This window comes from Silurus aristotelis, assembly GCF_946808225.1.
Source record: "Silurus aristotelis genome assembly, chromosome: 8".
Taxonomy (NCBI): Eukaryota; Metazoa; Chordata; class Actinopteri; order Siluriformes; family Siluridae; genus Silurus; species Silurus aristotelis.
In genome coordinates this window covers 13,991,089-14,063,177 of record NC_139581.1, presented here as the reverse complement: position 1 = coordinate 14,063,177, position 72,089 = coordinate 13,991,089, and the positions used below count along the sequence as shown (strand labels likewise).

Sequence of the window (72,089 nt, the reverse complement as noted above, 5' to 3'; positions counted from 1 at the left end):
TCAATGATCCTAAGGAAGGTGAGAAATCAGCCCAGAACTACATGGGAGGAGCTGGTCAATGACCTGAAAAGAGCTGGGACCACCGTTTCCAAGGTTACTGTTGGTAATACACTAAGACGTCATGGTTTGAAATCATGCATGGCACGGAAGGTTCCCCTGCTTAAACCAGCACATGTCCAGGCACGTCTTAAGTTTGCGAATGACCATTTGGATGATCCAGAGGAGACATGGGAGAAAGTCATGTGGTCAGATGAGACCAAAATAGAACTTTTGGGTCATAATTCCACTAAACGTGTTTGGAGGAAGAAGAATGATGAGTACCATCCCAAGAACACCATCCCTACTGTGAAGCATGGGGGTGGAAGCATCATGCTTTGGGGGTGTTTTTCTGCACATGGGACAGGGCGACTGCACTGTATTAAGGAGAGGATGACCGGGGCCATGTATTGCGAGATTTTGAGGAACAACCTCCTTCCCTCAGTTAGAGCATTGAAGATGGGTCGAGGCTGGGTCTTCCAACATGACAATGACCCGAAGCACACAGCCAGGATAACCAAGGAGTGGCTCTGTAAGAAGCATATCAAGGTTCTGGCGTGGCCTAGCCAGTCTCCAGACCTAAACCCAATAGAGAATCTTTGGAGGGCGCTCAAACTCCGTGTTTCTCAGTGACAGGCCAGAAACCTGACTGATCTAGAGAAGATCTGTGTGGAGGAGTGGGCCAAAATCCCTCCTGCAGTGTGTGCAAACCTGGTGAAAAACTACAGGAAACGTTTGACCTCTGTAATTGCAAACAAAGGCTACTGTACCAAATATTAACATTGACTTTCTCAGGTGTTTAAATACTTATTTGCAGCTGTATCATACAAATAAATAGTTTAAAAATCATATATTGTGATTTCTGGATTTTTTTTTTTTTAGATTATGTCTCTCACAGTGGACATGCACCTACGATGACAATTTCAGACTCCTCCATGATTTCTAAGTGGGAGAACTTGCAAAATAGCAGTGTGTTCAAATACTTATTTTCCTCACTGTATGTTAAAATTGTAAACCCTAAAATTGTAAAAGAATAATAATAATAAAATCAGAAGGCTGCCAGTTTATTGCTTATTCATTAACTTAATCTGTGTCTACATAGTCAATTAGGAATGGAATATTTCTTTAAAATAAAAGTCTGTGAGTAGACCAACTTTGTAAATCGATTAGGATAACAATTAAACAGCATTTGATCATATAGAAGAATATTATAATGTAATATTTGCATTTCCCAGAAAAATATGGTGTCATCCCAAAGAAGTGCTTTCCTGAGTCTCACAGCTCCGAGGCATCGCGCAGAATGAATGATATCCTTAATCACAAGGTATCCTTCTGTATATTTCTCACTTTTGGGTTGACATTTTTTAGACCCAATTTCTTAACACTGAACAACTGTCTGTAGTGTCCAGACAAGCAGTCATACATAATGTTTCATATGGAAGGAATATACTACAGTCACTACAGAAAAATGATTAACTAAAGGCTATGAGGCGTAAAGTCCACCTCTAAATTCCATTTGACACGCCTGAATGATAGACATGAATTGAACAATATTGCACAAACCAGAGTGCTGTTGTAGTGAATACGCTGTTGGTAATTACGGTTGTGCTGATATTCAGTATATCATGATTGTGAGTGTGATACTGCTTTTATACAGCAGCTCTCTAATCAAGAATTACATTAAGTAACTGACAGTATACAATTTATGTTTATTTTTGTTGATAATGAAAACAGTAAGCAAAGAATCCACAGCAGGAGAGAGTGTTATGTGTTGCCATGCAATGCCCAGGTTTACTGACTGTAGTCTGTAGTAAGTGTAGTAATGTTTTTTAATATTTCTAGAATTTATCAATAAGAAACTGAGAACACACCTGTCATTTGTTTTAACTTATAATTGGAAACTATTTCTGTTCTATTATGGAGTTGCACTTTGCATTTAAATATTTTTGTTGCATGAACATAACTGTTTTTTTTTTTTTTTTTCTTCTTCTTCTTTTTTTTTAAGCTGAGAGAGTATTGTCTTAGGCTTAGGAACATGGTGGCCAGCAATGCCACCAAAGCTGAGCTGAATGAAGCCATGGACACCATGATTGAGGAGGTTAGTGGATAACAAATTAAACAAAAATAAAAGGAAATATTTAATTACATCCTACAGCCAGATGAGGGCGCTAAAACATTAAACATGCCCTAGCACAGCCACAGTGGACCTTAAAGTACAGCAAGAAGTCTTCACTCTTGCATGGTTTTAGAACACTGCAGATGATAGTTCATCAAGGAGTAATCAAGGGGTTTCAAGTTTATTTACATGCAAGTTTGAAATGAAGAAACTGGACGAATATGCATGAGTAATGCTGTCATAGCACTGTACAATTAAAATATTTGATATATTAGAATATAGAATAATAGATTGTAGAATTAATTACGTTTATTGGTGCCTAAGAAAAAACACAGCATGCAGTCTGCATAATTTATATTTACCAGTTTATTACTGCATGTTGACTGCATTGTCTATAATGTCTTTTTGTACTTTTCTTAAGATGTATCCTGTGACATGTACATATACATTTCAATATTAATCTAACAAGCATGCAATCCTTGAAAAAGCATTACTCTCTTAAGTAATTAAATTCATCTGGATTACAAATGAAAAACACAGATTGTTCTTGCCTGTATTTTTAAAAGTAAATTGTAAAAGTCATAATTCATTATTTGGCTCCAGACAAAAGAAGAAAATTGCTTTAAGAAAAGTGTTTAACCCCTTCTGATTAGTATGAGGTGGAACCCTATTTTGCTGCAAAAACAGCTTTGGGTCTGTGGGTGTAGGTTACTATATGGTTTTTACACTGGCTGGAATTTTTTTTGACCCATCCTTTTTGACAAACTTCAAGTCCTTCAGGTTAGTAAATGTTTTTTAACTACAATTTAAAAAAAGTGTTATTTGAGATATAAACTGTGTAAGGTATGCGCCACACACAGTGCTAAGAATCTTGACTCTTTTTGAGCAGTAATTAGCAACCCTTCTATACATTTCTCTCAATTATACAGAGCTTGGTTAGTTAGCCATTATACTCTGTAACTCGTTCAGAGTGACTATTGGCCTCATTCTTGTGCAAGAAGCATTTTTTTTTTGTTTTGTTTTTTTTTAACTACTTTCTGTCTAGAAATCAAAAATACAACGTAAATTTGCAAATAAAAATAACAGGAAAAATTTGTATTTTTATTATCGTTGTTCAGAAGTCTAATAAATTCTATGGAAGTTGAAGCGTTTTTTTTTTTTTTATGCAAGCTTTTGTCTGTGCTTTTGAGCCAGCACATGTACATAAATATTAAGAAATACAATCAAAAGTGTGTGGAGAATAAAAAACACTCTCGCGCTTTTAAAAATCTGAAACACATTGCATACTTTTTTTAAACTTTTAAACACACTTTTTTGATGATCTCTGTGTGAGATGGTGTACCTCTGCATTTAATAGACAGTTTTTAATGGTGTAATAGTGTTATAATGTTTCTATATCATCATTTCTAAAAAGGGTTGTATATTATGTTTAAAACCGCATTGAAATTCACACATTAATATGCCATTTAACGTTACATTTTACACTGTTTTTCTTACCTACGCCTATTTTATTTACTACACACCATTTTAAGGAGGCTTGTATACACCAGATGAACAACCAGGACCTGAGTTATTCAGATATGATCATCATGCAGTGCTTCTGAAATTTGAATTGACTCACTTCAGTATAACGAAAGCTGCATATTGGGCTGTTATGTTACTTATGTTTGGATTTTATGGCTGTGATATTGCTGTATGTGTATGAATGAGAGAGAAAATGAACACGCACATGTCCACGGCTTGATGACAGAATGTTCCACAAACAAGATTGTTATCTCTTTCAGCGTCCGACACTGGCAAAGGCAATCTCACTGCTACTATTATTACACCTGCATCGTCTGTGCAAAGCAGAGACGCTACACATGCATTAGCAGCATTCCTTTGACATTCTTGTTAGTGCTGCATCTATACTGAGACACCAATATAAAGCAAGCAGTGTTTTAATAGTACTTTTTCTACTACTCCTACCTGTGAACAGAGTATCTGATTATATTACGCCGTCTCACCTGGGTTATTTGCTCTTGGCATGTTCCTATTTGTTGATTAGGTGACTGTTTGTCCACCTGGTGTGGGTTCGTTTTGTTTAGCTGGTGTGTCTATGAAATACCTATTTGGAGCATGTGCGATAGCATGGGATCTGACTGCTGAGAGAGGCTGTCTTACTTTGTTATGGTTTTGTGATTGCCAGTGCCATACGTGTGAGCAAACACAGGGCTGAAACTTCATCATCTAGCCTTAGTTTCTTTCTGTCACTCCCATAGGGCTGAACAATAATGTCTAAAATGATTGTTTTGTTGTTATTGAAGTAATTATCTTATTAACTATTGATTATTAATGATTGATTACTTGAAATTGCCATTTGAAATTAATAGGAAACGGAAATGTCTTTCTTTATAAAAAATTTTTTTCATGCTTTATAAACACACTCTTGGTATCACCCAAAGGAGGACGGGTTTCCTCATCGGGGATAAATACAATTCTTCCAGTCTGTAAAGAATTGTCAATTGTGAAAAGCCCTATAGAAAGAACTTGATCTTTTTCACACAGATAAATATTTTCCTAAGTCTCTAAAACCAAATAATTCTTAAGTCACAGAAACAGAGGGTATCGTTTAAATTTCAGCTATATTATGAGCCAAAAATTAAACCAAACAATTAAAATCTACAGTATATGAAGATTGCATGTTAATACACCACAGATTGCAAATGGTTTCCAGATCGTTTTTTTTAACGTACTAGTCTAAATTCTGCAGTCTGAATTATTTTGCTAAATAAAGTGATAAAAATAATTTCTATGAAGCAAAATGCATAGAATTAAATTGCAGCCATTGTCTGGTAGATGTTTTATTCAGCAATGTTTGGCTTTGTTTGGGTTCAAAATAAATATAACATTGTATGCACATGATGTAATTTCTAAATGACTGTGAAACTGTCTGCTTTTCACGGTGTCTATTTTCGAATACGAGTGTCAGTGAGATTACATACAGATCAAAGCTGGTCAACTCTGATTCAGTTTAAGTAGTTAAGTGTTTGCAGAATCATGGGTTGATGTTGCCCAGACTCCATGTGAGGGGCCCAAATGAAGGTCTCCCAACACAATTGTTTACCTGTTCTATGTTCTCTTTTGATATCTTTTATTCGGATATCACTTGTTCTGCACCATGATTTAGTCAGTTAGTAAACCAGAGAAACCATTTCTGTATATAATTTCAATTGTTAATATTATTTGCTGTTTCTTCCATGGAAAGGTCTATTTTGTTTGTTTTGAGATAAATTATTTGAATACCTAAAGACACACATTTATGCTGTTAAGCTAAAAAGGTAGGTAGAAAGTCAGTTTTAACTCATATTTATTTCACTATAGGAGCATCATAGGTCAGCATTCTTACATTAGAGCACATAATACAATTAAGATCTTGTTTATGCTTCAATAAGACATGTAATGCATCACTTGTGTTTTCACTTGCTGATTGAAATAAATATGTTCAATTTGTTGGCAGGCTTTTAGGGCAGCAGGTCATTATAATTAGATTTTGTGTAATTATATGGAATTATGCCAAAAAATAGGCTCTCCTGCGCCAAAATGTCCTAATTGGGCTGCATTTCTTAATTTTTTGCTTCCTGCTTGAAATACTTTCTAAGTCCATTTCTTACAACATAGCTTTACTTATATCATGCATATATAGTACTGTAAATCAATTCGATTTCATGTTCATCTCACCCCATAAGGAGTGGAATGCATAAGTCGTGCGAGAATTAATAACACATGGTGCTGCATTGCATTGTACATTGTGGAACTCTTAGGTTCCTTCCAACTGAAGACATGTTTGGACAACAAAAGCAAACACACATGTGCATGCGAGAGTGGGTGCAGTTGTTGAGGAAGCAAAGAAGAGAGATGGACCAGTGTTTGCTGCACAGACTGGTGAAACTGGCTAAATAATAAATGTCAAATGCTGTAAAAGCATGCCTGGCTTCCCCAATCAGTGCCTTGGGCACATGGGATTTTGGTTGTTGGTGTTGCTTGAAATTCCTTGAATAATCACCAAAAAAGTCTTGACTGAAAAGTTGTGAAAGTCAGATCTGCTCTTCATGAAGTTGTTTTATAATCCTAGTAGGTGAATAGGTGTTCTTTGTTTTTTTTTTGTTTTTTTTTTAGCATTTGTGTACAGCAGTGGCCAGTGGTGTTAATGGGGAAAAAAGGTAAAATGGGGAAAAACTCCAGTTTTTACCCTTTCAGGAAGAAAATGCAATTGTTGCTTCTCTAAGAAGAAATTACCTCTGCTCTCCAAAAATGAGATGGTATGCTATGAGCAATGTTCAGATGGTACATTAGCACACAGTTTATGAATACCTAATAGTAGGAGAGACACCTGGATTGTCAGAGAGAGCACCAGTTGAATCTGTACCTTATACCTTTGTAGGGTTTTATTAACTTGTGACACTGGTTCACTGCATCCTATTATATGCTTGCAAACTGCTGCACTTGGCATCAGTTTTTGGAGTGAGATTTGATGCTTATATCATGTTGACATACCAAAAAACAAGTGCTTGATGATTCTATCCCCAGTTTTCTTATCACGAGGCTGGGGGACGTCCCGTCTTCACAACGCAATCGTTACTTTTGCCAGCTAGGACAGCATGAGCGGTCATTAACTAAATATTTCATTTTGGGTCCTATAAACAGTTTCTGCTGCCTGTGGATTGTCCAGCAGGTGCTTATGCTTATTATCTCAGATAAAGCAGTAACTTGGACATGCTGGAAAGAAAAGCAGAAACTTGTGTGGCCTTGTCTGCCTGTGAGCTAAACCCTCCTCACGCCACCCACTACGACTCTGTTTCCTCTAGCTCATCCTCCACAATGCTTCTTAGTGTTATGCTTGGAGAGTTTCAGGCAATGCTCACACCTTTAAATTAACCAGAACAGTTTATAAAGACAATGAATCTGTTTAATTGTCACTTTTACTTAGACAGAAATAAGTCTTGATATCTCATAACCAGAGGCTTAGCTTGCAGTTTCACTTTCATTATTTATATACCTATATAAAAACCTCTGTGGCAAAATTAAACAGGACATTTTTGATTTCACTGAGAATTACAGGGGTAACTGTACCGAGGGATAAATATGAATTTGTACAAAGGGCCATGAATTGTCCTGAAGTAAAAGATTCACTACAGATTTTGCACCACAATCACCTTACTAGTAAACGCACCCTGGATAAGCCTCTCTGCTTTTCCTGCTGTACGTTGACCACTCAGCCACAAGCAGGTGTTTCAATATTGACTCAGTGACTATGTTCTGATGTCAGTCAGGCCTATGTCATTGTTCTGTACAACATCACATTTCAACATGCAGGGAAATGGAAGAAGTGCGGGTGTCAGTGTTTTATTTGGATGGAGCCAGACATTTATCTATTCTACCAAGGAAGGGCAAGGGCAAGGGAGTTGAGCATGAGGTTGTTTGTGCGCTTGGAGCATCTGGGTCCAACATTAGGTCAACAGTGAGAAAAAAGGGATGGGCGCTGCTAGCATTTACCCTTTTACTCAAGGGGACTTGACAGTGAAAACAAACTAAGAAACTTAATGGCTCACTTAACGAGAGAGGGCTGGGGTGGGAGGAATGGATATACATGATAGGAATGGATATACACAATCTTTTTATTTCTATCTTTGCAAAAGCAATGGGCTTGAATGGCCATTGTGAAAGCTGAACCAGTGTCATGTTTAGATCTTAATTTTCATAAAACTGATTCTATTTTAACACGTGTGTCTTAAGTCTGGAATTCAGAAACAAAAATGGCCGTTGGTATAAAACAGTGAGGGATCTGCAGACATGTTAAAAATGTTGTGTGCATGCATTACTCTCGCATACCCAATTACACTATGAGTTAGGCTGTGCTGTGAGGAAGTGGACTATCAGTACATGTAGTTCATGACAAGGGAGGAAAGGAAATGCCAGAGATAACTCTTAGGAGGCTGAATTTATAAAAATAGTACCGAGAAAAACAAACAGCATAAACTAATCTTAGTGAGCACTAGCTAATGAACTTTTACTTAGGATATGTCAGCAGGGTCACGTAAAAGACTCTGCAAAATAATAAAACCTAGGATAAAAGCGACAAATACCAGATCAACACAACACCATCTGACCTTTATCTCATACTACTCCCTCATGTTTTTTGTGTGCAGGTGTTTCGAGTGGTTAGTGTGTGTTTGGGTAGTCCTCCAGATACGATCTCTTGGGAATACAGGGACAAGGACAAGACCTTCCACCGTATAGGGCCTTTGACCCCTAAGGAATTTTACATACAGCATGTTAAGCCTATCTATAACCTACAGGACAAGGTACAAGCCTGAACAATACTTCCATTAAACATCCCTCCACATTTCTTCACTATCAGCAGTGTGAGCTATTGGCTGTGATAACTTTTCTTTTCTTTTTAGGTATGCCTTGTGAATGACCCCAGGCCCAAGAATCCATATGGGAAGTTGTACAGTGTGGAATTTTTGGGAAACATGGTCGGCGGATGCAGCACACAGTATAATAATCAATCCATTGATCTACTGAAGAAAGCCGCTGCTGATTCCATCAAGGACGGAGAGGTACAATCTGGAGTAGTGCATTCGCTAAATACCCTGTACTGTAATTAACCATCGTTCTTTATTCAGATGATTTCTTTTATATTTTATAAAATGTTCACATTTTCTTCACTTGTCCTCGAGAAAAATCTGGCTGAAGACCTCAGTTTTAAAGCAGAATAAAAACAAGCATGATGTGATTTACTAGCAATTGGACAACTGTTCCTGTTGAGACTTTGTCTTCTTGCCTTGTAATCATTGTGTTACTTACAGTTATCTTTTATATTGTAATTTCTCTTTATTTCTGGCAGGCTGTGTGGTTTGGCTGTGATGTAGGAAAGCATTTCCATGGCAAACTTGGCATCAATGACATGAATGTGTGAGTGTCCTCAGCATTCTTGTTTATGAATGTAAAAAATGAGTGTAAGAGACTGACCGCACTGTGAGCAAGTGTGTGTAGTAAGACATCGAGGGGTTGTAAAGTTACAGCTTGTACGTTGACTTGAGTGTTTTATTTTGTGTATCGGTTCATAGGTTTAACCACGAGCTGGTGTTCGGTGTATCAGTAAAGAACCTGAATAAGGCAGAGCGGTTAATCTTTGGAGATTCCCTGATGACCCATGCCATGGTCCTTACTGCAGTTACTGACAAGGTACTATACAAACAAGGAACTTGAAGGAAAAAATGGATTGTTGGGGCCTGGAATCCTGACTTTCATGTGTGCTTGGGACCATGGTAGCATTATCTTCTACCTTACAATATATAAATTGACAAAATAAGATACAGTACAACAAAATTCAGCCCTGCAAATTTTAGTTAAGGGCCCATTGTATCCTTCTCTCTCTCTATCTCTCTCTATCTCTATCTCTCTCTCTCGCTCTCACTGTCTCGCTGTCTCGCTTTCCCTTCCATCCACTCTGTTTACCAGTCTTTTAATCCTCAGTACTTAAATTACTGTCAATTTCCCCTATAAATGACGACAGCTGTGTCCAGAGTTTCCACTCTCTCCCGATAATAGCTGGGTAAGTGTTGTGTTCCACAATTACAGTCACTAAGGAGAGAAGTTTTACTCTGGAAACCCCTAAGGGAAAAAGTAAACTGCGAGCCAGAGTCCATTGTGAACTAAGGAAGTACTTGACACTGAAATATATGGTCCTCATAATGCTTTTCTTGCTAATAAAATGCAACCGTATAACTAGAGCCCATATAGTCACTAAACCCTTGGGACTTATAAAATTTTTTTTATGATGTTCATTATAAAGAGTGCCACACAATTTTACAGTTTTGTGAAATTACTTGTGCATTATTGGGATATTTGATGTAAGTTGTATGTGTTGAATAATTACTTGAGTGCTGAAAAGAGTGCGGATATATTGCATGAACTTGATGAAACATTGCATTATTATTGTATTGAGTTATTTTAATTTTTTTTACGCGTCTTTCTTTTTTTTTTTTTTTAAGGACGGGAAGGAGGGAGGCTACAAGAAGTGGAGAGTTGAGAACTCGTGGGGCGATGACCGTGGGAATAAGGGTAAGGTTTCTCAGCTCAGTGAGCAGTGAGTTTGTCTGCCTCGCACGCTAGTCTGCATTATATAGTCTGAAGATATTTGTCTTTCCAGATGGGCTAATTTAATTTACAAAAGGATTACATCCCAGAGCTCCCCTCCTCTCTTTTTTTATGAGTTCATAATTGACTCTTGGCTCAGGGAATCTGTTTTATATGTGATTTATCTTTAATTCTAGACTCCTGAATCACTCTCTTAAAGAAATTCACTACAATCTTATCCTTTTTTTTTTCTTGTAATTTTTTAACTTTTTTGTTTCCATCCAAAAATTTCTATTTTTGCCATCATGAACACCTTCACACTTTAGTACAATATTTAAAGATATAAAAAGCATAACTACCTGGTATGGAATGACATATTCCTTATCATTATGGTGCTGTTTAACTACACAGATCAGCCATCACATTAAAACCACTGACCAGTGACTTAAATTGGTTATCTCATTACAGTGGCAACTGTCAAATGGTGGGATTTATTAGGCAGCGAGTGAACAGTCAGTTCTTGAAGTTGATTTGTTGAAGCAGGAAAAATGTTTAAGCATAAGGGTCTGAGCAACTTTTTCATGAGCCAGGTTATGATTGCTGGATGACTGGGTCTGAGCATGGCAGAGGTAGTGTGATGCTTTGGAAAAGTTATGCTGTACTTCTTAGGTTATAGAATTCACGTAGATGTAGAAGTACCACCTACCTAAGGATTGCTCCAGACCAAGTACATCTCTCTATGGCTCCAATAGCTTCATGCAATTGGACAGTTCAACCTGCCACATTGCAAAAAATGTTCAGGAATGTTCGAACATTAGTATTACGCAGTATATAGCAGTATTAGGTAGTAGTTTTGATGTAATGGCTGATTGTGTATGTTTGCATACTTTTGATATTTTATTGATATTTTGCTCTACTGTCAAAATAAAATTTTCTGTTCATTTTGATAACTATTACAGTGTGAACAAATGCATATTCATTCACACTCACAAAAGCTCTACATTCTTGCCCAGATTAAGAAGGATTTTTTTTTATATAGCTTAGTCACGCATTGCAGATCTTGTGCCTTCAGAATAAATCATCTGTTTAAAAGTTCAAAGTTTGGTGAAACCTCACAAAATAATATTCCATTATTTTTAAAGTTTGGTAAATGATAAAAAAATGTTTAGTGGCTTTGGAGCAATATTTGCTTGACAAAAGGGATACAATGTTGACCTTGGGAGAGAGAAAACAATTTGTTCTAACAGTTGTTTCCCTCCAGAGATTAGGCTGTAATGAGATATACTAAAGAGGGAAAAGGGGGAAAAACCTAAGTTATGATTGATTATTTTAGCCTCCATGCTGCCCTTTTTTGTGCTTTTAGGTGTTTAGCCAAATACAAAAAGTGGGAATATTGCTGACAGATTTTGACCATGTTTATAGTGCTATAAAGAGCTTAGTGGTGGCTGCTGAGGCTTGTAAAATTTTTTCCGTATAATTGTTGAATGATGAATATATTTAAGTGGTTTTTCATTCCAGGTCATGGCCCTTATGAACCATGTTGTAGCTTTGCATAATATTACTATAAGATGTGTAATTCAACAAAACACAAGAAACGTCTCTAGGATACGTATGTAACCCTAGTTCCCAGAGGGAACGTGACGGGGGGGACATACGTAACTTAGAGAAGTTCCCTTTCAGGAACTCTAGCTGCATCGAAACGCTTTTAAAATGAGTGTCCAATCACACCAGACTGACTAGTCCCTGCCTAGTGTGCGTCTATCGAACACAGCTAGAGGAGGACTGAGGGGCCAGGAGTGGCACTGCGGTCTAGGTTATAGAACCGTACAAAGGTCAGCACGGTGGCCCAACCTGCAGCGTTACATATGTCTTGGCGGGGTACTCCAGAGGACCAAGATTTTGAGGCAGCCACACTCCGGGTGGAGTGAGCTCTTAACCCCGAAGGGAGCAGGGAGACCAGAGGACTCATAAGAAGATGTGATAGCATCAACAATCTATCTGCTCAGAGTCTGCTTATTAGCAGGGAGGCCACTCTTGGGAGGGCCATAGCAGATGAGCAGCTGATCGGTCTTTCTCCAAGGACCCGTCCTGTGGACGATTCAGTTTTTCCTGATCTGGGGCCTGCAACGGAGGAGGATAGAATGCCTGTAATCTTACGGGTCGTGGGACGACCGAAGGCACCTTGGGCATGTAACCCGTACGGGGGTAGAGAAAGGCACTAGCCACAACTGGGGTAAACTCCAGGATGGAGGGGGCCACAGAAAGGGTCTGCAGGTCCCCTACTCTCTTGATAGAGCAGATGGCCAACAAGAAGGTCTTGATTGAAAGGCGAGAGGCTCGAATGAGCCCCCAAAACGACGGCCAGGTCCCACCCAGGCACTCTAGGTCCTCAGCCTACGGGTGCCGTGGAGAAAACGCGTTACCATCGGGTCTCTGACCAGAGATTGCCAGGCCACAGGGGCGTGATAAGCTGAAATGGCGGATGCGTGGACTTTTAGGGTGGACGGAGCCAACCCCCTTGGTGAACTGTCCCTGGAGAAAATCCAGCAATGAACCAACCGGGCAGTGGACTGGATCCAGCTGGTGGTGCTCACACCATGGGCAGAATAGACGCCACCTGGCGGCATACGACCTCCTCATGGAGGGAGCTCTGGAGTGGGGCCACAGCCACAGCCTCCACAGCTCCGGACAGGGGGTGAAATATGGCCCCACCGAGCTGGGAAAGGAGATCCCATCGTAGAGGAATCTCCCATGGAGGGTGCTCGAGGAGAGCTACCAGGTCCGCAAACTATGATTTGCTTAGCCACTTTGGGGCTACCAGGAGGAGACGGACTCCGTCCTGGCGAACTCTTTCCAATACTCCTGGAAGTAGCGCAATTGTGGGGGAAGGCGTACAGACGCTGTCTTCGGCCAGCCTGAGCCAGGGTATCCAGCCCCAGCGGAGGATTAAGCGGATAGGTAAGGGAGAACCAGAGGGGACAGTGCGACGTCTCTCCAGATGTGAACAGATCCACCTGGGTTCTCCCGAATTTCTCCCAAACCTGCTCCACCACATCGGGGCCGCCATTCCCCGGGTCTCCAGCTCTGCCTCAACAGGGTGTCTGCTGCCTTGTTTAACCGGCCCGGGAAGTGAACTGTTCTCAAGGAGAGGAGTTTTCCCTTGGCCCAAAAGAGGATCTGGAAATTTCCAAGAGACGTGCCTCTTTGTTGACCACCCTATCTTTAGTGGCTCTGAGGGCCAGGTCCGGCGGAGCTAGGGAACATCCATTTAATGCAGCAGTTCAGCCCTGAAAATGCCTTATAGGACCGCCATGGTGTGCAGGGATGCAGCGGCTTGACCTGCCAAGGCGTAAGCCTTACCTACGAGTGCCGACGTATAACGCAGGGTTTTTGTGGGTAATGTCATGGTCTTGAGGGAGGAGGCGATCCCGGGAGAAAGACAGCTCGAGGTTGCGACCCGGTGGCAGAGAGCGCTCGTCCAGCTAACTAGACGGAGGGACATTCTGCTCATGAGCTGGCCAAGTTATGTAGCCTGGCTACGGCGCAGGTCACAACCCTGACAAAGCTTACTGCTTATTATCTTCACTATTATTATCATTATTAATTTTATTTTATTATTATAATTTTTTATTTTTTACTATGAGTAGTGAGAGCACCCACCTCGAGGAGCGATCACATAGAAAGGTGAGCAGAATGTGCACGGCACAATATGTGCAGATCAGAAAGTGCAGAGAATCTTCGCTGAATGTGTGCAGAATACGCGCAGTCAGATCCCTCTGAAACCCGACCTAGCTCCGCTCCCAACTCCATAGCTCCTCAAGCCTAGCTCGCAAAGCGAGCTAATGCTCTCGACGCAGGGGGAAGAAACCGCCGAAAGAGCATGCTTCCGAACCTGTGAGGTTGGAGAAAGGGACAAGCATGCCTCGAAACCTTCTGCGAGGTCCATTTGCAAGCCCCAGGAACTGCCGTGGCGCTCCACCTCAGCGGGAGCAGGGGCAGAACCACGAGGAGCACGAACTCTCTCTTCGGACAGTGCCGTTCGGAAGCGGAGCAATGACATTGACTGGCTCTCTCGAGAACCGACTAGCGTGCTCCGCTCTCAAGAATATATATATTTTTTTCTTTTCTGACGAACAATTGACAGCGAATCAACATTACACACAGAGCGTTTCATTAACAAACAGAAGCTGCCGCTGTCTTCACTCGATATGTGTTTTATACTTTCTGGTCGTGACCAGATTACTGATTGCAGATTGACTGATTATACACATTATTTCAGAGCGTTACACTCGGGCACGTTCCCAAAACGTTTCGACGCAGCTCGATTTCCTGAAAGGGAACTGCAATGATGAACTTGCAGATTTTGCTAGTTCTTGACAGTTAGATAGATACCTATACAGATTGGTTATTCATTCATCTGCAGCGGTGCAAATAATGATAAGCAGTGTAGAACAGTGTGTAGAACAGATTTTTAAACAGAAATGCAGAAATTCAGTGCCTGTAAAAAAAAACGCAAACATAGGGAATAGTTTCCAATATTAGCAAAAGCTCACCAGTGTGATTAGCTGTGTAAAGTTAAATCACACGTCAACAGTTTCTAAGAGTGAGGTGTTTATGTGTTTGTTTATGTTCGTGGATGGGATACTGGTGCTTTCTTATTCATCAGCTCTGACCACATTCCTTGAGAACCATCACTAAAGATTTTCTTGCCAAATGCCACTTCCTGCTTTTTAGCAAACTTCAGCACTTTGAAGATCTGAATCCAAAGACCTGCTGAATATAACCACATGCTTACGTAAAAATGTATAAATGCTGCCTGCTGACTTATCATGTGTGGGAAAGAGAAGCTGTGTGAAAAGAAGAGTAGTAGACATGCAGCATTACCCATAAAACTTCTTTCCCTTTTCATTGTCAGTGTACACTTTTATTAAAGAATCTCCCGCGATAGTGGCCATTTATACCTATATTGTAAAAAGCATTAATCAAATGCATCTATACATTTTTGTGTAGATTTATTTAAGTTCACATTTTAAAATACAGATAAAAGCAAAAAGCCTGCAGGTGATTCTGCTTGTTATTAAAACCCGAACTTGCTGTTCTCAGTCCACTAGTCTCCTCTTTCTTGCTCTCTCCACTTTTTCAGTTCCCTACTCTTGGCTTTGTTTTTTCCTCCAGGTTATCTGATCATGACGGACGAATGGTTTTCAGAATACGTCTATGAAGTGGTGGTGGATAAGAAGTTCCTCTCCCATGAGGTGCTTGAGGTCATGCAGCAGGAGCCTGTTATTCTCCCTGCATGGGATCCAATGGGAGCACTGGCATAACCATGGAGACTAAGCATGTCCAATCCGACCTCCTTTTGACTCCACCCTTCTTGATGTTTTTTTCTGAAAGAGCCTGTTTTAGATAAATTAGAAAAACACAATAAAATGTTTCCTTTTTTTTTACTGGACATCATTTGTTATCTCATTTCATTGGAATAATAATCTTTTTCAGTAAACACCATTGATTAATTAGCCAATTCTCCAACGATGAAACAATCACTGCTAATTAATATGGAACAGCATATAAAAGCATATGCACCTGGGTTGTGGAGTGAGCATTTTTCCATAAAACATTTAGTGCCAAGCCAAAAACCATTAATTCTATCTTGTTTTGAAGTTTACAACGAGGCCTTCAAGCTTAAATGTGTACCTCTGAACAACAGAAGCACGCCAGAGTTTAAGAATGCTGTTTGTTTGTTTGTTTGTTTGTTTTTTGCACAAGGTTGATGAGACTAAATGGTGAAGGAGTAATTAGGAAAGTCTGCTGTGAAGACCTTTCATCCACCAAAGTTTTGGTTTTGAGCGGTAGTAAATATATACTGAAGGTACACTAATCAAAGGGGTAGAATTTTTGCTGTCATGGATTGTATATGATTGTTCTTGCTTTCCTCTTACTTTACTGTTAAAAATCTGGAAACAGTAAAGATGTGACACCTCTCCGCAGGTAGGTAAGGGATACAAAATATTCTGGGTGGTATTTGATGGAAATGCATACTCTAGCTCAATAAAACACCTGAGAAATTAAATTAAATGTAAATATTAATGACTATTAAACCAATTGATCAAAGTGTCTACCTTCTTAGTTAACATTTGCATGTATAATTATAAAATATCATACTAGCAAGGGTGTTGTTACACTAAATATCAGAACGGGTGTGATTTGCTTATAGAATCAAGAGACGCAGGTAATCACTGCCATACTGAGATTGAGTACAACAGCACAATTGTGTGTGATGTCACTTTAATACAATGGTTCTATAAGCAATGGACAAATGTTTTGTTTAAATTTAAACCAAGTGAAATGGTTTCCAAAGTCACCACAGCACTGATTGACAGCCCAGTATATGTGTAGTAATGGTTTAAATGTAAAGAATTACAGATATAATGGGAATTTTTATGTAACAAAATAGCAGAATTTTAGAAACAGTGAAATGTGCTAGCGCTTATATACGACCTTGTCAGCACTTAGTACTCACATTTGTGAAACTAACTGGGGTAAACAAAAATACACACCATATAAGATCCTTTTATTCACCCAGCAATCTAGTTAAACTGTTTATTTTATCTAGAAAATCCTGTTAAGATCTTTTGCAAAGGGACTTTGCCAAGAGGCCTCATGTTGGACCAAATTTGATTTTATGGTCATGTTCCTTTTTTCATGGAATTCTTGAACTCGCAACTTGTTTTTTGAAGAGAAGGTAGTGTAGTTTTTAAATGGTTTGAACTAAATGTAAAACGTAATGTGCCACTGACTTAGCACTGATTAGACCTGTATTTCGGTGAAAAACTTTCTTTATCCTGTGGTTTCTTTAATGTTTGCATATTTGTCACATTTTATTGTTTTAAAACAAACGATCTGGGAAAAATAAAATTTCCACCTTAGTTGCTCATTTAACCAACTTCAGGCTAGTTTACTGCTAAAAGGTCTCAAGAAGCAGCACACTGTACCTCAATTAAAAAAAAAAAAAAAATTCCAGTAATGTATCATTCTGAAAAGCATAGCAAACCATAGTGGGAGACATATTGGAACATTGGTAAAATCTTTCAGAAGTAGCTGGCCTAACAAAAATTCTTTCAAGAACATATAGATGTAGAAGAAGGTAGCAAAAAATTTTTTTAATCCATCATTTAAAAAAAGTTAAATGGTATTCATAGGAAAGTTCCAAACTAAAAAAACTAGTGATTTAAATTTGAAAGTGGACTGATGAATTGGAAGTTGAACTCTTTCGATGACCCGAGTGGCAGCTGACAAAATTTCACAATAACATCGTACCAACATTGAAACATGGTGGTGGAAGTGTGATGGTGTGAGGATGCCTAGGCTCTTCAGGGGATTGGCAAATTGCTTCAGTTGACATGACCATGAATTCTTCCTTTTACCACAAAATTGTGAGTGATCATTCAAGCATTAATCTGTAATTTAAAATTTAATTGGGTTATGCAGCAAGATAACAATCCAAAGCACATTAGCAAGTGTACATCTAAATAGTACAGAATAACAAAATTAGGATTTTGGAATTAAACCCTATTGAGATGTTATTAGGACCTAAATAGGGCTCTTCTTCTTAGAACGCCCTCCAGTGTGATTGAAGTAAAGTAATTTTGTAAACAAGTATGCCAATATTCCACCAGTTCTCCAGTTATGTGAACCAGTTGGTTTCTATATAAAGCATGTTGTTGCTGCTAATAATGGCACAACCATACAATAATTTTCAACTGATAGCCATATGTTTGTAGACTCCTGACCATCAAAACCAGATGTGCTTTTTAAATACCTGTTTTCCAAACTATGGGCATTAATATGGATTTGTCTCCCTCCTTGCTACAGTAACTGCCTCCTTTTTTCTGGGAAGGCTTTCGATCAGATTTTGGAGTGTGCCTGAGGGGTGATTTGCTCATTCAGCTTTAGTGAGGCTAGGAACTCTCTATTTCCAATCATCCCAAAGGTGTTCAGTGTAGTATATTACAGGGCTCTATATAGATGTCTTTATGGACCTTTGCTGAAACAGGGTCGGGGTCAAGTGTCTACATACTTTTGGCCACATTGTGTATGTGTTGCAAAACATTGTTTCTTTCATTAAAGACAATTATCATTGAAAACATGTTTGTGTTTCCTCATAATTTCCTTGTCTTAGTCTGCATTTCGGGTGAGGATTTCTTTTGTTTGACAAATATGCAGAAGTAGATTCCAAATAATACGTAAATAAGTGATGTGTATGCATGTGTGGTTGTGTCAGTCCAATAGAGGTCAGTAAACGTCACATCAGCAGCTGCAAGTCTCAGATGAACTGTGAGTAACAGTCATGTCCTGGAAGTCTTGGAAGATAAGGGAAGCTTCTTATTGCATGTGGCTCTGTGATTTTTTTATATTTCTGACCTTAAAGTTTTTTAATCTGTGTTAATCCTGTGTCAATAATTTATTACATTTCTTATATCCTAAATAACCAAATATTTTGGTTTAATTTAACTCAAAAAGAGTTAATTTTCCAGATACAACAGCAACAACTGTACACTAAAATAGCTTGGTAATGTTTCACAGAACTCTCTTACAAAGTGGGATGCTCACAGAACAACACGTCAGTGCAGGTTTCACCCCTTCATAGGAAATTACAATATTAGATTCATTTGTCATGGATGTAAAATTCCTTTGGAAGAAAGATTGTGTCTTACTTGGCCTGATGGAGGTATGCACTGCTGTGAGAGGTTGTAGGGTCCCATGCAGCAGACCAAAATGAAGGTTTTAAAGGTGTTTTTAGAAGTGTACATCTTAATGGCCTTGTCCCATCCAAAAGCTTCCAAAATCTCTCACTGTGTACAGAGCTTCCTTCCTCTCTCTCTCTCTCTCTCTCTCTCTCTCTCTCTCTGCAGGAGTTCTACATTTTCAGTCCAGACACTTGTTAAGAAATTTTGCAAACACTCAAGTGACATTGATGGGATGTAAGTGTCTGGTTCCACTCTCCAAATCAACCTTGTTTTAATTAACTCTTCACCTATTTTAGATGTTTCTCCTCCCTCATTTCTTTCCCTCCCTGCACTCCATTCCTTCAGCTTTTTAAGGATTAACCTAGTAGCAGAGGCAGATTGGAAAGGCAAGCTTCCCATGGGGTATGTTTGTGTGTTTATGTGTATTTGTTTGCTGGACGGTATCCTGTATTTTGAATTGTAAAGGGGAAAAGCCATTCCGTGTGTGTGCGTTAGAGGTAATACTTATGTCCGTCTGCCATGTTGCTTTTTGCTGACTAGATCTTATAAGTTCATCTCTGACATCATCCACATATAATTCCATAGACAGTGACATGGGAATCAACAAGGTAATAATTTTTGAGGGAATATTTTCAGTGTGCTGAAGAATAAAAGAAAAAATAAACCACTTTCTGGAATAGGGCATGATTCTTACAGCTTGTGTGTGCTTGTGTATACAGTTTGCAGAGTGAGCTGAAGTGCAGACTGAAGGGATGCTGAAAGCACAGTGAAGTGGTTTAGCATTGACTGGTTTATCAGGTAGGGTAAATGTCTCTCCATATAAGATTCTTTAACCGTATATATATATATATATATATATATATATATATATATATATATATATATATATATATATATATATATATATTAATGTGACACAAAATGATGTTAGATGCGGTTAGATGTGGCTGTTATAAAACAAGTTTTTGGAATAGACATTTTAGCCATGTCTATGAAACATCAGTCTACAAGACAAAACCACAACCCTCAGATTCGGCTTAGTGCCAAAATTGGAAGTTAAGATTTAGAAAATATGGAGGTTAAGTCAGGGTTATGACATGAAAGGAGCCAAAAGAACAAGACAAAAAAAAAATTAAAAAATTAAAAAAAAAAACAGAAACAGTTTCTATTCTGTTAGCCTTCAGGACTCTCCTCCTCCTATATTCCCTTTCCATGATCCCTCCTGTCTTTGATCTGTACCCCCTACCCTTGTAAACAGACGTTGGAAAACACACCAACATGTTTCAAAGGTCAGAGTTTGTTGATCATGCCAGCATATGCTCCTGGAGACTGGAGAAAAACCACAATCGTTGGCATAGCACCCTGTTACTGCACATTTCATTCATGCCTCTTATAGAAAAAAGACTTAACAAACACAGACTTAACAGACTATTTTTCTCTGTGTTATCGGCTACGAACTTAACTCAGTGAAAATGGTCCTACAGTGTCTAAAAAAGTGAGTAAACCCCTCACATTTCAACAACCATTTTAGTATATCTTCTAATACTATAGAAATCAAACTTGGAGTTCAAACTAGTCAATTTGCAGCTTGTAAAGCAGTACAGATTTACTGCCCTTTGAAAATCACTTATTATTGTCTAAATAGCTGACAAAAAAGTGAGTAAACCCTAGCTGATAACAGCTGTATGTTGTTTAACCATGTTTAAAGCCACATGTCCTATTCATCATGTTAATGTTTTTGTCTGTTTGACAGGACCATACAAATGTGTGTATCTTTTATTAGAGCAGTTAAAATTTGGTTCTTTGAGTACAATTCTCTCATATTGAACACTGGATGTTCAACATGGCACCTCGTGGCAAAGAACCCTATCGGAATTTGAGAATTAGAATTGTTGCTCTCCACAAAGATGGCCTAGGCTATAAGAACACCCTCACTGTGCGTCACTGTGCGTCAGGTACAGAAGCTGCTTAAAAAAAAAACAGATGCATGAGTGCTGGAAGCATTGCTTTAAAAGTTGCAGAAACAAAAGGTCTGCTTGTCAGTGCTCAGACCGTACCCCACAATGCAACAAGTCGGTTTGCATTGCCGTGGTTCCAGAAGGAAGCCTTTTATGAAGCTGGCTCACAGGAAAGCCTGCAAACAGTTTGCTGAAGACAACCTGTCCAAGAGCATAAATTACTAAAACCATGTCCTGTGGTCTGATGAGATTAAGATAAACTTCTTTGTCTCAGATGGTGTCCAGCATGTGTAGGAACGTCCTGGTGAGGAGTACCAAGAAAATTGCGTCCTGCCTACTGTCAAGCATGGTGGTGGTAGCATCATGGTGTGGGGCTGCATGAGTGCTGCTGGTACTGGAGAGCTGCAGTTCATTGAGTGAATTCCAAATTGGATTCCAACATGTACTGTGACATTCTGAAGTAGAACATGATACCCTCCCATTCAGAATAAAAAAACAAAAACAACCCCAAACACACCACCAAGATGACAACTGCCTCGCTGAGAAAGCTGAAGGTGAAGGCGATGGAGTGGCCAAGTATGTCTTCAGGCCTAAACCCTTTTGATCACCTGTAGGGCATCTTCAAGCAGATGGTTGAAAAGCTCAATGTGTCTAACATCTAGCAGCTTTGTGATGTCATTATGGAGGACTGAAAGATGATCCCAGCAACAACTTGTGCAGCTCTGGTGAATTTCATGCCCAGGAGTATATTAAAGCAGTGCTAGATGCTGCTCACAAAAAATATTGACACTTTGGACCCAGTTTTGACATGTTCACTTAAAGCAGGGGTGTCAAACTCAATTGCACAGGGGGACAAAACTCAAAGCACACTTTAGGTCGTGGGCCGAACAGGATAAACATCTATTGAACACACTGAAACTAAATGTTTTTTTAACATAAATATGAATAAAAAAGACAGGAATATGATTGTAGAATAAATCAATTTAACTTTAAATAACCTAAAATATTTTGCTTTCCATAAAAATATATCCTGTCAAAATTATACAAGTTAAATATATGAACATGCTGCAAAAGAATCCTGAAAATATAGATTACAAAAATGTGTTTAAGTAAACATTAAAATAACTACAAATCAAAGCAATCAGATTTCTTTGCTCTTATGCCATTAAAAAAAAAAAAAACTTTAAATACATTTTTTGCTCTCCATAAAAATATCTCCTGTCAAACACAAGATGTCGCACACCTTCATCATGCAGCTCTTCAGAAACTGTCCCTCGGTAAATGGCCGGGCTGATTTGGCTCTGAATTCTCCTCTGCCACAAAAAAACTTTGCTTTCACACCAGCTTCACTTTGTGATTTTGCTCTGGTGAAAAACGTCTACTGAAATGTCAGATTCTTCTTTAACTCTTCTACTTTTTGTATTTTCTGCTCTGCATTCAGGTTTTTCAGCTTCTCCTGATGTTAGGTCTCGTAGTGCCGTCTTAGATTAAATTCCTTAATTGCAGCCACATTGGCTTCACAAATAAGACACGGGTTTACCGGCAATGTCAGTAAACATATACTCAGCCTCCCATCGGTTTTGAAAGGCTCTGTTTTCAGAACCACCTTTCCTTTGCCATAGTGAGGGGCTTCACAATAACTGTACAATAGGGTTAAATACATCAACAGAAGCTTGACTTGTTTGATGCTGGAATGTTCCCAGGTAGCCTAGAGTTTGGCAAGGCAGCTGAAGCACTGCATTATGGGATCTGTAGTTTGTGTGTTATCAGTGCTTCATATCGCTGGACCATTAATAACAATAATATTATATCTATATAAAATTATCTTGTGGGCCGGATATAATTGTACATCGGGCCAGATGTGGCTCGCAGGCCTTGAGTTTGACACACATGATTTAGAGTGTACTCACTTTGTTGCCAGATAGTTGGACAATAATGAGAAGTTATGAGGACAGAAATCTGAAGTGCTAAACAAGCTGCACATTGACTACTCTAAAGTATATCCAATATTCATTTTTACAATATTGAGAAAATAAACTAAAATGGTTGCTGAAATGTAAGAGGTGTACACACTTTTGTGACATACTTTATATAATTATAGTTATATTTAATTATAATATAGTTTTATTTTGTTTACATTATTGTTAATTGATCCACCCCATTTATCTTTCAATATCAGGATTGACAGTGTTGTAAACCATATATTCTGAAATGTATGTTCTTGCTCCTCTGCGAGATGGAAAAACTCTGTGTCAAGGACTCAGACTGCTGTCTGTGGCGTGGGAGTTCATTACTGTTCTCTTTTGTATGGCTTTTGATAGTGATCAGTGCCGTGTGGCTGCTAGTTGAAAAACAATGCGGAGCCAGCTTTTATCTGCATCTGAGGATATATATATATGTAAACTTCATCTCCCAAACTGTCAGCAGTGATTTTTGATAAGAAAAAAAGGAAGAAAATGTTGCAAGAGCAAAGTAATGATTTTGTAACGTGCCAGAGTTTCTTTACTTATGGGTGTGTTTGTACGGGTGAGGGGTGTTGACTTCCTTACTGATAAAACAAAAATTTCCCCTGATGACTTTTTTTTAGGACTGTAATATGTTTACATTTTAAAGATTATATTATGAATACAACTGCAATCCATATTGTATTTGAGTTGTGCAGGCTTTCTTTAATTCCTTTTCTATTGATCTTTTCTCAAAAATTAAGTGTTGTCATTAAACTTAGTGTCGATATATATAGTTCTAAAAATTACACGTTGAACATTTACATTGTACCATGCATTTACCCTTAGTAACATGGAGAGGACAGACAGGGCAGATTTTAATTAATATATATATATATATTATATATTTAACATCACATTATGTCTGCAGATATGTAGAAATATGTTTCAAGGATTCATTACATTGCATATTAATCATAAATAAATATGTAACATTAATCTATACTTGTAACTACGTAATATAAAACTTTATTTAGTTGTGCTGATTCTGCCAAATTAAAATAACTTTTCTGTTCATTTTTTAATTATTGTCACCTACTTGCCTTAATCCTGCCACTAATTTAAAACGGAGAGAAGAAGAAAGGAGAATCTCAGTAGGATTATTAGAATGTGGGTCAGCCCTGATTTAATACATGCCAGAGTAACAGATGGGAATTCATGTACCTTGCCCTGAAATGTCTTGTTTGTTTTTTTTTCCTGGATTTAAGTTAAGCAAAATAGGGGCTTTGCTTTATATTTCTTTTTAATATTTCTTTACTAATTTGGTATGTATTCATAACACTGTATCATATTATAAAAAGCCCTCATTCTGAAAATTCCTGAATTCTTTGTTACAGATGTGAACTTTTTGTTTTAAACGCCATTACCATAATCTGTGTACTGTTACTGTCCTATAAAGATGTTGCACAACAAACTGGATATTTTCTCCCTTCACATGTAAGACACATACCAGGGAAATGAAGATCAGCTTGAGTGGCTGTGTGTAGTTCATTGAAAATAATGAACTATGGAGAGGAAATAAACAGAGAGTCCAGAGTACATCACCTGAGCATGCACCACTGCATTTACATGACCAGACTGGAGCTAAGGAAGACAGAGCGAGGGATCAATAAGGCTGGTGACTATTGTAAATGTGTGTGTAAGGAATGAAGACAGAGAAACAGAAAAAGGGAGAGAGAGAGAGAGAGAGAGAGAGAGAGAGAGAGAGAGAGAGAGAGAGAGAGAGAGAGAGCGTGCGTGTGTGTGTGTGTGTGTGCGTGCAGGAGGGTTAGGTAGGTGTGTCTTACGTACTTGGCTCCCAGGGTCGGTGAGCACCAGCCCAGCGCACACAGACCCCCACAGAACCGCTCCACTGCTGCACGGTAGGGTTGTCCTGCGCATGCTGTGTACAGTGTTAGGTTAAAAAATTTTTTTTTTTTAAACGGTGACAGGTTTTTACTTGTGTGTGATTGCATGTTTCTTAGTGTGTTGTAAAATACACTTTATAAACTACATTTGCTGATGGATGTGTTTGTGGTAACTTTGTAAAAAGTGATTAGGGATGTGAGAATGCTGAATAATGCATAAAAAAAAAAAATAAAAAAAAAAAGAAGCAGGTCAGAATGATTCAATTCAGCAATCGAACTGTTGCTGAATGATCTTATGTTGCATCATAAGATTTGTAGGTTTTATTAGTAGTATGAGCATGCATATTCATTGCGTGTTTTTGTCTTCTCAGTAAAAATAAATAATTGCAATTTATGGCAAGTGTAAAGAATTTAGAAAGACAAAGTTGAATCTTTTCATGCCTGGGTTGGATGAGTTGAACATTTTATATATATATATATATATATATATATATATATATATATATATATATATATATATATATATATATATATATATATATATATATATATAAAAATTATATTCAAGGTATTAAAAGCTTGTCAATTAATAATCAAATGATCTTAAAATGAGCATCTTAATTATACACCAGTCTTTTTGTGCGATTCAACATTTTGGACTCTTGATACCAAGAATAACAAGAGCCAGAACAGAACAAGGATGAGGACTGTTATCATGGTACCATTATCCGAGGTGAAATCAGTTAGTATAATTGCAGATTAACCAGATATTTTTAGGCTGGAACTTTTCAAAATGTTCTAAGTTGTTCCTATTTATTTCTCTCGGGGCCATGTGTAAACAGAGTTTAGTCGTATTTAGACAACGGTCTAAAGTCTGGAAGAGAAAGATTTTTTTTTATTTTGCAATGGTTTTTTAACCACCAGTTAAAGTTGATAGTTTTAATGAATCAAGCCCGAGTGTTCCAATGTGCTACTTTTGGACAATGTGTTAAGGAAAGTCTGATTCAATAATATTCAATATTCAAAGGTGTAATAATTGTATCCTTGTGTAAAAATCAAACTCTGTGTTGATTGTTCCTGTGTAACACTTTCCACCTCTACCACAATGGATATAACCATTAAAAAATAATTAATAGGAAATGTATGTGGAGATTTTGGTTGAACACAATTAATTGTTAGTAATACCTAATAAACATGTAGTGCCGAGGGAACATTGGAAACCTGTTTCCACTGGAAACATTATAAAATGTGTGGGCAAATATTGTGCCAAACATTTTAAAGTGTATTCTTTTTCATAAGGAGGATTGCATCATTGTGGTGATTTTAATTAATTCCTTTTTTCTGGAAGAAATGAAATGAAATTGAGAGCAGACTGTAGGGCATCCATTGCTCTATTGTTGCATTGCAGAAACTGCTTCAACTGAGTATTGGGGATTTCTTTTATCTAACTATATTAATTGTGTGGTTTCTGAACAAAGAAATACAAGCAAATATTTTGTTTCATTACTAATGCTTACAAATTTCTTTCTCAATTTCATCCTTGATTTGCCCTCAAGCTGTTTTGAAATCTTGACACCACTTGATTTCCCATTATAAAGGTTTTTTTTTTTTTTTTGCTGCCATAAAACAGCAGGAAAGCACTGATGTTATGTCTTTTAAAGTTTATTTGTCCAGGGTAAAATTAAATGAGATAGGCATTGTTCGAATTTCACAAGTCTTTTCTCAAGTTTCCTAATTTCTCCAATAATGTTTTTTATATAAAGGCAAAGACCAAGCATTTTAAAATGTCTCGCATGTTCATTTCAGCAGCCCAACAATGTCAGGGAAAAAATTCAATAAATAATAAAAAAAAATAGTCATTTTTTGCAGTTCTGTACAAATTTCCTTCCTTTTTCTTGAAATAAAGATTTTAAAGTTTGAGCATTTACTCATATTAGATGTAATTTGGTTGAATTTATTGCAGTCAAATGAGTAATCACTTATTGTGTCACTAGATTGTGTGTTTTTTTCCATGGCGGTGGTGTGAAAAAGTTAAAATAGACAATGTCAACTTTGTGAAATGCCCTAAAACATACTATTCTTTATTTTTCCGACAGGGGTTTATTGGAACTTGTTAAAGTGGAATAAACTTTCAGGTCCATTGCTGGTATCTCTCCGTTCACCTGATCTGCTAGTCCATCTTTTCTTCTCGATTGTCTGCATCCCCTCATGGGCACCATACCAGCCAGTGCTAGAAAACTTTCATCAGACCCAATCACAGCCTCTCAACCTTGACCATGGAGATGAAACAGACAGCGATGATGAACCGAGAGGACGTAGATGAAAAGGACAAATCTGAAGAGAATGGCAGGCTGGTGGATGGCAGTGTTGCTGAGAAAGGGCAGAAACTAGTTTCAGGGTCCACACAGGTGTCAAACGGGTACCCTAGTACATCAGCTCAGAGCCAAAGGGAAGGCACAGGGGCTGTAGGGGACAAGACAAGTGCTTCAGGGGGATTCAGAACGCTTGTGGTTCAGCAGACCAGTCTGGATCCACCCAGGGAGACATGGAGCAAGAAGGTAGATTTCCTCCTCTCGGTCATCGGCTATGCAGTGGACCTTGGCAACGTGTGGCGCTTCCCATACATCTGTTACCAGAACGGAGGGGGTGAGTTAATGGGCAAAGGACAGAGCAAAACATTTACACCATCTAACAGTAAGCAGTCACGATTTCACGCATGACATTCTGTCTGTGAAAGCATAGAGCTTGATTGAGTCCAAAGCAACTTAATGGTAACAGCAACTTGTCAGAAAGATTTGTGTTTCTTTTCTGAAACATCATCGATTAGATTCTGGTTGTTTTAGAGGGAACAAATAGAGAGCGTGTTATTTTATAGTGAACTCTGCTGTTCTTTTTCCTCTTTATCCTCGACTGCTCATGTTCTCACTCCAAACAGGATTCAGCCTCCTTCCTTTGAATCTGAAATAATAAAATCTTTGTAATTTCCTGTTCTACCATGCAAGATAGGAGGGCGAGTGAGAGATAGAGCAGCTAGGGACACACATGCTACTACCAACACTAATTGTAGCTTTCATGAGAGGGACTTCAATCTCTTATTGTTTAATAACCTGGCATGCAGCTACTAAATCAAGTGCTATCTTTAAACTCATGTCAAAAGCACATAAATAAAGCTTTATTCAAACAGAGACGCTTGTCTGAACTGGTGCTGCCTTTCTAAACGAATCTTTACTTTGACAGAGTGAAACAGACATACATTCTTCCAAATTTTTTTCACTTTCTTAAAAACCATTTGTTCATTCATGTTTGTTTGTTTTTTCAAATCTCTTATATGAATTAATGTGGTTTTAGTTGAAAGCTTTCATTATTTCCAGGGAATCCAAGCATTTATCACTTGTTTAAACCTGTTGAACTGTTTCCCTGTGCTATCCAGGTGCCTTCCTGTTGCCTTACCTGCTGATGGCAGTGTTTGGCGGTGTTCCTCTGTTCTACATGGAGCTGGCGCTCGGGCAATTCCACCGCAGTGGCTGCATATCCATTTGGAAGCACATTTGCCCCATATTCAAGGGTAAGACACCTCTTACATCTGAGTAAGCATGTTCAAATAATAATGCTTTATAATATAATCATGCACTCAGTGTTCAATGGGTAGTTCATTCCTTTGCTTGCATATTTGATGCTTCTTCCAAGATCCGGTATTTGTATGTAAAATGCTGCCCAACAAAATAAGTAAAAAAAATTTCTAGTTCAATTTTTAAATAGTTTCATACACATTGGTTAAAAGGATAAGGATTTAGCGTTGGATGAATTTTTTTTTTTATATCAGTGCATTCCTTCTTTTATGACTTAACAGTCACACAAAAATGACCTGCGTTAAATGGAACGTATATGGAAATGATGAGATTGATACTGCACTCAAACGTGAGGCCTTTCCAATTTCTCTCTACTGCCTGTGTGCTGCTTTGTTGATAGCTGTTGTACTGTCTGTTATGGAAATAGTCACATTTCCCTTGCAAAATGCCAGCTTCTATAGAACTTCGATTTTATGGAAGTGTCATAAATGTCATCATCCCGCCTCTTTTTGAAGTGGAAGACGCTTGAAGCCCAGTGAAGAAGATGAACTTTTTTTGCTGTGTCTCTTTTTATAGGTATTGGTTTTGCCATCTGCATTATTGCCCTGTACATTGCTTTCTACTATAACACCATCATGGCATGGGCTCTGTATTACCTGTTGTCCTCCTTCAACACTACACTTCCATGGACGACCTGCAAAAATTCCTGGAACACGGCCAACTGCAAGCAGTATCTGTCTACTGACAGTAACATCTCGTGGACCAACGAATCCATCTCGCCTGCCGAGGAGTTCTATACGTAAGTGCATGTAAGTGCCAGGAGCCTACAGAGAGGCCAGAGAGTGAGCAAGGGAGGAATAGCATGAAAGAAAACAAATCCACGTCTTCAGTTTGTTTGTTTTGTTTAACCTTTATTTTTATTCTTCAATTCTTATTTACAATGGCGGCCTGAAAAGTGGAATAGCCACTTAGGGAAAGGGAAATAGGGCTAAAAAAAATACAAAACATTAAAAATACATAGAGGTTAACAATAACATAAATACATTCAAAAACAAAATTATGTTGAGAAACAAATGCATATAACCGTGAACAAATATGATATAATATTTTCTGTAACAGCAGAAAGTTTCATTTTGAGGACAGATTTTGAGGATATAGTCATAGATGAATCATACATAAAATATGAGCAGCCCCATCACCTTAGAAGCCTTTTGGAGCTCTAAAACAGTTTTGACTGGGTATACTCAATTATTTTTCTTTATTCTGATGCTTTAGGCGATTTTTGCAGGCTTTACTGAGGTTTGGGCTTATTAAACACTGAAAGACAACCAGCAGAAATATCAGCAGGAATTTCCTGTTTTCCATATAAATGTTTCCCCTTGACCTCCAGGAGTGTGTTCTTAATCATTACCCCTTCTCTCAGCACTCCTATTCACTTTCAGTTTCCACTGTTTTATGATTCTGCCATTAAATGTTCCCTCATTAATGTGTGCCGCTTCTCTAGTCTATGTTTATTTACTTTCTCTCTCAGACGGAAGGTGTTGCAGGTGCACCTGTCCCCGGGTCTTCATCAGCTAGGTGCAGTGAGCTGGCAGCTGGCCCTCTGTCTGCTCTTTATCTTTACCATTGTCTACTTCAGCATCTGGAAGGGGGTTAAGACCTCTGGCAAGGTGAGAAGAAAGAAACAGCAGTGCATTATTTAAAAGTTTGTAGATTAAAACCTTAAAGGTTTTAATCTTGCTTTTAGGTTTTAATCTTGGTGCTGCTTTAGACTGTGGACGATAGAATGTATAAATTCCAATTGCTTTTCTCTGATAGGTAGTATGGGTGACAGCAACCCTTCCATATGTGGTTCTGTTGATCCTTCTGGTAAGAGGTGCCACTCTGCCTGGAGCATGGAGAGGCGTTGTTTTCTACCTGAAGCCTAACTGGGACAAGCTCCTGAGCACTACGGTAAAAAGAATAAACATACTAAAAGCAAGTTTGATCCTTAGCATAATTCTTTTAAATAGTGCTATATTATATTCCTTTATGGGATTAAATTGATCTTCTTCTTTTCTTGTTAGGTTTGGATTGATGCAGCAGCCCAAATCTTTTTCTCTCTTGGTCCAGGTTTTGGCGTGCTCCTTGCCTTTGCCAGCTACAATCCCTTTCACAACAACTGTTACAAGTACACTGCTAATATTAAACATCTGATCATGATATGCTTTTGGTTGTTTTTTAAAGTCTACCACTAATCTGCAATTCTGTCAATATAAAATATATATTAAAAAAATAAAAAAATACATGTCTATTAAAAGACTAAATATAAACAGATTATTTATTTGTATATCAATTATATATTTTTTATTTGACATTTTTAATTAGTTAACAGCAATGTAACTTATTAAATAATGAAGTTCTGAAAAGAAATAATAATAAGTTCTGTAAAGTTTCTATTTGTGTCTCAGAGATGCGTTGGTGACAAGCTCAGTAAACTGCCTGACCAGCTTCATGTCAGGCTTTGTGATTTTCACTGTACTGGGCTACATGGCTGAGATGCGGAAGGAGGGGGTGGAAACAGTAGCGAAGGATGCTGGTGAGAACCAAAAGACAAAACATTTAGCCTTGCATACAACTTTTGTTGTCTATAAAACTTGCTGAAGAGATATATTTATAAATGTGTGTGCACAGAAGCTCAATGATGTGGCATTTTCTACTGAAGTACCTCATTATATTTGTCTCTTGTTTTAGGTCCCAGTCTACTTTTCATCGTCTATGCTGAGGCCATTGCCAACATGCCTGCCAGCACCTTCCTTGCCATAATTTTTTTCCTCATGATCATCATGCTGGGATTAGACAGCACGGTCAGTCTCTCAGTCCACTAGTTAATTAGCCCAGCTCTTTCAACTTATTTTAATAATAGAATGTAGAGCACTAAGCAGGTATTTACTAAGCATTTAGCTTATCGGCTAAGAGCACAAGGTTTTCACTGACAGTATTGTCTGCTAGTTGCTTTATTTAGACTATTGGTCACTCTGCTGTCCCTGGTTTGCCCTTCTAAATGCATCTTTCCTAAAGGATCATATTAAACCACTCATACAGTTTGTGAGGTAAACAGCCACAATGAATGGCAGCATGTGCTAATCACGATGCACTAATAAGATTATTCGTGGGTCTGGACTTTGTTCCTGCTCAATGCTTGGCTTTGACAGAATGCATTGAGTTGTGAGTGTGCGTTTGTTTCAGTTATAGTTAACGCCAGTGTCTGCATCGTGTTACCAGTGGTATCCACTTTATTAGCAACATTTATGTCTCCACCTGCAGTTTGCTGGGCTGGAAGGAGTGATCACTGCCATGTTGGATGAGTTTCCTCACCTGTTGGCCCGCAGGAGAGAGTGGTTTGTGCTAGGGCTAGTGTGTGTCTGCTACCTGGGAGCTCTGTCAACACTTACCTATGTGAGTTCACTCACGTTTCACTATTCTTCATGTTCAAAATGTACAGAATTGTTTGCATTTTTGTAAATTGAATTTCATTGATTGATTAATATCCGTATTGGTCATGAAATAGCCATTGAAGCTGGTATGGCAAAACAACCACAAAACATTCCATTTGAAAACGTATTCTAGGAACCATAACAAATGATCACATATTTATTCTTATAAATTTTTATTGATTTTTTTTATGTATCCATGTGGAAATAAGTGCTGTTACCAGTGTGATGTTGATGTAGGGTGGAGCTTTTGTCGTGAAACTATTTGAAGAATACGCAACAGGCCCTGCTGTCATCACTGTAGTCTTCCTTGAAGTCATTGCTGTTTCCTGGTTTTATGGTAAATACCTGAACTTTAACAGAGCCACCTAAGAAATCAAAATTCTGTACTATTTTGTGTGGCCTTATTGTGTGCCTATTTTTGTGTTGAGGGACGACGCGTTTCTGCAATGACGTGCACCTGATGCTTGGCTTCTCCCCTGGTCTTTTCTGGAGGGTCTGTTGGGTAGCCATATGCCCCTGCTTCCTACTGGTCAGTCAAGTAAAACAAGCCCAAAACAACTCACATCATCTTCCCTATTTTCTTTGACAGAGTAAAACCAAGAACAGTTATAGGGTTTTTACACTTGCCATGAATATTAAACTCCATACTCAGGATTCATTCTAACCTTATATCATTATCTGGTGACATCATCATTATCATTACAGGATGTAGGTACATATAGGTACATCAATTAACAAAAGTTCCTATTGATGTTTATACAAGTAGTTGGTTCTTTGTGTTTACTTGATACAAGGGTTCAGATAAAATCTACTAACTTTTATACAACACTAATTTATGAGACTTAATACTGACTGAATACTGACTACACTCCATACATCTAGAAGGTATTATATCTTATCTGCAGAACATAATATACATTTTCCTGCCATTGTTGAAACAGGAAATTACTTGACAAGTTGAAGCAAGCACGCTATTCAAAGCCTAGCCCTATGTGTTGATTACATGCTACAGTTTGCATTTGAGTTCATTTGGTTTCAGAGATTGTTTCTCGAAACTTTGCATGGGTCCAAAACTGATTTTAGTCTCAACCAAACAGTACAATTCTTTATGCAAACGGCATCCAACAGATAAAATGGTGCTAAGTAATATTAGATTTATTCAGCTAGGACTAAGACATAGCAGTGTGACCATTCGTAAGAGGTCTTAAACAATGATGCAATTCAGATAGAATTTATTTATTATTATCTAATTCATGTTGATTTTACATTTATCACATATTTAGCAAATGCAACCTTTTCCAATAAATGTTATCACATTGTCTCATTCATTGTTCTAACTTACAGGAAGAATTTTTTGTTCCCTGTGATATTAATGTACAGTTTATCATTGGAAGTTTCCTGGCCTTCCCTCCTGAGGTGAAACTGTTTAACTATTTGTTCCCATTCTGGACCACTGTACTGGGCTACTGCATCGGTGTCTCATCTTTCATTTGCGTGCCTTCCTACATGGTCTACCACCTGCTCACCACCAAAGGGACCTTCAAACAGGTACGCCAGCACCCGGAACAACAGAACCAAAACCCATCTGTCATCATTCAGTAGCGCACATGCGACAAAGAGGAGCTGCATGTTAATTAGATAAACACGCTGTTAGAAGACTGTGACTTACATTATCCATTTGATCTATGTGAGACATGACGAGAGATGGAAGCATTGTCCAGATGCTGCTGCCAGCTCCTGCTTCTCGTCCGGCTGCTTTTGATGGAGCTGTCAGCCAGGACTAGTGTTACCTGTTTACATACGCCTTAAATACACAACAGTACTGAAAGGGTGTGTCAATGAGGATGTATGTTCACTGTTAAAGTTGTTACCTGGTGGTGAAGACACATGTCCTTGGTGTTATGTAATGTTAAATAAATTACTCTGGGCTTTAGTTAGTTTGTGGTTTGATTAACTGGTTCAGACCTGTTATTGAAATTGGAACAAATACAGGTGCAGGTGTTAATAATTTCAAACTGACACACTATTCAGCATATAGTGCCTGTTTTGGGGAATTCAATAAATGAAGCTTTATTGGTAAGTATCCAGGGGTCTGCAACAGCATAGCTTTAATCCAAATATACAGCCTATTATACAGAATACCCATAATGCACTGTACAAACTTCTACAGATTTGACATTGCTACTGATTTGATGGAGCTAGTGTGAAAGTGCACGGCACATCACTTTAGACCACCACATCAATCTGCTTAAATAATAATGATGGCTTACAAGCTTCCATTAACCTCAGATCCCAGCAAACAATGCCAAAGTCTGTAACTGTGGTTTTAAAGCTGCTGGAATCATTTTTGTTTTTGGCTCATGTTTCAAGCCCTTCTTTTGCTGGATGAGGCTCATTTTGGGCTAAAAATAAAGCAAAGTGCGTAGTTTGAAAGGACTTCTTCTTTTCCTCCAACTCTAATTAAATAATGGAGTTTAACAGTCAGAGCTGTTTTACATTTATTGTACAATGAGCACAGTTCATGAAACTCACAGTATATGCCTTTTAGCTGTTTTATTCCTAATGATTTACCAGACTGAGAAAAAACAATGCACTTGTCATCAGTCCATGCACAGGAGAAAAGTCCCTCCCAGTTTTTTTCTGAAGTTTCGGAAGCAATGCAGTTTCATTGACAAGGAGCTCTGATATCTTTAAATGTCTTTCTATCTCTGTGAAAAAACATTTATATTATAAAGATGATTCAACATTTTATTTGGTGGTTGAATGGAGTGTATTTGCTGGCCTTAAACCAATTGCATTTTGTTAATGGCATTACTCATATTACATTCCGGTGCTCTGGTGATAGTTCTTACTCTCCGGTGTTCTGTAATGTTTTAAAGACTATAATCACACTCTTGATGTCACCCAAATGAGGATAGGTTCCCCTTTTGAGTCTGGTCTGTTTCTTCCTCATAACATCTAAGGGAGTTTTTCCTTGCCACAGTTGCCATTGCTGCTCATCAGGGAAAAAAAAAACAACATTGTTCACCTTAATTCTTAAATTCTGTAAAGCTGCTTTGAGAGAATGTCTATTGTGAAAAGCGACCATAGACCCTAGAACATCCAACATCCTTATACAAATTGTCCAGCTGGCAGACTGGCGAAAGAAATATATACATACAGATGCCCCGTGTATTTCACATCAAACTGAAATCATTAGGAACTTTTCTTCCTATCTGATTTTTTTTTTTTATCTAACCCTTTTATTCATTGATGTATGACTATATCCTGCAGTCCACAGCATGTATGCTCACTCATTCTCCTCTCTTCAGCGTCTAATGAAGAGCATCACCCCTGAGCCTGCAAACATTGAAGGCCTGCACAGAGACATCATCATCACCAATGCTGTGTGAGTGGAGACTCTTCGCCCTCTGCTGGACATGTAGCACAAGTGGGGATTCCACCCCGTTCATATCCTAGATCTGCCAAAGGCGTCTCCATCCCGAACATGCGATGGCTGTACTCTTGCATCCAGCAATCCAGCTGCTCTATTCCCCACCATTCTTAAATGTGGCAGCATTCAAATGTATGTGTGAGATAGCAGCTGCCATAAAGATATATCTATTGGGTATTCGAGTAAGGAGTCTGGTAGCACAAATGTCTTTTTCAGTTTTGTGATTTTGTGATTTGTTCCATTGTTTTAAACGAATGTACTAGACGTACTAAAGGAATCATTAAATGGGCAGTATACGCAGTATACACGTCTCACTCTATTTAGCACTTTCAGATCAAATATGACATCTGAATGCATAGATCTCCCACTAACTAACTTTTTAGTTTTATATGCATTTGACATTTCAGGTAGCTTTTACATTTATGTATATTTATAAAACCAAATATAATTGGATTTGACTTTTAATACTGTTAAATGTAGATCACAGCTCCTTATGCTTCTCAGACAAAAAGAAAGCAAGGTTTGGTTTGTTGCAATTGTAGGTGTATGTATGAGTGGTTGGGTGTAGGTGTATGTATATCTATTCATCACACCTCTGAGTTTATGGAACCTCACGTAACAAACTTATTCTGAAGGCTTTATGGAATTGCATCGATGTAATACATCTTCCTTTGCCTCATTCAAGAAACTGGACCCCAACAGCAAAACTTAATTTTTCATGTTATATGTGAATGACAAGGTAGCAGAAACCAAATACTAGTGTGCTTGTTACAAATGGTTTTATTATACCCTATAGACAAGGTTTTCTTGTGGAGAAAAAAGGGGTGACTGAAAGTGCAACTATGTACCTGTCTCTTTTGTGAGTGTTGCTGTTTGTGTTTGTCATGTGACAACCTGTCAACCTCTTGGGAGGACATATACGGGTGTGTGATGTTTGTTCGTTTTCAAAGTGTGTGAGCTTTAAGTAAATGTAGAAAAGTCAAAAGCCATGGTTTGATCTGTTTGTGTGTGTGTGTGTGTGTGTGTGTGTGTGTGTGTGTGTGTGTGTGCATGCAGACATGAATGTATACAATGTATTTAGTGTGTGCCTCAAAATAGTGATGCCTCTTCCTCTATATTGTTCTTGTCTTTACAATTTACTCTCTATCAAATTAAAATCTCCTGTACTTTATCAATGTATGTCTACATGACTGTTACATTAATACATATAGAATAAAGATATATATGAATTATATATGAAATATTAAAGAAATAAAAGTATATGTATTAATAATGATTGTGTTTTCTTGTGTAGGGTGGGGGTGGGGGTTAGTGTGATATTTTTCCATATGATTATACAACTAACAAAATGCAATACAATATTCTTAGACAGGGATACTTTGGATAGTTAATGTTGTCACCTCTTGCCACAATCCCCTCTAGCTTGCTCATTAGAGATCAAAATCTGCATACAGATTTCCATCAACAGGTTTCAGTGATATCTATTGTACCATTTACTTAACAGGGCAATCCTCTGTTGTAGGGTTCAAACAAAATATGGCAACACAACTATAAACATGTAATTAACATTTTTATAAAATTTGTATTGTACAAATTTGGTGTGACTCATTTCTTAACATTGTATGCAACATCTCATTTATTCTTTTCCCTGAATTTCAAAAGAGTTTTTTAAAAGCAATAATTGCATGTTTCAGCAGTAAACCAAGACATTTACTATGAGGCATTTCCTAATTAATTCTCCTTAAAAGTGCAATGCATCCAAATTTCATGAGTCAGATTTACCATTAACTCACTGACAATGTTTATTTCAAATTTTTCCAATGCCAATTCGCATGATGTAATAACGTTGACATATAGTTTAATTACAGCTCATGAACTCTGCCAAGACTGATTTTCTTTTTAAGGTTCTTTCAACTCTGTCCTCAATCAAACTATTTCGATCTGAATACTCTCTAATACTCTTTATAAACTGAGACCCTGTCATTGTAAAGGGGCTTGAGCAGAGAAATGTTATTAGACTTCTGTACAACCATACTCATATTAGGAATAACAGACAAGCACATAGTTGCTTGTGTGAGTGCCTTTCATGAGTACTTTGTGTCAGTGATCAGATTTGTTATTGCATCATTAAACTTGTGCTTAATGATTTGTTACTTATGGAAAGCATTGTTCAAAGCTATGAACTGATCATCATTTGCTGGTGAGCTATGATTTGTTGCACAGAATGTTCTCTAGATTTACAGGATAAAAGTAGACAAGCCATTCAAGTTGTTTGTGGATGACTGTCAGTGAGAGATAAATGAAGCTGTGACAAGAAAAATGTTGGTGCCTGTTATGGCAGAACATCATATAGTATAACGTACTACTAGATCCCAGGTAAATGAGGAAGGCCTTCTTAAAATAAATGCTCTCAGAAAGGTATTATGATTTGGCTGTGTTATAGTAAAGGCATTTGGGTTGGTGGGGGTGTTTGCAGAGGCCATTGCATTTTGACTTTTTATTTGCCAGATGTTCTGGCAAACTGTTTGATGCCTCAGGAGAAGGAGATTAGACCATTTCACAAGCTCTGTTGAGCACTGTTATTGAGTGATAGAAGCAATTTTTCACCCAATTTGTGGTTCTGTAACCCAGTGGTGTTGCCCTTCCTTAGAGAGGCAGGAGCAGAAATATCTGGTTCTTAGGAGCCTATTTCAGTTTTGGTAAGAAATACTGACAGCAAAATGGAGAAACAGGGAGTGGAAGAGATTGGGCCAAAGATCTAGAGGTGGCTAGCAGGCCTCTTCAGTGTTTTTCTCTGTAAGCATGTATTGTCAAGTGGATGTGCGATATAGTATATTGTGAAATGTCTTTTTTTAAAATCAAATCATTCTAGTCTTATAGTAAGGGAAAAATTACATGTTATTACCAAGTGGAGTCATGAACTCAGAGCTCCTCTCGATTCCCATCACAAGCTATGATGGTAAGACGATCTCTACAAATTGCCCTCTGTTGTCATGAGTGACAGTAACAACCTCCTAACATAATTCATCCTTAAAGTTTAGCCTTATTAAGTTTAGTCTTCTACTCTGGTAATACTTTAATCATTAAAAGTCAGAAAACATTGAACAGGAATACAAATTCAACAATAGATGCATGCAGTTGATAACAGGATTGAAGTTAAGGTGTTGGTAATGCAGCCTCCTGCCTCGCACTGTGCTTTCCATTGAGGCAATTTCCTATGAGCCTTGCTCTTCTGATGATGGGAGCCTCCTGTTTTTCTGCCGGTTTTATCGAACTTGAGGATCTATATTAAACACCCTGGTACCGCTTCCTGATGCCACCATCTCCCCATTTCTGTCTTTACCTATCTGTCCCTATCTGGATGCAGTACACAAAATTGTTTCTTCCTTTTCTTTCAATATTTTCCACAAACTTATTTGTTCAACAATAAAGAACATATAACATATAGCATATAGCTACCTACAAAATTGGCCTATAAAAATTGACCTTTTTCCACACAGACATTCTCTTTAGCATATTGAATTTGTACCAAAATGCCCAGTATACTTACTGAGCTTTAAATGCTGGCTACATGTAAATGTCATTTTTGAAGGTATGCCATCGTTTGTTTTATAGGACATCTACTGTATATGGCATCCAAATGATTTATGAATGTATCTTTTCCAGGCATTTCCATTTCACATGGTTTGTTTACTTTACCTATGGTTTATTTGGCATTTTCTCTTGCCCACACTTCTTTGTCAGTCATTCTGCTTAGACGAAGCCTGAGTCCTCCTGATAGCATTGATATGTCAGCTCGTGCAAGCAGGAAATGAAACTTTCATTCCTCCCTTCACTCTGTGGCCTTTATCAGAGCAATCTGGGTCTCTCCATGCCAGCCTGCGGCTTAATAAACTCGTTTTGATCCCTGAGAATACATGCTTATCTTCACACGCACACAAACTCACTCGCACACATGGACACCTACACCCTTCCTTCTTCAAAACTCCATCCAATGTTAATGTCATTAATACCAACAAAGGTTTAAACTGCTGAGTGGGGTAGAGAAAAAAAATTGAAACTGAACTAAAATCTGCTCTCTAGTCTACTTTTTCTGTAATATATAACAAACTATTTAAAGCATGGACCATTGGTTGTTAGTATTAGTGCTGCTGCTGCCATCTATCTGCCACAAATACAATTAGATGACCAATGCCATTTAATGTGTTTAAAACATTAATGAATTAATGAATCAAGAAAGATTCATTAGATGTAAAAATAGTACTAAAGCTCCTTTTAAACTTTCTCTCTTAGAGAACTTCATGTCACAGGATCACAGGATCTGGCCCAATCCACACTTGAATAAATGAACCAGAAGCAGATTAGAGACTGGATTTATTTGGTCATATTCACCATGACCCTGATCACTAGGAGACCCTCGACTATAAGTATCTGCTTATTAATTTCCCATATTTAAATCTAAATCACTTACAATTTGTGTACAAACATTTGACCTGTTTTTTCCCTCTGTTTTGGACTTTCTAGGGTAAGCTGTCAAAAAAGTATAAGACAAGATAAGATTTGAATAATTTCAAAATACATTTGCCAGCAAGCTAAAATAGTCTAACTAGCTAAAATGTTCTCATTAATTAAATGTTTAGATTTTAACATAATTAAAATCTAGCTTTTTTCTTCTCTTTATTAGATTTTTTTGGCTAAAGTTTCATTTACATAAAATCAGTGATTTAGAAATTTTAGATTTATTTTCTCTTTTTAGGATGCGTATTTAATTTTGTAGGGTGAGAGCCTATGATGCACAGATTCCTTTTTGGGGATTTAAGCAGGAGTGTACTTTCTTTAGCAGGTTCTGTGTAGTATCCTGAAGCAACCATTATGTGTCATTTAAGTAACACTGTTGATGTATTCTTGATTTAGGTACTGTATTTAAAAAAACAGAATGCTCCGTGCAGGAAGACAATAGTGCAAATATCTTTGAGACACCCAAGTAAAATGTTAACTGCCACTCACAAACTGGATACTTATACTGGAACTGATCAAATAATTTGTCCATGGCACAAGTCCCCTAGCAAAGCACACACTCACTGTAGGGGTGGAACGGTTCATAAAATTCACGGTTTCGTACGTACTTCAGTTTTTAAGTCACTGTTTGGTACAATATCAGTACGGTTAGGGGGAAGAAATGCAAAACATTAAATTGCTTGTCATCTTTTTTGAACTCTTATTAATAAAATTTGTGAACATCAACAGTTTACAGTTTTTAAACAATTTTAAATAAAATGCCTGCTTGGTTAAATAATGTATAAATTAATAGTTTATCATATTTAATCAAAATAAAATATAATACATCAAATTAATAAAAAATTACCAAAAATTACATTGATTTAAATTAAATTAAATAAGTAATGAAAATGAAATGTATTAAATATTTTAGATTTGCTAGACCACATTTGGTTAATACAGAATGTGCAAAAACTTGCGGTCCACCACTTTTCTGAGGGAACATTTTAACCGCATGTGTCTACTGAATCGAAAGCCCTGTACCGGAAAATTTCGGTACGAATAAATGTACCGTTACACCCCTAACGCAGTTACTCGTGCGCGCGCACGCACTCATCTTCTGGAATATAAATGCCCGTAATGTATGGAACTTATTGATTGTAATAAGATACTCAATATTGCTTGCATACGATCAGTAATTAGTTTATTAATCAAGATTATTGTTCTTCCAGCTACAGTTAACATCTGGGTCTTTGTTTCTGTCAGCTGTATTTGACCGATTTATTTTACAGAGAGACGGTCTCTGAGACAGTCAATCAAATGCATGATAAAAATACTTGAACAGCATTTCAGAGCTTTGATTTCTACCTATACAGACAAAGCGCTGATAGAGTAATGCACCTAATGCAGGTTTCACTCTGACACATGCTGGAGAGAAGAGCTATACATATACAGTTAATAAAAAAGGTTTTTGACTAGTTTTGTAAAAGTAAATGCCTCTTAATAAAACTAAAAAGCCCATGCCTCTTTCTTTTGAACAAAAGTATATAAAATGACAAGAATAATGATTTTATAATAATATATAAATATTAATAAATAGCATTTTCTTTTCTTTTAAATATAAATTGAAACTATGTGCATTTAAAAAAAAATAGCCTATGCTGATTTATGTAACAAATCTATATTACCATATGGATTGGAATTTTATTTGTGTATATGTTTGTTTCTGTGTTGGTTGGTTGGTTGATTTGTTTTTTTGGTTGCTTTATTTATTTAGATTGTTGTGTTTTGACAAACTCTGAAACTAGCTTTAATCTTCTTCTTTGTTCCGCTTCTTGGGGTCGCCACAGCGGATCATCCGTTTCCATACCCCCCATCCTCTACATCTGCCTCTTTCAAAACAAATCTGCCTCTTTTAACCCAAAACTATAATAAACTGTATTACTCCCTTATTGTTGTAGTTCCAAAAAGGACCAGCAGAGGAGACTAGAGATCTTTTATCAGCTCATAGTGTGGATATTCTAGAAGCTTTTCATTAATCCTGTCTATGCTTTGCATGCTATACATCTTATTACTTAATTACCACTCATTCACATTATTGTTTCATTAGACCATTTTGCTGCTAATTGCATAATAATTGATGAGTACACGTAAAACTATATTACTTTTTATTATTATTTTACATGTTTAAAGTAGTTACATGAATCGGTGTATCATTTCAAAGATTTAACCAGATTTAGTGCTCCCTGGCTGTTATAATACCCTCCAATAATAACTTCCATTTTGGGTTTTTAGAGTAGAGCTGTGGAGAATTTATTATTCAGCCACCAAAATAATGAGGTAAGGCCCTGATGATTTTTTTTCATTGGGATTAAAGTTAGATTTCTGTGCAGGACAGTTCTTCAACTCCAACCTAATCAAAAAGTGTTTTAATGTAGCTTACTAAGTGCCCAGGAGCATTGTTATGCTGGAACAGGGTTCAGCCCTTTACTTTTACTAAAGGGAATTTATTTATTTATTTATTTATTTATTTATTTATTTATTTATTTATTATTTATTTATTTTAATCAAATACAATGATAAATTCTATACATCATGATGCTTCGAATTTTACAGTGATGTCTATATACTTTTGGTTGTATTGTATGATGTCAGGGATATGATCATATTTCATATGATTTGCCATATGATCTCACTGGTAGATCTCTTTTCCTCTTTTCATTAAATTTGTTGTTAAATAATTTTTCATTCATTCAACATCAGTGGACTGTTTATTTTTAATCTAAAAGCTTGGCCAAAAAGTAAAAAAAATAACCCTGATGTGAGGCCAGTCCATTGCAGGGTACTACACCACACACACACACACACACACACACACACACACACACACACACACACACACACACACACACACACACACACACACACACACACACACACACACACATATGCACACACATGCACACACATGCACACACACACAGGGAGGAAATTTAGAGTCACCAATCCATGTTAAATATACACTCTTTCCAGTTTCAATTATTTGTAAGTGAACAGGACTTTAATAAGAACACTTCTTTGTTCCAAATAAATCCTGTTTATCTGTTGTAATCTGTCTAAGCTACTACTTAGTACTTTAATCTGTTTGATGATTCATCCATACCGTTACTAACACACAAACATATCATCAGTGCATTGTCTTAAGTATACTTACAACAAATAAACAAGACTGCATGAGATTATATATGATTAAAATACATATGTTCATTTAACATATATAACAAATGTCTGACTACAGAGACTAACTACTGGTGCAGTTAATATTTTTTCTGTATATTATATTTGTAATATTCCTCTAACTGTGCTCAAACTTGCCTTCATGCATAAAAGGTTCACTTACCTAAAAAAAAAATAATAACTATAGGCGTTATTTAGACAACTAAAACCTGTTACACACCTATAATATTAATGAAAGCTTAAATATCCTTCAAAGCTTTAACTTTAATTACATCATTTAATTACTAGTTTCTCCTGATCAGAGTCCTAGATAGAATACATTAGGGGAAAAAATACAAATATATATAGATCTATCTATCTATCTATCTATCTATCTATCTATCTATCTATCTATCTATCTATCTATCTATCTATCTATCTATCTATCTATTTGTCACACTTTAATTTTTCAGATCATCAAATTCATTTAAATATTAATAAAAGATAACACAAGTGAACACAACATGCGGTTTTAAAATAAAGGTTTTTATTATTGAGGGAAAACAAAATCCAAAACTACATGGCCCTGTGTGAAAAAGTGTTTGCCCCCTAAACCTAATAACTGGTTGGGTCACCCTTAGCAGCAACAACTGCGATCAAGCGTTTGTGATAACTTGCAGTGAGTCTGTTACAGCGCTGTGGAGGAATTTTAGTCCACTCATCTATGCAGAATTGTTGTAATTCAGCCACATTGGATGGTTTTCGAGCATAAACCACCTTTTTAAAGTCATGCCGCAGCATCTCAATAAGACTCAGGTCAGGTCTTTGATCAAGCACACTCCAAAGACTTAATTTTGTTTTTCTTCAGCCATTTAGAGGTGGACTTGCTGGTGTTATTTTGGATCATTGTCCTGTTGCAGAACCCAAGTTCGCTGGAGGTCCCAAACAGATGGCCAGACATTCTCCTTCAGGATTTTTTGATAAACAGCAGAATTCATGGTTCCATTTATCACAGCAAGTCTTTCAGGTCCTGAAGCAGCAAAACAGCCATAGACCATCACACTACCACCACCATATTTTACTGTTGGTATGATGTTCTTTTTCTAAAATGCGCTGTTACTTTTACGCCAGACGTAATGGGACACACCTTCCAAAACATTTTCTGGTAAAACTGAGACGAGCCTTTATGTTCTTTTTGCTCAGCAGCAGTTTTTGTCTTGGACCTCTGCCATGCAGATTATTTTTGCCCAGTCTCTTTCTTATGGTGGAGTCATAAACACTGAACTTAACTGAGGCAAGTGAGGCCTGCAGTTCTTTGGATGTTTTTGTCGGGTCTTTTGTGACCTCTTGGATGTATCGTCCCTGTGCTCTTGAGGTAATTTTGGTCAGGCGGCCACTCCTGGGAAGGTTCTCTATTGTTCTATGTTTTTGTTATTTGTGAATAATGGTTCTCACTGTGGTTCGCTGGAGTCCCAAAGCTTGAGAAATGGCTTTATAAACTTTTCCAGACTGATAGATCTCAATTACTTTCTTTCTTATTTGTGTCTGAATTTTTTTGGATCTCAGCATGATGTCTAGCTTTTGAGGACCTTTTAGTCTACTTCACTTTGTCAGGCAGGTCCTAATTAAGAGATTTCTTGATTGTGCACAGTTGTGGCAGTAATCAGGCCTGGGTGTGGCTAGAGAAATGAACTCAGGTGTGATAAACCACAGTTTTAACAAGGGGGGCAAACACTTTTTTTGGATAGTTTTGGATTTTGTTTTCCTTCAATAATAAAAACTTTCATTCAAAAACTGTGTGTTGTGTTCACTTGTGGTATATTTGACTATTATTTAAAATAGTTTGATGATCTGAAACATTAAGTGTGACAAACATGCAAAATAAAAAAAAAGAAATCAGGATTAATCATTACAACCTCTCCTGACTGCCACCAAGCTATAAAGATTCAACATAAAAAAAAAAGTTCTGACTGCTGCATTGCAGTGACCAGAGTTGTTTTATGTTTTTAAAACAAGAGCTGCAAATGCAGACCGTTCATTGGAGGTTAATTAATGTATACAGTTTCATTAAGATTATATATACTCTTTTGGTTTATAGTTAATACATGGTTGTACAATTACACATTATAAATAACATGTTATTATTCATTCATTCATTCATTCATTTTCTCCCGCTTAACATGTTATTATTTATATATTATTATGCCATATCATTATATTTTTAAATGCAATTGTATAAGTTCTGTCAAGATTTTATTAAACATCATGCTTTGTTATTAGCTATTATATTTCGAATATAATTAATTACAATATATGATTGTTATGCTTTTTAATGCAATTTTTAAGTCTTATTGTTCAATTGTTTATTAGAGTTTTATTATTGTATATAAAACTGCACTTATATTTAAATTATGTGCAATTCTTATGCATTATTACATTATTATCTTGTATAATGAATATAAAAATGCAATGCGGTTTATTATTAGATCCCATTTAAATAATTATTGGGCAGTAATGGTAAACAGCAGGTGAACAGTGACAGCAGCCTGGTCGTAGTGCGCATGCGCGGCAGTGGGCGCGACTTCGCAGCTGGTTGTATGGTTCCGTTGGTTTTCGCTTTTCTCGTGAAGTCGCAATGTCGGCTGTACTCACTGTCTTCTGCTCTTAAAACTTCACTTCTCGGAGCCTGAATGGCGCTGGTCACCGTGCAGCGGTCCCCCACTCCCAGCGCTACATCTAGCCCGTGTGTCTCGGTAAGGTGGTAGTTATTTCAGGCATCCCCCGACTTTGGGAAGTTCTCCGTCTGCGCATGCGTCAGCTAGCATACGTAGCCCCACACCTAACTTAGCTAAGCACACGACAAACTAGCAAGCTTACAGTTTGCTGTGCCTGATTAAAAAAAAAAAAAAAACTCGTGACCATAAGAACTTTAAAGTGTTAACATTCAGAATGTAATAGTATTTCCAGCTTAGTTTGTGGTACATACAGTGGTAAGTTAGTTGGCTAGATGTAGCCGGCTCGCTTCTCAGCAGTGGCAGTTAGCATTGTTCATGAGCAATTGTCATGACTTCAGTGCGGAAATGAATGGACTACTTTTTATAAGCTTTCCTCTGATCAGAAGCTTTTAATTTTGCTTTAACATGCCCAGTGAATGAGTTGTTCTGGTCTTATTTTTCTGTTGTTTGTTATCACGCAGATATTAACTCAGATACAGAGCTGATAATGACACCCTCAGAACACGCTTATACACCATCAAATATGTGATTTAAAAAATGCTCATATTTGTACACCGGTCCAAGATTGGTGTACAAGATCAGTGTTGGCTCAATACCAAAACTCTGAATATTATGCTTTTTTTTTGCAGAGGATTAGATTTAGTTTTGCTGTATTAGGTAACAGTCGTGACACGAGCAACTGCTGAATAAACGTGCTGTGGTGTTTACCAGCCCTACAGATCTGTTCACACAGAATTAAGTGTAAAGAGCTGATCTTCATAGTCCACCAGATTGATTCATTTAAGCTGTTGTGTTATGGTGATGAGTGTTATGTTTTATGTAATGTGAAGTGATTGCCTATTTTTAATACTTTTCCTCCTCCCAGACCACATAAATTCATTCATCAGTTAATATGCAAAGGCTTTATTGGTGTGATTGAGCAGATGATTTGAGGGGATGTATATAGGTTAGGCTGACTGCAAAACAAAAGAGCTGCAAGCCAACAGATAAAACCGAGACATCATGTGAGTCATCTTGTGAGATGCTTCGAGTTCTTACTATGAACTTGGTGAACCCTGGTGGTTCTCTAGTTCCTTAATATAGGAGGTGCATAATTCAGGGTTGGAAAACATGAAATTAGTTTGTGCCTTAGTAGAATTGCTCAGGTTTTGTTTTCAGGTTTTGTTTGCATTAGTTTGTTTTTGGTGAGGGTAGGGTAGAAATCACGGGGGAAAAATACAAGTCTTGTGCATTGTCAGTGGGATTCGCATTGAAATCTTCTAGTTATATTCAAGATGTATTTGTTCAAATTAACTTATGGAATAAGTCAGCATGTAATATGTACAGTGCTGTAATGCCTTCTCCTGTAAAGCTTTCCTTTTCTGTGTATAAGCAAAAATACTTGCACCTGAGTGCTGCATCCCTCAAGGGAAAACGTATCTCTGAAGCCGTAATTCATGAATATTTTTAATAATTTTGAACTATAGCCTGAAAACATGAGGTGAGATTTAACACATTCTATAGATCAGATACCTTCACAAATCACGCTCGGACATTAACCTGAAAAACCGCCGGTGAAGAAAAGTTAAGGAGCAGATAATCCATGGATTTGTTCAGTTTTTTCAGATGTGATTTTATACTAAATGTTGAATGTTTTTCTGACTTAAGTGAGTAGCAATATTTGTGTGTTTTTACTATGCAGTCAGTGTTTTATGCCTAACCAAAATGTTCAAATATTGGCATCTGATATGTGTGTAATCTAAATATTGTTTAATAGCTACAGAACGGTATAAACATAATTATAGATTGATGAAAAGTTTGTTGTGTTTACTTTTTCTTTTGTTATCATGGCCATATTTTGTATTATTTTGGCTCTGCAATTCAGCCAACATCTTCGATAGGAAGAATAGTTTGTAGGATTTACAGGGGATATTTTTTTAAATGGCAAATTCACAGAGGTAGAGTCATGCATTTCTCATTGTAGAAACATTGTAGGAAAAAAAATACTCAGTTTTTTGTGTGTGTTCCATGCGATTTTACATTCGTTTGGATAAAGATTTTGTTAATGTATGAATGCTGTTTCTGTGTTTTAGATTGTTCATACAACAGTAGCTGATGTAGTAGCTGATGTAGTAGTTTAGAAGTTAATGCTGTGCCTTGTACCTTTTAAGTGCCGCACTGCAGGATTGCCAGAGTGATCCCTGAGAGAAAGCACTAGGAGTGTAAGGATTATTGGAGCAGACAGTATGGATTATTGTCAGTCAGGGGAAGTAAGAGGGAGTATAAGCCCATGGCTGCTTGCTTTTGCATGGTATTACACTGTCTAAAGAGATTTATTTTAACTAGCCCTGGCTGTGGTTGGTTGGATATAAGTACAAAGTGCAGAAAAGAGATGAAGAAGATAAAGGAGTTCACTTGTGGGAATAAATAGCTTTTGGTGGTAATGTCTTCAAAGTTATTGAAAGCGGTTTTTGAAGCTGGATCGGAGGATGGGAGAGTGTCTGGAAAAGGGGATTTGTTACCAGAAGTGTTGATGTGTCAGTTACTAATTGCCACCTACTCTATACCTGTGGCTTCAGTGTTTCCTGCAGGCTGAAATGAATCCCAAGAAATTAGTGGAGTCGTGGTCCAAAGGTGAAATAATGTTTAGGACTTTTGTTAATTGGACAAAAGATGCTTGTGTGTTGAATGCTTGACCATGTCGATTCTCTTTGTGTGTGTTCCAATTATTATTATTTTTTTTTCTATTTACAGGAGGCCGGGAGTGGAGAAGATGACCGGCATTCTCTTCCCAGGAGGTAGGGTCATGCTTTTTCAATCCTATACACCTTCTAATTCAAAACAATTACTGATTGCACTTTTTTCTGGACGCCATGTTACAGTATGTTCCTAATTCAAATACCGATTTACCCATTCCCTTGTCTATTTTCTATAAAATGTCTGGGTATGTCATTCATTGATAAAATATGTAAATTATTTGAGTGATAAAATGTGGGGGATGTTAACAGATATTTAAATACCTAGTCGGCCAGGGTTCATAGGTGCCAGTCAACTTTCCGGCTATTTGTTTTGACCTATTATCATTAGCATTTCAGAAGGTTTCAGAGCCATTTTGTGAGCAGGATACAGTTAACATGAAAAGATTTGAAACTCTAATAGAGCTCTCTTCTGCTCCTATCTGTAGTATGTTCTGCAGATCAGATTTAAAGGTAACTTGTTCAGGTTAAAGGCTGTTAAACCTTGTTTGAATTCTTACTTTCAGGACATTTACAGTTCTTGAAGTTTGTAAATGCAGTACTCTTAGTCGCCACAGTGAGGAGTATTTTGATCATTAAATTCCTGCAAGCTGGTACTGTCTAGTGTTTACCATAGCTTCATTTAAACTGCTTGTAGTGCATTGTATGAATTTTGCCCTAATTTATACTAAATGTGCATTTGTAATGCGTTACGAATTTAGTATTTACATTCATTTATCACCTGAACTGTTTAAATTATATAGCATGTTTGCTTTGTGTTTTAACTGGTGGTATTTTTCTTGGATGCATCACAGTCTAGATAGTGCATTTAATAAAATGAAAAAACAAATCTTTAGTAGAGATATTGCAGTGTTTTAGGTGTTGGCACGTGAAGAACAACTTTTAGAGAATAGACTGCATTAATAATAAACTTTAATCAAAGTTTTAATTTTGAGGCGACAAAAAGAATTCTAACAATCATAAAGTCTATTTAATGATGTGGATATGTCTCAACAGTACAGAGAACACTAAAGAGACCATGCAAACAAGTGTTTTTTTTTTTATCATGGTTCAGTTATCAAAGAGGATAACAACATTGCCAGAATGTAACCAGTGACCACAGTCTCAAAATGGCTTTATTTGCATTTTTATCAAATATCTATTGTCGGTAAACTGTTTGTGTTTATGAGACCGTAATACGTCAATGTAGACGTCAAACATGGCCAAACCGCTCCTAACAATGTTCCCTCTATTGTTCGAACATGCACATCTGCAGAATTATGTAACGGCATGTATATCTGAGTCATCTATAGGGTGAAATCTGCTGCAATGTCAACTAAGAAGGATAGTTTCTTCTTTAGAAACGTGTATAGCCAATGTAATTTTATTCTTGAGAGGACTGACTGGCTGGTCACGATGTGATATTTGTTATGCAGCACTGTCAGGCCTGCCAAGAGGTAGGATGGTCCGGGAAGGGCTTACAGGATGTAAGGTTTCTGTGCAGTAATATATAACACCAAATGTGAACTCCCCTTTTGGCTCGTACAGTGAACCCCATAACTTGGCTTTATATTACATCTGCACATGTGGACTCAATTACTTTAAGTATTAGGTAATTCTGTCATGAGGCTGACATTTCCTTATTATTTGGTTCTATTCGAAATCTTTGTTATGGACATCTAACCCTCATCCATCAATCCAACTCATCCCTGATTAGCCTATATAACAGTTAGCCAAAACTAACAAGGAAGGAAACTACATATGATAGTACTTTAGTAGTATAGTAAGTGGGTAAATGGGAAGGTTGTGGGTGAGTGGGAAGGTTGTGGTTGGGATATTTAAAACAATCATCCATAATGGCTGCATACCTAAACTTTTGTGTGCTCTCCTTGTAGAAGTCCTGCAGCCAGTGGAAAGCACTTCAGAATCTGAAGTGTTTTTTTGTGTACTACTGACATGCTTATTATGACATCTATTTTAATTAGTTACTCATGAAGGAATTGCGCAGCCTTGGCCAGAGAAGACGACTTCTACAGAGAGCTTTTAAATTAGGGATGGAATCTTGTTTACCTTAAACGATCCTTCTCTTTGGCAGGTTTCACTTTATGGTTTAGTTGTGTTGGCAGTGAGTTTTCTCCTATTATTTTCTCAAGTGTGGTTAGTCTTCCCTGAAGTACAATACACGTGATGTATCTTGGCAGATCAGGTATCGGACATTGAGATTAAACATCCTGGCGCTACACTATTGTTCGTGGGCCTGAGAAAAAACTTATCCGCATTGAGCGAGAATTTGGCGCACGAGGAATGAACCAAAAGTGCATACAAATCATTGACACGTTTGGTGGAAACCAGGGCCAAAAGCAGAGCTGTCTTTAAGCACACAAGTTTGAGGGTCTCAAAAGGCTGTTGGGCCAGCACCGCCAGCATCTTGGAGAGGTCCCATTCTTGGACTACACTTCTGGTGACTAGTAAAGAGTGGCAAGCACCCTTCATAAATCTACGGATAAGGGGGAGTTGCCCCACCATAGTGCCGCCAAACCCAGCATGACCCGCAGCGATAGCTGCTAAATAGACCTTAATTGTAGAAACGGTTCTTCCACCATTGATAAGGTCCTGCCAGAAGCCCAAAATATCAGCGCAGATACAAAATGAGCTGGTACCTCTCGCACCACTCTTCAAACACACGCCATTTACAATTCAGAAGGAACTTGTGGAAGCCCTGGCATTCTGTATAGTGGCAATAACACAAGGGGGAAGCCCCAAAGTGTTTAAATTTGCCCTCTCACGGGCCAGGCTCAGAAAGCCACTCTGTCTGGGTAAGGATGGTAGGTCTCCCCATTCACTTTGGACAGGCGGTACGTGTGCAATGGGAGGGGCCATGGCTCTGAATACAGAAGAGGGATTATCTCCTTCAGAATGTGAGCAGAGCTCTTGTCTGTGTGGGACAAAATAACTCAGTTGAAACGTGGGGGTGCTCTAGCAAACTGTCCGTAACCCTGTGTGATAGTGTGAATCACCCAGTCGGGGGCTGACACAGACAGCCGGCCTGTCAAGTGACACCCAAGCATCCCCACGCAGCCTGATGGACTGCCTAGAGCCGGTCCGGCCGGATTGCTAATTACTGGTGGAATGGCGCCATCTAGTGGGCAATCTAGGGGTGACATGCAGGGGTCTAGAGAGAAATTCTCTCTCAGAAATGAATTCATTTGATTTGTTTCGCTTTTTAAAAAAAAATTGTGTTTTGTGAAACACTGTAGCCTTTATTAATATTGTGAGAGAAGTGTGAAAGGAGCTATGTGGTAACAATGCACTTTTTCCTCACAACCTTCCCCTCTGGAACGGGGAAACACACCATGGACTACACGGGGAACAGTAAAGGCTGTGTTAACTGGAGATCGGCACTCGCTGCCAGGGGGACTTTGTAAGAAGCCTGATGAATGGACGTGGATAAGTGATCCATCGATCTATCTTACCTGGTAGGATAGGCTTGGGTGGGGCGAGCAGCCCGCCTTGAGAGGGGTTAAGGTGTCTGGCAATGGAAGGCTCGTGATGGGATGGGGTCACCCATGCCGAGACTTGCCATATCCTTAACCTCAAGACCCGCAAGACTGTGTTTAAGATCAAGCAGATCTCCCCAGCAATGCTTCATGTGTTTTGCACATGCAGGGAGGATGGGAAGAAGCTGCTTTCTAGGGCTGGGAGGAGGTCTCAGAAGCTTACGTCATACACATCTCTCACCTGATCCAAAGCATTCAGGAGAGCCGGCCATTCGATACTGATGTGCGTGGCAGCTCCAGGAGTACCGATTGAGGCAAAGCAAAGGGAGCAGAAGCCTGAGGATGAGGAGATGGGCCTGCCAGGTCCGTCAGAGAAATGGTGCTCGGCCGGTAATAAATCTTTGAACAAGGACGAGCACTGATTGGCCCAGTTCGAGGAAGCTGCACCGCGGGAGGCCCCCCGGTGCGCAGCAGTATCGCTTTTTCCCCTCTCCGAGTCAGACAACTCGAAGTCGACGCACTTTGAGCCTGCGACGCAGAAGCTTTTTCAGGAGCATTAAACAATGGCTACAATTCTCAGAAAGGACGATATCTTCCTGAGCATGTTTTTAGACCCAGGCAGACAACACAGAAGGAATAGGAATCCCTAGTGCTGATGAGAGCGCCGCACGCAGCTGGTCAGGCTCGGGTTAGGTTGTCCACCAGTATAGCCAATGCAGAATAAGAAAGTGCCATTAGAAAAGGTATGAAATAGGCGGACAGCGGAGGAGGAGCACAGATACTTTCTGAGAACAGTTTGCAGATTTTCCGTGCCGCTAAAAAAACAAAAAAAAAAAGACCAGATTGTCTCAGTTTGAGGAGTGCATACTGTGTCTGTGGTCACGTGACTTTCCGGTGTGCAGCATGGAGACCAGGTGAAGATGGATGCAAACCGACACTGAACTAGTAGCCCCCCAAAAAATGCTATTTTTGTTACATGGCGATATTTTAGCTTTAAGATTGCCAACACTGAGCAAAGAAAGGGTACAAGATTTTAAAGTTGCTACATCACGTAGCAATATGACAAATCTGTAATAGATCTCACTGGAAGAAAGAGACAACAGGCGCCAGTTCAACAGACAGAGCTTTCTTTTGATTTTCATTTACTTTTGCCTCGCCGCTTTCCTTTTCCTTATACTCATGCCGGGACACATCCATTTGCCAGCCCACACGTCTTCCCTCGTCGCCAACGCATAACGCCCTTGCGGATTTGGGCGCATTTACCTGGCAACCTTCGCTTTCCCACACACATCCCCATACATGCTGTCAGCTCTGCCCGGTATCGTGCCATCTCTCTCTCTCTTTCTCTCTCTCCATCCCTCCATCCCTCCCTCCTTCCCCTTTTTGGAACCCCCATGGCTCTGCCCTCCCACCACACAAATCATTCATTAGCAATCTTTCATTAAAAAAAAGTTTAAACACATTTAATAATTATTAGAATATAGGCAATTTTGCAATCATATTACCTAGCTTTCACTGCTTGTATATCATCTCCAAACAGACTAACTTACCTATCTTACTACACAACTGGCTAACAAAGTGGAGCAGAAAGTGTGAGTATGTTGTTCCCAGACAGAAAACCATTAAGGCTAATGAAATCTGGGTAAAGGTGATGTTTTTGCTTACTTGGACATTCTCTTTTAACTCCTGCAGTTTGGAGTGTGTGGATCTTTGCATGCCTCAAGATTTAGGACATTTTGATTAGATTATTAAAACGTTCTCAGTGCATCTCGTTTACTATTTTCTACTCATGTATTCTGTTCTCATCACCAATACAAACAGTGCAACTGAACTGCCAGTCTTGACTAATATAATAAGTAGTTACATCTATCCAGTGAAAATCCTATATGTTCATGAAAAAAATTATTACTGATTAAGGGCTTTAATTGTTGTTATTGATGTTATTTCTCATATTGATTGGATTGCCAGAGTATTTAATCTTGGCATAACACATCTTTCAAATGGAAAAGGTCTTGTAGCTTTTTTTTGTTGTTTTTTTGTTAAACAATCATCCTCATAAAACAAAGTGTTCCCAAATGTCAGCGTTTAAAAGGTGCTCCCGTCTTGCTGCAGACGTTCCTTGCTACTTGTTTTCCCTGATGACATCACTTCCTCTCTCAACCTTTTTCTTTACACACAATGTATATGCAGCATCTGGAATCGGTAATAAAAAAAGAAAAGAAAATTATAATTGGTTTTAAGTAATTGATTCTTAAATGCCTTGCATCAATGCACATTATTTTAGGACAGCATCACGATCCATTGTACAAATCATTATTCCCCCTACCCCTGATTTGGAGTTTATTAAAAACACAACACAGGCTCACAAAAAGGACCACAAAACAACAAAAACACCATCCCCCGAAGTTGCTTACCAGCTGAAACAGGCTTAAAAGACAAAAAGTTTTAACCCCTCTTTGCCCCACTTGCACTTTCACCTCTATTCATGAAGCAATTGCTGAAGTTACTAGCTTCAACAAGACCCATTGTCAGCCAGCATTCCTGATAATTAGGTACAAAGAAAGCTCGAAGACAAGAAAAGAGGGGAGTTTAGGTGAAATCTCATGTGGCATTTTGATTCAGTGTTATTAATCAGCTTTAATTAACATTTTGAACTATGCTATAGCAGTACAAACGTCTGATTCAGTTGAGCATAGATCTTTGGGATTTCCTTGTAGACAGCAGGCATAGGAACAACTTATCTATACATCTGTTTACCTTCTGTCAATATGATTCTTCTGTTAAACTGAACACAAGCTTACCAGGGAAGACCTTTTAGACCTTTCCATCAATAACTTATCTGTCTACTGTGTTGCCACCAGTTAAATTATGTTTCGAAAATACAACTAGTTGTTTAAAAAAAAAAAAAAAAAAAGACGGGTTAAATGGTGAAACCTTACTAAATAAAAAAAAATGCCATTGTTAATGCCAATCAAATTTAGTTAATCCTGCAATTCAGGACAATTTACATTATTTATACTAATATTTATATTCTAATGAATTAGAATCTATTTTTACTTCATGTTAAAGTAATTAAGTTGCAAACAGATTTACAAAGTAATGTGCTTTCCACCTCCATGTAACATTCAAATGTCCTATAATCGTGTAAAATTTATGGCAATCTAAAGCATGTTTTGTGCTTCACATTTGATTGTATATATTCAGTGTAAATTGATTCTTTTTATTTTGTCGATCATCATTTTCTTTTATGAACCGATTTATCCAGTTATTCTTTGGTTAAAATGTAACTTCTCGAAAGTTAGAGCTACTAGAAGGCACAGGAGCCACTATCTCATTTGATTAGCAAACCTTGTGACAGACAGTGGCGTGCATGTTTGTATAACATCATGTCATGTTCAGTACACACATTTGCCCATTATCTAATGTTAAGTGGATTCAAAATATAGTACCAAAAATGCAGTGTTGTTCCAGGTGTAAATTGAGATTCATTTGAAAGCCAGAGGTAGCTCTTTGTGTGCATTAATGACTTGTAATGGAGTTGCATTGGATATATTATTACTCCCCACTCCTGTCCACATCCTGATGCATCTCTCTAGCTTGCACAACACAGCAGTGCTGTTCTTAACAAAATGATTTAATTTTTTATTTTTTTTAATAAACATTTTCTCAATTATTTTATGTAAACGTAAGATACTTTAAACAAACGGAGACTCTGAAGTTTATAGACTGTTCCCAAAAATGGTAACCCAAATGTTCAAATACTCCTCCACAACGTTTAATCACTGTATAGCTTGTGAATAAAGAGATTCATATTATGAGTAACCAAAACAGTGTTTTGCTCGATTAAGTTGCATTTTAAAGTAAATTTAAGCTAAATATTAACTTGCTTACTGAGGCATTCTGAAAGAAACTGTAAAACATGAGAAAAGGCAACGACTAAGAGTGGCATAAAATAAAATTGCATTTGCCCTTGTTTATGTATTTGACTTAAAATGGGGAGAGAAAAGCTTTATATTATAGCATTATAGCCTAAAAAGCAAAAAAAAAAAAGGGAAGGTCTAATTACAGTTTGTCTACAGTGGTCATTCAGAATTGTATTTGGGCATCTGACACTTATTTCTCTCCTCTCTCACTTCATTCCATATAGAGGAAAAAAGAGAAACTTTCACACAGATAGAACCGGAAGAAACTTCTGAATTAAGATGGGGTTTAAAAAGAATAAGGACAAATGGAAAGAGAGGTGTTCTCAATTGACATGTAGCCTATATTTACTACGTGCAGCTGAGCAAGTTCTTCAGGATCTGGTTATATGTGTGTGAGGGTCACACTAAGCCACTCATTCTCTTGGGTCTGGGCATGACCGAGAGTGCAAGCTAATTCATGCCTAAGTTTCTCATTTCACCCTGTTCTCACACCTGGCAGGCGCTTCTCACAGGCTCCCATTATCAAACCAAGCCCTGATCATTCACATCTGTGCTACTCTCTCTTTCTGGAGTTATCATAATGCCTTTATAGGTGCCATTTTATAAGAAACTATATAAATAAATAGTTTAAAAAGTTCAGAATTGCCAGCAATGGGACTAAAACTTTATGATCATATACCATAATCTTTCTAAGTAGCAGTTTAAAGTAGACAACAGATTTCCTGCTCCATGAGTAGGAAACAGCTGGCCCCTCAGAGCAGGATGGCCATGCTTCGGGGGGGATTTGGGGAGTATCCAGAATCTAGGAAACGCTCGCGACCTTTGCTGGCCTATCGCAAAATTGTTGCACAACATGCACCAGAGATTCAGTAAACATGATATGGCAACAGCATTGATCAGATTTCAAGTCTGAGGAAGAGAAAGGTCTTCACTGAAAATATCTGATATAAACACAAACAGACTTGCACAACCCAAGTCTTGCTTTAAGTGTAAGAATTTACCAATGTATCAGCAGGTCTTGTGGAGTAGACCCTGTGTATGTTTACACCTCCCAGTTGTGATGGAAGATTGTAGCTGCCTGGTATCACATGGCTGAAGTGCTTGTTATTTGGTATGCAGTGTTGCTCTTCACTGGGTGAAGTAAGAGTGAACATGCTTATAGCCAACCTTGGGGAAAAAAGAGAATTAGCTTCAGTGAAAAGATGCACTGATTCGCTATTCTGGACAGCCATTTGGAGAGCTCTTTCTCATATGTTCAACCCATTTAAAACTCGTCAATGTCTTTTAATTGCCAAATAACATGTCGACCTGGTGTGAGTGCCGTTTGCGCTTTAAACCAATTTATGTAATATAAGTCTTTGCTTGTAGGCTCTGTTGAGAGGCAGGTGAATAAATGTGACTAACTGAAATGTTAACTACATTTCTCATCCCATCTGGGAAAGAAATTAATTACGATGTCTGCTCATTATTAAGATCATCATCTTAGGCCTTTTCCTTAGATATTATTAGTCACAGCTACTGTTACTGACAGTGGGGAGAAAAATGATGGGGGATTAAGTGTGAAACGGGGATGGCAGCAATTCTCAAAAGCTGTTTTAAGCTACAGAATGCTTATTGGTGTGGAATTATGCTTTGTAATAAATAAAAAAAAAAAAGAAGGAATACACAAGTAAAAAAAATTGTTACATAAACGAAATAGGTTCATATGCAGAACTGTACTTTAAGTAGGTCCTGATTTCCACATAATTTTACTAATGCAAAATGATTTTATAATGAATAAATTGCTATCCTTTTCTTTGGGGATTAAAATAATGAACATTTTCCCCATGCAGCAATGTGCAGTTGCTGTTGTTGAAGGTTAAGAGCTTTGCTCAAGGGTTCAGAAGTGGCGGCTTGGTGTTGCTTGGATTTGAACCCACAACCTTCGGATAAGAAATTCACCAGCTTTTGCGTTGGTGTGATTTGAGTTCTGACAGTGCTGTTTTTATTCTCCTCTGTTCATGTTTCTTACATGATGTGCAGCTATGAATTAAATTGTGTTGATTACATGGGCAGGCATATATCCTAGTACTGACACAGACAATACATCATGGATATTCTAGTATCTAGGCTGCTTTGTCTCTCCAACACTTCCCTCCTTTCACGTCCTGTTTGAAAAGTAGACCATTGTTTGTGAGGATAACTAAAATAATATATTTGTTCTGTCTTAAAAATCTACAGACAATGCATTTTGATTCAAAGGTTTATCGCTAAAAGAATAAAGGGAGACTGAAGAGGAAGGGAAATTTAAATTAAACTATTATTTATATTTGTATACCAAATAATTATCTGAAGGTCCCAACTGATTTATTTTAATGCACAACAATATTAAGCCAGTAAAAGTAGTTGCTTTAAAACTATTTATAGCTTTACTCGACTGTCCATAGATAGCAGTTGTAGGATGTGTGAACTTGTAGCATGCGATTACACAGCACTTAATGTGTTTAGCGGCTCGGTCGTTGCTGAGCAGCTTGAAATCTCGCTTGTGGATGAACCCTTTGGATGGGCCCTACCTCTCGCACATGTCAGAGATCAGAGATCTCCTCCTCCTCCTGTGCCTTCTCAGAGCTGAAGTTTCAGAGCTTCAGAGCGCTTCGGCCCTATTGAGTTCTTTCACCGCTTCAGGAAATACATTTAGGTTTTAGACTATTTTATTTATTTATTTAACAAATGTGCCGCCTCAGGGGAATCAGTTGTAGCTCTCTTTGATAGGGACATGTTTTAGAGTTAATAAGCGGCAGAAGAAGTCGAGGACTCTCCGGGTTTCATGTAGACTTCCACAGCTTTACCGTTTATTTGCCTTTTTTTTTGCCTTGTGTGGAGAGTCATGCTTAGTGTGGAAGACTGACAGCCTTTAGGATATCCGGTCAGCGTTTGCATGTGTGTTTGAGAGCGGTTTGTGTGAGTGTGTGAGAGAGAGCGACCATGACCCCGAAAGGAAGCCGTCCTCTACCGGAGAACTCCGCGGCGGCCGTGTGCTCGCGCTGCGCCGCTAAAATCATGCCTTACTTCAGGGACAACGCAGTGGCTTCACACAACCAGATCCACCAGCTGTAAGTTTATCTGAACACCAGACATGTCTTAGTTATTTGGGGTAAAACTTTGAAGTTTGAGCTCATTTTCAGCGTTCTATACAATCCCCGTTTTTATTATTATTATTTATTTATTTATTTATTTATTTATTTATTTTTTTGCGGAAACAATTTTTTTATTCACGGAAATGAAGAAATGAGCCTGCTGACTTATTTAACGTGAATGCGTAACAGGAGGTGAGTGCAGCTTCCTCTAGGTTGTGAAATATGGAGATGACTGGAAAGGTGATTCATTTACCTCATCTGATTTTGGGAAATCACAGGGGTTTTATCCCTCTTAAATATTTTGGAAAACTAGTTCTTTGCATTGTTTCCACAGTTTGCCCCAAACTGCACAGTATGATCCCAGAAGTTTCACTAATACTGTAGGATGTAGGAATTATAACCAGAATCTTAAAAAATGCAGATTATCATATCCAAAACAGTACAGAAGCACAGATTAATTTGTTCACAGCTTGGACAGACTCTGCTGTGGTCCTGTACCTGTGGACAAGGTTTAAGACCTTTTGTTCGTGAATCTGACAGCGGCAGGGATGAGATCTGAAATCTCAATTTACTGCTAAGTAAACTAGTGCTTTATACACTAAGGATTTTTTATATATATATATATATATATATATATATATATATATATATATATATACTGAACTCAATATGTGCACATTTTCACTTGGGCTCTTTGTATGTGAAAATCGCCTCAGGTCAACTTAATAATCTGAATTTATTTGACCAAAAAGGTGTAAATAAGCTTTGGTACAGCCAAAACAAGCTCACACTTTTAACACGTACAGGTGTTCTGAATCCTGACTCAGCGCTAAGATCTTTAGGATATGTTTTAGACAGGTTTCACTGTGTTCTATAATGATGATGATTAGCTCATTGCTTACTGTAGATAATAAATTTTAGAGGAAGTCTGGAATATTGTGGCTGAACAATCATCTGACTAATGTCAACATGCTTATTATGTGGTGTTCCTGGTGTGATGACATCAGAGGTGGTTATGTTTTTAATGATGAACCAACTGAAATATAAAGCAAACAGCCTGGTAGATACTATTTTTCTCAGACATTCAAAGACACTCCATGGTTTATAAATGGGTTTATTGACTGCTCTGTGACTCAATTTGTAACATCAATGTATCTTAGTTTGTGTCCTATTTAGGTTTTGGTTGTACGTCTGATGATGTGATGTCTAAGGACGACGTTACTCTTGTTAAGATGCTGCTTGGTATCAGTCAATTAATACACAGACCCACAAACTTGCACGTGTGTGCTATAGTCTACACCAGATGTTAATGTTTTGATCTTTAGGGAACTTTGGTTTGAGACTGGTTTGCTTTAGCTCAGCTATCAGACAACCCAAACAAACTCAATAGCACTTATCAAGCACTTTACAAAGACCAGCCGGGCCCTATTTTTTGCTTCTTTTTTTCTCCTGATAATAAGGTGTGGCATATAGGTAAATACAGACTATAAATAGGTGTGTGTGTTTCAGCAGGATGTTAATGAGTAACCGGTAAATGCTTACCGGGAAGTTGTATGTAGAAACCTGAATTCATCATGCTGGCTTGGCCTTTCTGTTTCCTTCATTCTTATGCAAAAAACACAGACATGACTATGAGTGAGGCAAGCTTGTTGATGGGTGTGTGCTGTGTTAGCAGGCAGAATGGGAAGTTTGAAGTGTTTGATGTTTTATTTTTTTCCTTTTTTATTTTTACATAGCGGTAAGTGGGCCCTTAAGGCTGTTTATTCGGCTAAGACTTGAGTATAAATTCACCCAGGTTAAGAAGGTTTTTACATATTTTCCAACTTAAAACATTTAGTGAAGTGAACCTGCCTGAAAAGCCTCTTTTGTCATTTCTTTCTGTGCAGCTATTACTCATGGAGGTGCTCTTCCTGCTACATTGAGTGCCTTTAATTGGGTGACCTAAGAACTACTGCTGTAATAATAAAGATGTGGGAATTTCCCTGGACTCCTATTCACTATGTTCCTACTAAATATCTTTTCAACACACAATACTGTTTGACTACAGAATACATTTTATAGAGGAGTGATATTTCTTTTATAAACTCATTATCTGGCATCACCATCTTAGGGAGTTTTTAGCTTCTAATGCTTTGCTTCCCCACAGTCCTCACACAATGATAACAATGATAAGAAATGAACATTATAAAAAAAACAACTTCTAGGATATTGGCTTTCACTTTAGAAGTGTTGTCATTGGTCAGCTACAGTAATCATATTCATGTGAAGGTGTTATTGAGACAGAAATCTTTCAAAGTTGTAAACTTGGGAGTGTTGTGTAATCTGTGTGACTGTTGAGTATATGCTTTTAATTTTATTAGCTTAAATAATCACTTTATATGATGTGTAAAAACAAATGTGTTTTTTATAAATACATATCTGGAATATGTTTATCTGCTTAGAAATAAGAATAATGTCATACGGATACCATGATAAATGTTTTACTACTTTTGTGAAATAATGCTGCGCTTATGTCTACTGTATGTGTAAAATACTAATCCATTTTTTAGAAGCTGACAATATAACCAGCTTTTTTTTTCTCTCTCTCTCTCTCTCTCTCTCTCTCTCTCTCTCTCTCTCTCTCTCTCTCTCTCTCTCTCTCTCTCTCTCTCTCTCTCTCTCTCTCTCTCTCTCTCTCTCTCTCTCTCTCTCTCTCTCTCTCTCTCTCTCTCTCTCTCTCTTTTTAGCCTGAACTCTTATGGCTCTTAGTTAGGCCGAGACCTGGTCCTATATTTATCCTCTCCCGAGTGGGAGTGTGACTAATAAGGGCAGGGACTAGTGGAGGTCAGGCATCTCTCTGCCTGTGTGCTTTGTCCCCTTACATAGTGGTGGCTGTGTCCGTGCCCTAACAAGTCATATGTGGGATGCCAGATCATGCCCTCCCCCTACCGTACCTCTCTTTTTCACTCATCCTCATGGGGGCGAGTGCAGGCAGGCTGGCTGGCTATTTCCTCTGCCTGACCCATCAGCTTCCTCTTTTCCTTTTTTCTCACGCAGGGTACGTGTGTGTGCATGCATATGTGTGTATGCCCTTACAAGTCTGCCTCTGTAAAATGTCAGTGACTGAAATTGGTCTGTAGCATCAATGCTCTCTCTGCACAGAAATCAAACTCTGCAGATGAACCTCATTGACCCTGTAAAGGCACTCGTGCACCAGAGCACATTCTTCAATCTTGCATGGAAAATTTTTCTCTCCTAAATACAGTTTGTGTGCAGAGTTTTCTATAGCTGATCACTTTCCTGCTTATTTTGGTGCTTGCAAGGAAATTATATTTTAATGAGTAGCAAATAGCATTGTAACATTTACACACTCACACTTGTAGGCATTAGGTTTGGCCCAGGACATTATACAGTAGACTCTAAAACTGTAGATGTCTATCAATAGCCTACAGTCTTATGCTGAGCCATTTCAACTATATTTGGCTTCGCAAATCACTACCTGCTGCATAATCCTGCACTATAGACTAAAGAGGGTTGGATTGCTTGATTAAATAAAAGGGGTTCTTATAAACTATAATATGAATTACATATACATCTCTCTCTCGCTCTCGCTCTCTCTCTCGCTCTCTCAATGCCAGTATGTGTGTTTTATTAGAGCTCTTATTCAGCCTGTTATCATGTACCATTACAGATAAATAAATCATAATCAGTATTAGAGATAAATAGGGAAGTAAGAGAATGTTGGTAAGGAATCAGTGAGAAGAAGAAATTGAAGGAGGAAACAGTTGGCAGTGATCGATAAGATGAAGAAAATAAGCTTAGTTTTCTTTTTTTTCCTCCTAAAAATGTTGGCAGAATCTTTTTTTTTTTTTTTGTCCCCGGCTCCTGAGAGGACCATTCTTTTTCTTCCTACTGTAGTCGCAATTTTATTTAAGTGGTCTGAGTATGTTTACTAATCGGCCAAGGGGTTTCTGCAGAGTCAGCAGTGCTATTGTTTATAACTGGAGACTCCTGTGGTAAAGGTGGGGCTGAAGCCAGGACAAGTTCCTTAATGGTAGCTGTTGTAGGTCCTATTTATGTTCCCCTGCTCTGTTATTGAAGTCTGCATAGAAACCAGATTCACACTAAGTGTGGATGTAAACCATTTTTCTGTCTGTCTTATTGTCTGACTGCATGTCTGTCACTAGTCATGTGATCTTAGGGTGAGGAGTTAAACTAATTAAATGCATTCCTGTTCTTACATCTACATTGAGATGTAAAAATGCAGCTATAATTCTTGTTGCATATACACATTTTGAATGATGCTGCTCAGCTCTCTTATTTAAAAAAAATGTTCTCTGTGTCTTTCAGTATCAGTGAAAATTTCCTAACAGTCAAAGGAGCTGCTCTCTTCCTACCGCGTGGAAATGGCTCCTCACCTTCGTCAGCACCCCGCATCGCACAACGGCGCAACAAGCACACAGGTATTCTATTCAAATGCACATTTAATCAGGATGGCAGGGTTTTAAATGCTATTAAAGCGGCTGTATTAGTTTTGTGCTGCGATCAAGCACATCAGTTTATCAGTTCTTCATTGCTAACAGGAGCTAGCTGATGGCATTTCTGAAAGTCTACCTTAAAGTTTGTGAGATGTAACCCAATTACAATAATCGGTTTAAAGTCAGCAGTCAGTGAAATGTCCGGATTTATCCAAAAATGACTTCCAACACAGCGTCCCTTGATAAGGTTTTGTAGCAGTCAGATTGTACCCTGATAAGTGGAATACCACATTTGGAACAGGAAAGGCTGTAATGTAATCTGGAATGAAGTGGAATTAAACAGGCATTTTTTTTTTCTTTCAGGTGATCTCCAGCAACACCTGCAAACCATGTTTACACTACTGCGACCAGAGGACACCATCCGGCTGGTAGGCCCCCTCTCCCCATTCAGATTGTTTAAAAGAAATGCACTGTTTGCATAGAATCTAATTAATGAATTCTCCATCTCCCTGTGTTGCAGGCAGTGCGGCTGGAGAGTGCCTATCCTCAATGCACGCGCTATATGGTGGTTGTGTCCACCTTTGGAAGGCAAGACACAGAGGAGAGTGTGGTCCTTGGCATGGACTTCACCAACGCAGACTGGTCCGTATTCCTCACACGGTCACCTGTATACTATTGTTTTCCCATAAGTGCCCTGGACTGTGCTGTAAGATTATGTTTTATTGTGTGTTCTGCAGTAGTCAGTGCACAGTTGGTCTGGTTTTACCCCTGTGGAGTGACACGCTGATTCACTTGGATGGAGATGGGTAAGAGAGGTCACACCCAGCACTTCCTTTGTGTTCACAAGTTTCAGATCCTTATAATAAAATGTTGTGTTTCTCAACAGAGGCTTTAGTGTGTCCACTGTCAACAGAGTTCATATCTTCAAACCTGTGTCTGTCCAGGCCATGTGGTGAGCACTGACAGAACCTCACATTCCTTTTTTTTTTTATTTTTTATTACTGCTTTTATTCTGTCTGATGTTTTACATTTATCTCACACCTTTTTGTACATCACTTTCCTTCTCACAGGTCAGCACTGCAGTCCTTACACAAAGCGTGTGAGGTAGCCCGCTGCCATAATTACTACCCCGGAAGTCTTTTTTTAACGTGGGTTAGTTACTACCAGACCCATATCTCCTCGGAGCGACACTGCATCAACGAGTGGAATGCCATGCAGGACGTGCAGTCTCATCGATCTGACTCACCTGTGCTGTTCACTGACCTGTGAGAGTCTGCAAACACACACACACACACACACACACACACACACACACACACACACACACACACACACACACACACACCAGTTTTGTTTTTATTAGCTTTTTTTTTTTTTTTTTGAGGACAAAGTAAAGTACTGCTTCTGAAGTTTAGGGTTTAGGAGTTTAGGAGTTAACTAATTTTCAGCATAAATTCTTTTGTTTTTACTGTTTTGTTTTGGTAAATGTCCTTTAAAGATACTCAGAATAGTGTTGTAGTGAAGCAGGTGTAACTGCCATTTCTTGACTGTTTACCAAACATTATCACCATCTTGGCAATATGGGTTTGTGACGCATCATGTAACGTAGATATGCTCCCAAAATATATAAACAAATAGGTGTTGGAGTAGTCTTGCATCAGAGCAGCAAAAAGCATCCAAACAAGATCTCATGATCGTTTTGCAATCGTATGACCACCTTATGCAGTAGCACCTATTTAAGCTAGAAGGTGACCAACGAAACAAGGTTTATGAAATATAATTTGATAGGACGGTGCTTCTAGGAGCTGGCTCAAATATATATATTTATATATTACTAAGGGGGGACTTTCCCGCTCTTGGAGGTTGTCCCACGTGCATGTGTTTTTATTTTTTAACTCACACAGACTTTGCCCTGGGCTTTATTTAGCTCTTCTTGGAGTTGGCTAGATTTACAGTTGGAAAGAATTTTGAGATAGATAGGTAGACATGCACACAGATAGATGGAAACAGGTGCTCAGAAAAGAACCAAGTAACAGCACATGCAATATATATTTCTGTGGCTGTCTAGACACTTGTAATTGATAAATGAAGTGACATGGTTTGGAAGGCAGTGTTTTGTTTTTCTAGAGAGAGACTGGCTGAAATTTTTTTCCTCCATATTAAGCTGTTTATGCATAAACCATACACAACTATGGGCTTCCTTGTAGTAGTTTGCATGCAGTTATTTGTACACTGGATGAGTTAAGATAAGGCCTGATATTGAGTAAACAGTCTCCTTCCACTAAAGCCTTATTCTAGGGAGATTATGTATGTGTATACATATTTACACATACTACACATACTAATTCATATATATATATAATCACACATATACACACACACACAACCATATCAAGCAATTTTTTATTTTCTAAAAGTAAACGAATGGAATTCAAATGTTTTCTGAAATAAAACAGGCACACACTTAGGTATTAAGTCTAGTCAGACACCCCAAACACAATTAGCCACTAATGGCTATAAGTCTTAAAGGTCTAATTTATAGTTTCTCAGCTGAACCTAAATGTTTGCTTGAAACTAGATTCACATGGTTGATGACAAAGCTAAGCTGCATTGTTCTGTGTTGTGTGAACAGGCCAACAGAAAGAGAGCGCACAGAAAGGCTGATCAAGACTCGTCTGAGAGAGATCATGATGCAAAAGGACCTGGAGAATGTAACCTCTAAGGAGGTAGACATCTACCAGCTATAAATAGCAAATAGGCCAATACTTATAACTCCTATGTACTATATTTTAACATTAGGTGATGTAGATTGGATTTTTAGATATACTGATCATGTGGTATTTGGCTGTTCTGTGCTTATATATAATTTTGTTACTCTCAGATCCGCTCAGAGCTAGAGATGCAGATGGTGTGTAACCTGCGGGAATTCAAAGAGTTCATTGACAACGAGATGATAGTCATCCTGGGTCAAATGGACAGCCCCACTGAAATCTTTGACCATGTGTACCTGGTGAGACTTTCCCCTTTTTTAATTCTGATCTGAGCAGCTGTAGAGCACCTGACATTTAAAGACCAGATAGCACTGCGTCTTAAAGAACGAGCTGAAATTTTTTGCTTTCTCTATTGCAGGGTTCAGAGTGGAATGCATCCAATTTGGATGAGCTTCAGAGCAGTGGGTCAGTGTTATGTTTTTGGCCATGTGGCTTAATCAATATTTCCAGGCTCTTTTGTGAACTCAATTAATTTTAACTCTATCCCTGTACTCTACAGAGTTCGTTATATCCTGAATGTGACACGGGAGATTGATAACTTCTTCCCTGGACTTTTTGAGTACCACAATATCCGTGTGTACGATGAAGAGGCCACTAACCTCTTGGAGTACTGGAATGATACCTACAAGTTCATCTCCAAAGCCAAGTAAATGTTTGAATTTTATAAAGGCCACAGAAACACTTTATCTGATATAACTGCTTTACAGGAGATACTAAAACAATACATGTATTTGCCTAATGTGCAGGAAAGCAGGGGTGAAATGTCTGGTGCATTGTAAGATGGGTGTGAGCCGCTCTGCCTCAACTGTGATTGCATATGCAATGAAAGAGTATGGCTGGGATCTGGACCGGGCCTATGAGCATGTGAAAGAGAGGCGTTCTGTCACCAAACCCAATCCCTCTTTTATGAAGCAGCTAGAGGAGTATCAGGGCATTCTGCTGGCCAGGTACTAATATATCTATCTATATAACAGTATGAACATACAGTACTGTATGTACAATAAGTAAGATGCCAGATTAAGATGGATGAACTGAGAACTGTTACATACAGACAGCAGCAAGGCATCTTCCTGATCTAGTACTTTGCATTACTAATTTTCACATACTAGGTTCTGCAGGTTTTTCACCCAAGAGAACACTAGTGTAACAAGTCAAACAATCTTTGATCTTTAGATTTGCTTAAGGATTTGCCGCAATACGCCGTTGCGTATAAATGACGTAGGCTTTGTGAAGGCCTGGCTGTTTGGTCACATTCTTAAGATCTGTGTCTTTGTGACGCTTTGCTGTCATGTGTGGTAATGCTCTTTGAAGTTCTGTTTTTTGTTTGTCAGACAAAGATCATAAGCCTAAATGCCTCACCTTTGCTGTTCTATTCGTTCCTTTTACTCCACTGACCGTGATTGTTAGATTGTCATATTTGTTCGATTGTTCATTAAAAAGTTTTTAACCTTGTGCCTCTCCCTGTCTCCAGCAAACAGAGGCACAATAAATTGTGGCGATCTCACTCAGACAGCGATTTATCCGAGCAGCAGGAGCCTGCATGTAAGAGCCCACGTACGCTTTGCCGTTCTGAAACGCACAACCAGCAACACAAGCACAATGGCACGCGCTCTATAAATAACATGCTCCACATAATCAACGACTCACAACCTGAAACAGAAAACACCGGCCTACCTACACACCCTACAGGTCAGAAAAACTTCAAACAAGAACAACCAGGAGAGGATCCACTGCTACCAACACTTCCACGTGCACGTGCAGCCACTGTAGTGCCTGAGCAGAATTTGGCAGACAGCTGCTTTCTTAAAGTGGCAGTGAGTGAGCCTATCGCTTGCCTTCAACCTCCATCTTCCCTTCATGTCCATCCTCACTCCCTGTCTACCTCTCTCGGTGGACACAAGTCACTGACTGTGCCTGAGCCAAAAGAAGACTCTGATAAGCTGTGCCTGGATGTGCCTGACCAAGATGATGATTTTAAAAACTCTCAGTCCTCTGGGACTCTAAACTCGGGTTTGTGCTTGGATACCACGGGTGATGTTACTGAAGCAAAAGATGATTTAGCATCTTCAAAGACTCCTGTTGCTAGTAGCCCCAGTGAAGTTGTTCTAGAGTTAAAAGGTTTCACTAGCATTAGTAGCTCAGAGGACTTTAGTAGTGGTGAAATGGATCAGAGGATTGACAACAGCCAGCCTACCAGCCTTGGCACAGATAGCATTGACTTCTTCAGTGCTAGAGAAAAATTCCTGGGCTTATCTCGGGATAGCCAGACCAGCTCACATTCTGAAACTTCACGCACAGCTCAGTCCCGAAGGCTCAGCCTGTGCTTGGAGGAATCATCAGCAGACAAAGAGGTAAAAGCATCACACACAGAGCAAAGACTCACAGGGTTTAAACAGTGGTTCTCTTTGTGCTTACAAAAAAAGTGAATGGAAAAAACTCATGAATGGAGTGAGTTTTAGTTAAATCATAAGTGATGTACTTTAAACAGAATGAGTTTTAATGCATAGTCTACACACAGAATCAGAAGCTTTTAGGTACAACAAATTATAAATTAAAAACAAAAGTTGTGAAACAATGTACAGTGAGGATGACGTGCACATATTTATAGATATAATATGTGCAAAGAGGAAGTCATGCATAGTGACTGTGGAATTATATGTAATGTAATAAATAGAAAAAGAATATATTGCACCTGAATGTATTCATATGTATTGCACAAGTTTGATTGCCAGTGTGAGTAATCTCTGGTTTCTCTCTCTCTCGCTCGCTCTCAGGTTTCCTCTCATTCAGAAACCCCATGTGAAGCTGAAGCTCCTTCCGCAGCAGAGCCTGACCTCGTTCTCATTGATAACAGCATATCAGTGCAACACATTGTGTCCGAACTGGAATCCATTTCTTCCTCACAGCCTTCATCTCACAGCTCTGAGCAACCTGCACTTCAGGAACAGCAGGGGGAGAAAGACAAGGTGGAACAAAAAATTTCCACTCCTCCATGTGAACAGCCAGAGCAGGAAAGCGTCCTTTCCCCCTCTTCTCCATACTCAGTAAGCACAGACGATGCAGACTTGCAGCAGCTCTCTACACCAGCAGGAGGTGCTGATTCCAACAAGACGGAAGCAGAAGAACATGGTGAGGAGGCACGGCCACTGGACGATGATGACTCCGGTATAATCCCAGACCCGTCTGTGTGCGCAGCCACCGTGTGCCCGAGTCTAGAGCCAAGTTCCTCCTCATCTTCACTATTGTGGCTGGAGAGTGATGCTGAGGATGCGACAACAAGGCCACATGACTTGCCTAAGATACAGGAGACGCTGCGGGAGCTGCAAGCCTTCCTGTATGAGGCTGGAGGAGTGGAGGCCCACTTCAGCCAGCACCTTGAGAACACACACTGCTTCATAGAATCACAGCTTCGAACTCCAGCCATGTGGCAGAAAGCCATGGAAATGGAGGCACGGATTAGGCAGGCTGGTCTCACTCCACCTTCACTTATGAAACGGTCAGCTTCTCTGGCCAAACTTGACCAGCTTGAGTTGTCGACGAATGACCTGAACGAATGGGATTTCCGGTCTGAGCTGCCTTCATCTTCCTCCTCTTGTTCCTCCTCACGTTCACATTTGCTCTGCAGTAGTTATGATGAGGTCCATAAGAAGCAGCGTGTTCTACCTCAGACACTCTCAAAGGCCAACAGAACTAAAAGCTCCTGCCTACTGGACGAGAAGGACGGCAGCACAGGGCAGCTCTCTGACACCTCAGCCCCGCCCCCTGTCTCTGCATGCACAAGGCAGCAGCACATAAAGCCACACCCCATACGCCGGCCACGTAAAGCAGTGGACAAGAAAAAGACAGTTCCTGTGCTGTACAATACAATGTAACGCGTAAAAAACTATCACAGCAGGGACTGTGTGCCATGGAGGTGTTCTGTTATTAACTTTTGGATCCACGAGATCCACTTGTAAGCTAAACCTGTGAGCATATGCTACTGTATTTCTTGTATAATGTGTATGCAAATATGTGCCCCTTTTTAAATATTACTGCAAATAAAGGGGCTTGTTACTCATGCACTTTACTAACTTGTTTTTATTTGTAATATTATTGTTTTTCTCTTTTTTTTTTTTTTTTTAGTTTGTTTTTATTCCAGGATTATTTTTTTTGCACTGATATGAGAAGTAGCCTATGTGTGTGTATGTATCTGTGTGTGATGATCTGGTTTGTGCTGGAAAACGTAGAGACCTTGAGATGTCATTTTTTATACTGTGGCTATTAAATAAATAAAATGCACATTTTTTTTTAGCCATGTGTTAATTATTTGCCCCACACTAACCTACACACGTTCAGTTATTGTGTTTAAAACATGGGCTCCTCTTGAGCTTTAGGGCAGGTTTTCTAGCGGCATTGAGAGCAGCGCCACCATGTGGACAGAAGTGAAACAGTGGATGATGTAATACTTGTGTTTAGAAGGGACTGGTATGTTTAGTGCTGCTCTCACACAGAGCTTAGGGCTAGGGGTTTGTACTTGAGGGTCAACTAATGGTGGTATAGAAACTTGAAATCATGTGATGGTGTAAAAGAAGATTTATACCGAAGGTGAAGAAATAGTTTGAGATTTTGTGGCGGTGGTTTTAAAGAAAAAATAAACTGCTGCTTCTATTTATGATCTCCGTAATATGCGCATATTGGATGCGTATCGTCTTTATTTATACTGAGCAGCTCATCTGCAATACTACACACAAGTCGGCACAAGCTCTGCATCATAATTATACTTTTAAGATGGCAATTTTAACCTTAGACATTGTGAAGTTAAAACTGAATCGGAGATATTATTATGCTTGATACATAATTGATCTTGTGATTTTACGTGCTTACACAAACTCAAATTGTCAGTTCAACTTGGTGTAATTCACACTGGTTAACATTCACATATTAGTGATGTGTGTGTGTGTGTGTGTGTGTGTGTGTGTGTGTATGTGTATGTATGTATGTATGTATGTATGTATGTGTATATGTATATATATATATATATATATATATATATATATATATATATATATATATATATATATATACATTTAAAATAATATACAGTGGCTCTATCAAAGTCTACATTCTATCAGGCTGTCAGAGACAGGGTGAATCGGTAGGTCATGAGGTGGGAATACATATTTGGACACCAGTCCTCTTTTTTTTGTGTGTGTGTTTTACTGAATTGGCATAAGTAATTTATTTTAATAGGATTCTGGTTTCTGTTTAGATTGTGTTACATTTTCCCTGTTACATTAGTCTTGCGGCTGGGATTTAAGTACCTCTGATGTTATTGTTTTTTTTTTTTTCTCTGGAGCTGAACCAACACTTTATTTAACCTGTAACAGTTTTATTGCCTGGTTTGATTGGATTAACTGCAGTGGTCACGAAATACAAACATGGCCGCAGGCACTGAATACATTTAAAGCTGTGATATTATATGTGCCAGAGCCAAGTCAAACCAGCACAGCTGTACTGTGTAAATCAGAACGCTGATCAACTCCACTGATACAAAAGCAACAAAGTACAATAACTCCAAGGAGCATGAAGTTACCATGAAGTTCCCAGCTGAGGGAGAAAGAAAAATGAATGAAAATGTCATACATATATATATGAAATCTCAATTTACTCTATTTACTATATATATATATATATATATATATATATATATATATATATATATATATATATATATATACTTTTTTTCAAATTCTAAAATATTTAAATATATGTATATACAGTGTTGATTTCTTTTTTTTGCATGTTTGTCTCACTTTAATGTTTCAGATAATTAAACTAATTTAAATATTAGTGAAAGATAACACAGGTGACAACA

At 38.2% G+C, this 72,089-nt stretch overlaps 3 protein-coding genes across 5 annotated transcripts in view; all 3 read left to right on the top strand.

Annotated features, from left to right (window-relative positions):
- The window catches only part of blmh (bleomycin hydrolase), a 20,379-nt gene extending 4,651 nt beyond the window's left edge, over positions 1-15,728 (top strand). The window contains exons 5-12 of the mRNA XM_083548622.1: positions 1,272-1,360; positions 2,042-2,134; positions 8,341-8,496; positions 8,596-8,754; positions 9,042-9,109; positions 9,265-9,382; positions 10,192-10,261; positions 15,452-15,728. Coding sequence (XP_083404748.1) covers positions 1,272-1,360; positions 2,042-2,134; positions 8,341-8,496; positions 8,596-8,754; positions 9,042-9,109; positions 9,265-9,382; positions 10,192-10,261; positions 15,452-15,600 — 902 coding nt within the window. The 3' untranslated portion in view covers positions 15,601-15,728. The remainder of the gene's footprint in view (positions 1-1,271; positions 1,361-2,041; positions 2,135-8,340; positions 8,497-8,595; positions 8,755-9,041; positions 9,110-9,264; positions 9,383-10,191; positions 10,262-15,451) is intronic.
- Positions 15,729-24,749: 9,021 nt separating this feature from the next.
- Positions 24,750-36,582, top strand: slc6a4a (solute carrier family 6 member 4a). The gene is made up of 14 exons (XM_083548598.1): positions 24,750-24,846; positions 26,928-27,477; positions 28,262-28,396; positions 28,977-29,199; positions 29,932-30,070; positions 30,219-30,353; positions 30,467-30,570; positions 30,851-30,978; positions 31,134-31,246; positions 31,707-31,838; positions 32,114-32,213; positions 32,305-32,405; positions 33,257-33,424; positions 35,188-36,582. Exons 2-14 carry the CDS (start codon positions 27,108-27,110, stop codon positions 35,266-35,268), a joined length of 1,929 nt encoding a protein of 642 aa, XP_083404724.1. The 5' UTR covers positions 24,750-24,846; positions 26,928-27,107; the 3' UTR covers positions 35,269-36,582.
- An 8,966-nt stretch (positions 36,583-45,548) lies between these two features.
- ssh2a (slingshot protein phosphatase 2a) lies at positions 45,549-70,525 on the top strand. 3 transcript variants are annotated; one of them, XM_083548579.1, is made up of 15 exons: positions 45,549-45,775; positions 48,491-48,534; positions 63,337-63,449; positions 63,828-63,892; positions 63,985-64,106; positions 64,202-64,270; positions 64,351-64,416; positions 64,535-64,729; positions 66,097-66,190; positions 66,346-66,474; positions 66,594-66,640; positions 66,735-66,881; positions 66,982-67,182; positions 67,707-68,586; positions 69,010-70,525. In XM_083548579.1, exons 1-15 carry the CDS (start codon positions 45,713-45,715, stop codon positions 70,105-70,107), a joined length of 3,333 nt encoding a protein of 1,110 aa, XP_083404705.1. In that variant the 5' UTR covers positions 45,549-45,712; the 3' UTR covers positions 70,108-70,525. The 3 variants fall into 3 exon arrangements, with proteins under 3 accessions (XP_083404705.1, XP_083404704.1, XP_083404703.1); XM_083548578.1 differs by lacking the exons at positions 45,549-45,775; positions 48,491-48,534 and adding an exon at positions 58,454-58,983; XM_083548577.1 differs by lacking the exons at positions 45,549-45,775; positions 48,491-48,534 and adding an exon at positions 61,767-62,044.
- The last annotated feature ends 1,564 nt before the right edge of the window (positions 70,526-72,089 follow it).

Coding starts and splice junctions, on each gene's coding strand:
- slc6a4a (XM_083548598.1), top strand. CDS start 27,108: ATGGAGATGAAACAGACAGCGATGATGAACCGAGAGGACGTAGATGAA. Junction 30,979..31,133: donor AACAGTAGCGAAGGATGCTG/GTGAGAACCAAA, acceptor CTCTTGTTTTAG/GTCCCAGTCTACTTTTCATC. Junction 32,214..32,304: donor TGCTGTTTCCTGGTTTTATG/GTAAATACCTGA, acceptor TTTTGTGTTGAG/GGACGACGCGTTTCTGCAAT.
- ssh2a (XM_083548577.1), top strand. CDS start 61,911: ATGCCAGATCATGCCCTCCCCCTACCGTACCTCTCTTTTTCACTCATC. Junction 66,191..66,345: donor AGAATGTAACCTCTAAGGAG/GTAGACATCTAC, acceptor TGTTACTCTCAG/ATCCGCTCAGAGCTAGAGAT. Junction 67,183..67,706: donor CAGGGCATTCTGCTGGCCAG/GTACTAATATAT, acceptor CCCTGTCTCCAG/CAAACAGAGGCACAATAAAT.